Consider the following 62,500-nt stretch of genomic DNA (forward strand, 5'->3'; position numbering starts at 1 on the left):
TACCGCCCCCTGCCAGAGGGGCGCTGGAGAGCAGTGAGGACGCGAGGACGCCGCAGAGGAAGAAGCGCGGCTCGCAGGTGGAGGAGGTCAGTTGAGGCTCAGCAGCGGGTCTGGACGTGTCCTGGTGGACCTGAAGACCTGCAGGGACACCACGTCTGTCCCCGTCTGTCCACGTCTGTCCACGTCTCCTGCAGCTCGAGGACGCGTCTTTCGAGGTGACCTGACATCTACACTACATCTATTCTAACACACACACACACACACACACACACACACACACACACACACACACACACACACACACACACACACACACACACACACACACACACACACACACACACACACACACACACCGAAGCAGTAATAAATCCTGCTGCTGTTCTGGATTAATAAAGAACAAATTCAGCTGTGTGTGTGTGTGTGTGTGTGTGTGTGTGTGTGTGTGTGTGTGTGTGTGTGTGTGTGTGTGTGTGTGTGTGTGTGTGTGTGTGTGTGTGTGTGTGTGTGTGTGTGTGTGTGTGTGTTAGAATAGAGGTGAGTGAGGATGAAAGTTTAGTTATAACTTAACCAGGACCAGAGTAGATAACCAGGACCAGGACCAGGGTAGATAAACTAACTGTCGCTCATATCAGGAGCAGCAGACTGGGAGCGGCCCTGATCCAGAGACCTAGAGACCAGAGAGACCAGAGACCTAGAGAGACCAGAGAGACCAGAGAGACCAGAGACCCAGAGAGACCAGAGACCAGAGACCCAGAGAGACCAGAGACCCCCAGACCCCCCAGCCCATCAGATCCACACTCAGTTTCTCTGTGCTTCCAGCCAATGACCCGGGTGGCGGTCCTGGGGGGGGGAGTGGGGGGGCTGGCAGCCGCGTACTACCTGAGCAAGGTCCCACACGTCACCAAGGTACACACTCACACACACACACACACACACACACACACACACACACACACACACACACACACACACACACACTTGTGATGGTTCTGGTCTGGTTGGACCAGGTGGTGGTCTTGGAGTCCAGCAGTCGTTTTGGGGGGTGGCTCTGGTCCACCAGGAGGTCTGACGGGGCCGTCTTTGAACATGGACCCAGGGGGATCCGTCCTGCTGGGACGGTGGGACGCAACACGCTCAATATGGTGGACGCTAACGCTAACGTCGCTAATTTAACGGGACATTCAACACGTCAATATAACTCAAGGTGGTCTGTCCCCGTCTCTGTCTCTGTCTCTGTCTGTCTCCTCTGTCTGTCTCCTCTGTCCCTGTCCCTGTGTAGGTGGAGGACCTGGGTCTGGGGGAGGACGTCCTCCCGGTCCTGTCCAGCCACACGTCCTCTCAGAACCGGTTCCTGTACGTCAACCAGCAGATCCACAAGATTCCTTCTGGACTGAAGTGAGACGATTCTGGATTAAACCACATTGATGAGTTTTTCACCACTTTGCTTCCTTTGTGACGTCCACAGTTCAGAATGTCCACAGTTCAGAACATCCACAGTTCAGAACGTCCACAGTTCAGAACGTCCACAGTTCAGAATGTCCACAGTTCAGAATGTCCACAGTTCAGAACGTCCACAGTTCAGAATGTCCACAGTTCAGAACGTCCACAGTTCAGAACGTCCACAGTTCAGAATGTCCACAGTTCAGAACGTCCACAGTTCAGAACGTCCACAGTTCAGAATGTCCACAGTTCAGAATGTCCACAGTTCAGAACGTCCACAGTTCAGAATGTCCACAGTTCAGAATGTCCACAGTTCAGAACGTCCACAGTTCAGAACGTCCACAGTTCAGAACGTCCACAGTTCAGAACGTCCACAGTTCAGAACGTCCACAGTTCAGAACGTCCACAGTTCAGAACGTCCACAGTTCAGAACGTCCACAGTTCAGAACGTCCACAGTTCAGAACGTCCACAGTTCAGAGCGTCCACAGTTCAGAATGTCCACAGTTCAGAACGTCCACAGTTCAGAACGTCCACAGTTCAGAACGTCCACAGTTCAGAATGTCCACAGTTCAGAACGTCCACAGTTCAGAATGTCCACAGTTCAGAACGTCCACAGTTCAGAAAGTCCACAGTTCAGAACGTCCACACTTCAGAAAGTCCACAGTTCAGAACGTCCACAGTTCAGAACGTCCACAGTTCAGAATGTCCACACTTCAGAAAGTCCACAGTTCAGAACGTCCACAGTTCAGAACGTCCACAGTTCAGAACGTCCACAGTTCAGAACGTCCACAGTTCAGAATGTCCACAGTTCAGAATGTCCACAGTTCAGAATGTCCACAGTTCAGAACGTCCACAGTTCAGAATGTCCACAGTTCAGAACGTCCACAGTTCAGAACGTCCACAGTTCAGAACGTCCACAGTTCAGAATGTCCACAGTGCAGAACGTCCACAGTTCAGAACGTCCACAGTTCAGAACGTCCACAGTTCAGAATGTCCACAGTTCAGAACGTCCACAGTTCAGAATGTCCACAGTGCAGAACGTCCACAGTTCAGAACGTCCACAGTTCAGAACGTCCACAGTTCAGAACGTCCACAGTTCAGAATGTCCACAGTTCAGAACGTCCACAGTTCAGAACGTCCACAGTGCAGAACGTCCACAGTTCAGAACGTCCACAGTTCAGAACGTCCACAGTTCAGAATGTCCACAGTTCTAACTTACCATTACTAATGAAACATCGAGTCTTTTTGCATGTTTGTATTGTTTAAACAGCTTTACTGTGTGTGTGTGTGTGTGTGTGTGTGTGTGTGTGTGTGTGTGTGTGTGTGTGTGTGTGTGTGTGTGTGTGTGTGTGTGTGTGTGTGTGTGTGTGTGTGTGTGTGTGTGTCTCAGGGGACTCCTGAGGACCGTCCCTCCGTTGTCCCGTCCCCTGCTGGTGACCCTGGTTTCGGAGCTGCTGGTGAGACGAGGCCAGCAGGAGGACGAGTCCGTCCACTCCTTCGTCAGCAGACGTCTGGGACGGGAGGTGAGACGAGGACGTCCTCTGTGACGTGAGCCGTGTCCTGTGAGGTCACTCATCCGTCCCGTCTGTCCTGTGTCCAGCTGGCGGACGTGTTGGTGGACAGTCTGTGTCGCGGCGTCTTCGCGGGAGACAGCAGGAAGCTCAGCGTCCGGTCCTGCTTCCCCGCGCTGTTCCAGGCCGAGCGGCGCCGCGGGTCCCTGGTCCTGGGACTGCTGATGTCCTCAGGTCTGTCCTCCTGGGTCTGTCCTCCTGGGACTGCTGATGTCCTCAGGTCTGTCCTCCTGGGTCTGTCCTCCTGGGACTGCTGATGTCCTCAGGTCTGTCCTCCTGGGTCTGTCCTCCTGGGACTGCTGATGTCCTCAGGTGGACCCACTTCACCTCCATCTAGTTAGGGTCAGTTAGGGTTGTTCGGGTTAGTTAGAGATAGTTAGGGTTGTTAGGTTAGTTAGGGTTGTTAGGTTAGTTAGGGTTGTTAGGTTAGTTAGGGTCAGTTAGAGATAGTTAGGGTTAGTTAAGGATAGTTAGGGTTGTTAGGTTAGTTAGGGTCAGTTAGAGATAGATAGGGTTAGTTAAGGTTAGTTAGGGTTAGTTAGGGTCAGTTAGAGACAGTTAGGGTTAGTTAAGGATAGTTAGGGTTGTTAGGTTAGTTAGGGTTAGCTAGGGTTAGTTAAGGTTAGTTAGAGTCAGTTAAGGTTAGTTAGGGTTAGTTAGGGTCAGTTAGAGATAGTTAGGGTTAGTTAAGGATAGTTAGGGTTAGTTAGGGTCAGTTAAGGTTAGTTAGGTTAGTTAGGGTCAGTTAGAGATAGTTAGGGTCAGTTAGGGTTGTTCGGGTTAGTTAGAGATAGTTAGGGTTGTTAGGTTAGTTAGGGTTAGCTAGGGTCAGTTAAGGTTAGTTAGGTTAGTTAGGGTCAGTTAGAGATAGTTAGGGTTAGTTAAGGATAGTTAGGATTAGTTAGGGTCAGTTAAGGTTAGTTAGGTTAGTTAGGGTCAGTTAGAGATAGTTAGGGTTAGTTAAGGATAGTTAGGATTAGTTAGGGTCAGTTAAGGTTAGTTAGGTTAGTTAGGGTTAATCCTCACTGCTGAGAGCAAAACCTCATTTCTTCTTCTCATGAACTCATCATGTTAAACATGTTCCTTCATCAGTTCCTGTCAGGAGTTTCTCACTGGAGTCTGTCAGTCTGAGACAGTGTGGACATGGGTGTGGACATGGGGACGCCTGTCACTCACATGTCTTCTAAGAATGTCCAGCGGTCAAATCCCTCTGAACAAAGCGTCCTCGGGCGTCTTTAATGGGACGGGTGGACGGTGACTGGCCTCCTGCTGTGAAGAAGCTCAAACCACCGACGAGACAATCGTCTTCTAGTGAAGACAGACAGACGTCTTATCGTCCAGTTCAGCGTCAAAGTGATTCTTCCTCTGCTGGTTGTTCATCATCACTTCTTCTCACGTCCAGGTCCCGGCCCCGGTCCCGACGTCGTCCCGGGTCCTCTGGCCCGGCGCTCGGTTGAGGAGTCCTGGTCCCAGTGGTCTCTGAAGACGGGTCTCCAGTCCCTCCCAGAGTCCATCACCGACTTCCTCCAGGACGACGGCAGAGTGGAGCTGCACAGAGACGCTGCGGTGAAGCAGCTCGTCCCTTCAGCCGGCGGCTGGAAGGTCAGTGGCTCGTCCCCGAGGACGTCGGTGGCTCGTCCCCGAGGACGTCGGGTGGCTCGTCCCCGAGGACGTCGTGTGGCTCGTCCCCGAGGACGTCGTGTGGCTCGTCCCCGAGGACGTCTGGTGGCACGTCCCCGAGGACGTCGGGTGGCTCGTCCCCGAGGACGTCGGTGGCTCGTCCCCGAGGACGTCGGGTGGCTCGTCCCCGAGGACGTCGGGTGGCTCGTCCCCGAGGACGTCGGTGGCTCGTCCCCGAGGACGTCGGGTGGCTCGTCCCCGAGGACGTCTGGTGGCACGTCCCCGAGGACGTCGGGTGGCTCGTCCCCGAGGACGTCGGGTGGCTCGTCCCCGAGGACGTCGGGTGGCTCGTCCCCGAGGACGTCGGGTGGCTCGTCCCCGAGGACGTCGGGTGGCTCGTCCCCGAGGACGTCCTCAGTCTAAAACGATGGCAGCTTCACTGTAAAGTGGGCGGAGCCTGAGAGCTGGAGGCTCCGCCTCCTGTTGTACTTTACAAAACCTGTGAGCCTCCAGGGGGCAGCACTGGACCCTAGAGGACTGACGGTCTGGACCCGGGTCTGCTGGTGGGACGGGTCCTGCGGGTCCTCCTGATATTTATTTTATTATTATTTATTTATTATATTGTATTCTTTACTTGGACAGGTTGTTAGAATCACACTGTGTGTGTGTGTGTGTGTGTGTGTGTGTGTGTGTGTGTGTGTGTGTGTGTGTGTGTGTGTGTGTGTGTGTGTGTGTGTGTGTGTGTGTGTGTGTGTGTGTGTGTGTGTGTGTGTGTGTGTGTGTGTGCGCGTGTGTGCGTGTGTGTGTGTGTGCAGGTCCTGCTGGAAGACGGTCTGGTCTCAGCTGATCACATCATTTCTGCTCTTCCTGCTCCAGGTTTGTTACTTTTCGTTGTATAAACCAGTTAAAGTTCTTATTAGGGACCTCGCCAACGGCTGGGCCCTAGGCCCGGCCAACGGCAGCTCTCTTTTGGAATTCGTCGTCGCCAAAAGTGCGGGCCTCCTAGGCCCGGCCCTCCACCAGGTCACTGTATCGTCCCACACTGACCGCTGTAGGAGGCCTGGCCAACGGCCCTCAAATTCATGTCGGTGGAAGTTTGTGAAAAACCTTTATTGCTGCATCATTCACACCTTTGTACACCGCCGACAAAGGCCGGGCCTCCTAGGCCCGGCACTCCACCAGGTCAGTCTCATGTCCCACACTGACCTCCGTAGGAGGCCTGGCCTGAGGCCATATAATTCATGTCGGTGGAAGTTTTTGAAAAACCATTATTGTGCCATAAGTGCTGTGTCTTTTACACTAGAATTGAAGTAAGACCAGATTCAGGATCGGGGCCATCTGGGGAGCACCCAAGAGACATTTTCAGGCAGCTCGGCTAGCTTGCGGCTTAGCATGCCTGTTAGCATGCGAGCAAACATTGTCCGATTGAGCTGAAATTTGGTAGGTAGCCTAATGGGGTTGCTGCGATCACAAATCACTAGCTAATTAGCTGGTTTTGACGCAGTTTTTTCAAAATAAAAGTCATACAAAATGTTTTTTTTTTTTTTTTTAATATTTAAGCAAATATTTTGAACCGTTCATAGCCACCCCCCCGACGGGCATTCTCGAGGTCCCGACCAATGCTGCTTGCAGCTTTAATTATCCTTATTATTAATGATGATGGTGACGATTATCATGATTATTATTATCATTATTATTCTCATTATCATCATTATTATTATTATCATTATCATCATTATTATCATTATCATCATCATTATCATAATTATTATTACCATTATTATTATGATTATTATCATTATGACCTCATAACCTCTAACCTCATGACGTCTAACCTATTGACCTCATAACCTCTAACCTCATGACCTCTAACCTCATCACCTCATGACCTCTAACTTCATCACCTCATGACCTCTAACCTCATGACCTCTAACCTCATGACCTCATAACCTCTAACCTCATGACCTCATAACCTCTAACTATTACTGTGACATAAACCTGCAGGGCCGCGTCTCATGTTTGTTTAACGTATTACTGTGAGGACAGAAACCTGCAGGGCCGCGTCTCATGTTTGTTTAACGTATTAATGTGAGGACAGAAACCTGCAGGGCCGCGTCTCATGTTTGTTTAACGTATTAATGTGAGGACAGAAACCTGCAGGGCCGCGTCTCATGTTTGTTTAACGTATTAATGTGAGGACAGAAACCTGCAGGGCCGCGTCTCATGTTTGTTTAACGTATTAATGTGAGGACAGAAACCTGCAGGGCCGCGTCTCATGTTTGTTTAATGTATTAATGTGAGGACAGAAACCTGCAGGGCCGCGTCTCATGTTTGTTTAACGTATTAATGTGAGGACAGAAACCTGCAGGGCCGCGTCTCATGTTTGTTTAACGTATTACTGTGAGGACAGAAACCTGCAGGGCCGCGTCTCATGTTTGTTTAACGTATTACTGTGAGGACATAAACCTGGAGGGCCGCGTCTCATGTTTGTTTAACGTATTACTGTGACATAAACCTGCAGGGCCGCGTCTCATGTTTGTTTAACGTATTACTGTGAGGACATAAACCTGCAGGGCCGCGTCTCTGTCTCTCTGCAGCTCTGGCCGCCGTCCTGCCCTCGTCCTGCCAGACGCTCGTCCAGCTGCTGCAGGACATCACCAGTGTCTCCGTGGCCGTGGTCAACCTGGAGTACGAGGGGGACGTCCTCCCTGTCCAGGTGAGACACCTGAAGCCGCTCCTGTCCAACTCCGGTCCTGGAGGCCCTGCATGTTTTCCAGGTCTCCCTGCTTCAACAGCTGATTGTAACGAGCAGCTCGTCCTCTGAGCTGAACTGTGACGAAGCATCGGGACATTCAGGGACGGAGACATGGAAGACATGCAGGGCCGCGTCCCTCCAGGACCCGAGTTTGACCCTCTGATGCTTTAGAGCCCAAACAAACAATTATTGTGTGTGTGTGTGTGTGTGTGTGTGTGTGTGTGTGTGTGTCTCCAGGGCTTCGGACACCTCGTCCCGTCCTCAGAAGAACCTGATCTACTAGGAGTCGTTTATGATTCTGTTCCTTTTCCTCAACATGACCGAGACTCTGGAGTCACGACCAGACTGACTGTATGGAACACGCACGCACTCACTCACGCACTCACTCACTCACTCACTCACTCACTCACTCACTCACTCACTCACTCACTCACTCACTCACTCACTCACTCACTCACTCACTCACTCACTCACTCACTCACTCACTCACTCACACTGGTTGTAGTTGATCAACAGGAAGTAAATAAAAGCAGTAAACCTCCTGAAGTTACTAAGATCAGTTAATAACTATTGACTAGTTAACTAGTGTTAGTATGAATGTTTTTATTAACTTAACCTTTAGCCTGGTGCAGCTAGAGAGAGAGAGAGAGGTAGGGAGAGGTAGAGGTAGAGAGAGGTAGAGGTAGAGAGAGAGAGGTAGAGAGAGGTAGAGAGAGAGAGAGAGAGGTAGAGGTAGAGACAGGTAGGGAGAGGTAGACAGAGGTAGAGAGAGAGAGAGGTAGGGGTAGAGAGAGAGAGAGGTAGGGGTAGAGAGAGAGAGAGAGAGGTAGGTAGAGGTTGAGACAGGTAGAGAGGTAGAGGTAGAGAGAGGTAGAGGTGTAGAGGTAGAGACAGGTAGAGGTGTAGAGGTAGAGGTAGAGACAGGTAGAGGTGTAGCGGGAGGTAGAGGTAGAGACAGGTAGAGGTGTAGCGGTAGAGACAGGTAGAGGTGTAGAGGTAGAGGTAGAGACAGGTAGAGGTGTAGCGGTAGAGACAGGTAGAGGTGTAGAGGTAGAGGTAGAGACAGGTAGAGGTGTAGCGGGAGGTAGAGGTAGAGACAGGTAGAGGTGTAGCGGTAGAGACAGGTAGAGGTGTAGAGGTAGAGGTAGAGACAGGTAGAGGTGTAGAGGTAGAGACAGGTAGAGGTGTAGCGGTAGAGACAGGTAGAGGTGTAGAGGTAGAGGTAGAGACAGGTAGAGGTGTAGCGGTAGAGACAGGTAGAGGTGTAGAGGTAGAGAAAGGTAGAGGTGTAGCGGGAGGTAGAGGTAGAGGTTGAACGCCACACCTTGTCCTCCAGGTCATGATGGGCGGAGCTTGGTTCCACGAGGCGCTCGGAGCCCCAGAAACGGTGACGGAGGAGCAGCTTCTCCACCGGGCCGTGGCGGCGGTGCACCGTCACCTGGGGGTGGAGGCGCCGCCCTGCTGGAGCAGAGTGTCTCTGCACAAGGTGCGTCAGACTGTCGGGGTGGACTTGGTGAGACGGAACCAACAACATCGCTAGCACATTAGCCGTTAGCTCATATGATGCTAACTAACCTGCCAGGCGGCAACATGGCTGTGAAACACAGAGACCACGACCCTGGTCAGTCTACACCTACTGGTGGTCTGAGGTATGAGCTGAGTTCTGGAGCATCTCCATGGCAACAGACGCTGATCTCCTTTGATCTCCAAGAGGTGCCTCTTAGCCGCTTTGTATTTATTTCATTCTTTTGGGATTAATTCAGAAACGTTTAACCGCCAACATCCCAAAATCAAATGAACTGGGTCAATGGGTTACTGGGTCAATGGGTTACTGGGTCAATGGGTTACTGGGTCAATGGGTTACTGGGTCAATGGGTTACTGGGTAATGGTTTTGGTGACACGTTGGTAAAATGCTTCCATACGAACACGAACCTTCTGCTCTCGAAGTACATCAGAGGATTTTTATTAAAGTTCAGGTGGAAAAAGAAAAAGTGAATTTAATGAACCGTTGAAGTCAAAAGTCTGAACTCTGACGACTGAAACACCTGGAGACTACAGACTGACCACAGACTGACCACAGACAGGACTGACGACTACAAGCCAGTCTGCAGTTTGTCGTCCAGTGATCAGAAGCGGTGAACTGAAGTGTTCCGTTGTTTCCTCCAGGACTGTATCCCTCAGTACTTCCTGGGACACTTCAGGAAAGTGGGTGAGTATTTTGTCTGCTGCAGCACCTCCACCCCCACCCCCACCCCCACCCCCACCCCCACCCCAGACTGCAGCACTTGGACATGTGGCTTGTCTTCGTCTCCAGAGTCCATGCGGGAGTTCATCAGGACAAACGAGCTGCGTCTGTCTCTGACCGGCTCGTCTTACGACGGCGTGTCGGTGAACGACGTGATCTGGAGCGCGCGAACGGCGGCGCTGCAGGTGGGAACCTGAGGAACGTCGTCTGCAGGCGGGAACCTGAGGAACGTCGTCTACAGACTGTCTGCAGGCGGGAACGTCGTCCACAGACCGTCTGCAGGTGGGAACCTGAGGAACGTCGTCTACAGACCGTCTGCAGGCGGGAACCTGAGGAACGTCGTCTGCAGGCGGGAACCTGAGGAACGTCGTCTACAGACCGTCTGCAGGTGGGAACCTGAGGAACGTCGTCTACAGACCGTCTGCAGGTGGGAACCTGAGGAACGTCCACAGACCGTCTGCAGGTCTCCTCCTCCACCTCAGGTCTGCTGTCACTGACCTGGTCAGTCGTTCAGCACCATATCGTCTGTCTGCAGCTAATAAATGTGTAAAAACGTTGGACCTGGTCAGTTGACTGATTGTAGGTCAGGGTCTGTTACTCGGTCTACAGACTGACCAGCCAACCACTAACCTTCATTCCAGTTTTAACCTGAGCCAAAGGAAATTGTTGAAAGTCTGTGGAACAGTCAGGTTCCTGGTTCAGTTCCGGCAGAAGTTGAGGGCTTTATAATGGTTTAATAATATTTACAGGATCAAAGCTTCCCTCGTCCTTTGATCCGTCATTCTGACCCTCATTGGACAGTTTTTCTCCACAAAGTCAAAGAAAGACTGGAACGACTGATGTTGGACACAAAGTAGGAAGAAGTGGTTTTTGTCAGGAAAGATCCTGAACACAGAACTAGTGTTTTGTTCTGAAGCTAAACTACCGTTAATTGTAGAAAGTCCCTCGTTAGACGACCTGATTAACTAAAAAAGGTTTTATTGGAGAAAAAGGTGAAGAGACAAAGATTCCAGGTGAACATCAGTCTTCTATCGGAGGCCCAGCTTCTTCTTCTCCTTCTGCTTCTTACGAACCACTTCCATGTTCCGGTCCTTCCACATGCTCTTCCTCAGCTTGATGGGCCGACTGCCCACGTACTTCCCTGGACAGACAGGGACGGAACCAAACAGTGACGTGGGAACCAAACAGTAGGAACCAAACAGTAGGAACCAAACAGGGACGGAACCAAACAGTGATGTGGGAACCAAACACTGACGTGGGAACCAAACAGTAGGAACCAAACAGTGACAGAACGAGTGCAGATGTGAGGACGACTGACCGTTCATCTCCCTCATGGCTCTGACGTAGTCGTTTGGATCTTTGAAGCTGACGAAGCCGTAGCCTTTCGTCTTTCCTGTCCGTTTGTCTCGGACCACCTGCTGACAAACACTGATTCAGGCCTCCTTTCCTACCCACTTGTCCTAAACCAAGTTTAATGAGGACACACCAACGCCTCCTTTGGCCTAGGAGACACCAAGGCCTCCTTTGGCCTAGGAGACACCGAGGCCTCCTTTGGCCTAGGACACACCGAGGCCTCATTTGGCCTAGGAGACACCGAGGCCTCCTTTGGCCTAGGAGACACCGAGGCCTCCTTTGGCCTAGGAGACACCGAGGCCTCCTTTGGCCTAGGACACACCGAGGCCTCATTTGGCCTAGGAGACACCGAGGCCTCATTTGGCCTAGGACACACCGAGGCCTCCTTTGGCCTAGGAGACACCGAGGCCTCCTTTGGCCTAGGAGACACCGAGGCCTCCTTTGGCCTAGGAGACACCGAGGCCTCCTTTGGCCTAGGAGACCAGCTCATGTTGCCCCACAATTCCTTGCGGCGACAACATTTAAGGGGCCGGTGACGTCCTTTGGGAAGCCTTCTAAAGGTGTGTGTGTGTGTGTGTGTGTGTGTGTGTGTGTGTGTGTGTGTGTGTGACCTTAGCCTTGAGAAAGGACGGGTATCTGCTGAAGGCCCTGGCCAGGATGTCGTCGTTCACCTCGTTACCAAGGTCACCACAGAAAATACGGAAATCATCTGAGGACAAAAGGACAAAACGTCCATTTAGTGGTTCCTGCAGTCAAAGTGTCTCATTTTGCTTCACGTGTTTAGAACCGGAGACGAGGCGTCACTGACGAGTCTGTCGTCCTCTGGTCACCACGGCAACATCATGGTGTAAACAATGGAAACAATCTCGGCCTTTTTAAACACATTCTCTAGGTGTCTGTCTCGGCAGCCTGTCCTCTGTCCTCCGTCCTCCGTCTGTCCTGCTTTTATTTACTGTTCTGGTGTTTGTTTCTTCATGGATTGTTTACAGCTTGTTGTGAAGCACTTTGGCTTATTGGACAGGGCTAAACCAATCACCTTTCATTTGATTGATTTGGATTTGAACAATGTAAACAAAGTAAACAATGTAAATAAAGTAAACAAAGTAAACAATGTAAATAAAGTAAACAAAGTAAATAAATGTAAACAAAGTAAACAATGTAAATAAAGTAAACAAAGTAAATAAATGTAAATAAAGTAAACAATGTAAATAAAGTAAACAAAGTAAATAAATGTAAATAAAGTAAACAATGTAAATAAAGCCAGTTTGTGTGAATAAATGACGGAGCAGAAAAACATGTAAACATTGTGAAACAAGCTGAAGTTTAGTGATCCTGAGTTTAGACTCCTCCTCTTCCTCCTCCTCTTCTCCCTCCCCATCTTCCTCCTCCTCTTCATCATCTTCCTCCTCCTCCTCCTCCCCCTGACCTTGCCGTGTGTCACATGACCTTGCATGTCCTTACCTGACTCCCAGTCCAGCAGACTAGCGTCCTCCCAGCTCGTCCCTGCTGCCGTACGGATGCACTTCTTCACCTTCTCCACCCTCGACTTCTTCTTGTCCTCCGTCACACTTTCCACAGGCTAACACACACACACACACACACACACACACACACACACACACACACACACACACACACACACACACACACACACACACACACACACACACACACACACACACACACACACACACACACACACACACACACACACACACACACACACACCCCATTAGCCCGACTTCTGGACCAGGTGACGGTCTGCACCGTGGACCAGGTGACGGCCTGGACCGTGGACCAGGTGACGGTCTGCACCGTGGACCAGGTGACGGTCTGGACCGTGGACCAGGTGACGGTCTGCACCGTGGACCAGGTGACGGTCTGCACCGTGGACCAGGTGACGGTCTGCACCGTGGACCAGGTGACGGTCTGCACCGTGGACCAGGTGACGGTCTGCACCGTGGACCAGGTGACGGTCTGCACCGTGGACCAGGTGACGGTCTGCACCGTGGACCAGGTGACGGTCTGCACCGTGGACCAGGTGACGGTCTGCACCGTGGACCAGGTGACGGTCTGGACCGTGGACCAGGTGACGGTCTGCACCGTGGACCAGGTGACGGTCTGCACCATGGACCAGGTGACGGTCTGCACTGTGGACCAGGTGACGTCTGGACCATGGACCAGGTGACGTCTGCACCATGGACCAGGTGACGGTCTGCACCATGATACTAGTGATGTAACAGGAAACGTTCTGATGTTTCTCTTGTAAAGAAAGAAACATTCTGGGTTTTACAGACCGGACCCAGTCCACCTGGACCCGGTCCACGTGGACCTGGACCCGGCCCACGTGGACCGGGTCCATGTCCAGGAGTGCAGCAGACAGAAGAGCCTCCTGGTACCTCGGCGTGAGGAGGCTCCGCCTCCGGCATGTTGGGACCAATCACCACGCTGCTGTCCTCACTGTCCTTCTTCTCCAGAAGACCTGCAGCCATGATGCTGGCCTGCTGCTGGGCCACCCGGGCCGCCAGCTCCTCCTGGAGGGGGGAGGGGGGGAGGGGGGGACGGGGATTTAGTAGGTTTACATCAGTTACTGTATAGTAATGAGACGGACCTCATGGAGACGTCCACGGTCCTGTCTGTCCTCAGTGTGTCCTCACCATCCGGGCCTGCCGCTGAGCCCGCACGTCGTTCTTCTTGGGTGGAGCCGGGGGGGCGGAGTAGACGGTGGGGGCGGCCTGGATGACGGAGGGGGTGGACTTGATGGGGGGGAGGGGCCCCTGCCGGGGGGGCTGCGGCGCCATCATGGAGGACATTTCACCAATCTGAGCGAGACGCAGAGACGGAGGACAACGATGAAGGGACGCACAGCGAGGCCCTGGTGACCTCTGACCTCTGACCTCTGACCTGAGGAGCTGCAGGCAGGTGCTGGATGGGCTGAGAGGGGGGGGGCATCTGGAGGGAGGGGGGCAGCATCATGGGGGGCGGAGGGGGGGGCCGGGGCAGAGGGGGCGCTATGGGGGGCCCCCGCATCATCGGCAGCCTCTGAACACCTAACACACACACACACACACACACACACACACACACACACACACACACACACACACACACACACACACACACACACACACACACACACACACACACACACACACACACACACACACACACACACACACACACACACACACACACACACACAGAGCAGCTGGAGAGACGAGCTGAACATGATTGTATCCATACGTCCCTTCTGTGCTCCTTCCATAGCGTAACTTAACATAACGTAACTTAACATAGCGTAACTTAACATAGCGTAACTTAACATAGCGTAACTTAACATAGCGTAACCTAACGTAACTTAGCATAGCGTAACTTAGCATAGCGTAACTTAGCATAGCGTAACGTCTCATTCAGCAGCTGAAACCCTCCAGTTGACAGAAAACCTCCAGTGAGACGAAGTCGAAGTCCTCCAGGATCCAGAGACTCACCAGGTCTTTGTAGGATGTGAGGGATGAAGGCGGGTCTCATCATGGGGGGGGGCGGGCGCACTGGGGGGACTGCAACGACACCACACGGCTCAGACACTAGTGGCCAAGCGCAAAGAGGGGTCATACATCTGAGAGCTTTTCACTGGAAGGAGCTGGAACTCATTTTAAAACTCATTTTAAAACACTTTTCATACGAGAGCAGCAATGATTGCTGTGCACAGGACGCTACAGCTAGCGTCAGCTGCTACTGCTGCTAGCGGCAGCTGCTACTGCTGCTAGCACGTGGACCAAGCAACTATTCTCAAGAGGTTTTAAGCACAGGAAAGACTCTGGGCTCACCTGGTCCTACGAACGCTGGAGGAGGAGGACCAACGAAACTGGCGGCTCTGGCCTCTAAGGTCTGCTGGACCTGAGGCAGGAGACGAAGGACCACAAGTCAAGACGGAGACGTTCACACCAGAAACAACCTGTTGACACCAACCTGTCTGTAGGTGTTGGTGCCGATGATGGGGCGGCCCACCGGGACCACCGGGACCGCCAGGGCCACCGCCTCCATGGCCGGGGGGCTTCCTGCTACCGGACCACCAAGAACTTCTTGCTCAAAACTACAGGAAGTCAGAAGTTTCCAGTGGTTAACTTGTCTGCTCTTGTGGACCAGAGGTCAGAGGTCAGAGGTCAGGCCAGGTCTCCTGGTTCAGGCTTTTCATTCTCAAATCAAACACACTGGATACAGAGTCCAGCTCAAATATCCCTTTCAGAGTAAAAGCACACAGCAGCAGAACTGCTTTGCTTCAGGAGTCGTCACAGTAGTGAAATGAAACAAAGTAGAACTTCATTAGAAGTTCTTCAAAGTAGAACTTTGTTAGAAGTTCTTCAAAGTAGAACTTTAGTAGAAGTTCTTCAAAGTAGAACTTTATTAGAAGGTCTTCAAAGTAGAACTTTATTAGAAGGTCTTCAAAGTAGAACTTTATTAGAAGGTCTTCAAAGTAGAACTTTATTAGAAGGTCTTCAAAGTAGAACTTTATTAGAAGGTCTTCAAAGTAGAACTTTATTAGAAGGTCTTCAAAGTAGAACTTTATTAGAAGGTCTTCAAAGTAGAACTTTATTAGAAGGTCTTCAAAGTAGAACTTTATTAGAAGGTCTTCACACGTGAGACAAAGTGAGTCTTGAGAGAAAAGCAGTACTTACAGAGCCATTTCAGCCTCCATCTCCTTCAGACGCTCCTCTCCGGACTTCAGCGCCATGCTGACTCAGCAGAACCAAGAGTTTCATTAGTGACACTTCAAAATAAAGGCACTGACACATTTAATACAAATCAGATACAAATGAGTCTTGCTTTGTTTACATTAGTTATTATATTACTATGTAGCTTTGTTTACATTAGTCATTATATTACTATGTAGCTTTGTTTACATTAGTCATTATATTACTATGTAGCTTTGTTTACATTAGTCATTATATTACTATGTAGCTTTGTTTACATTAGTCATTATATTACTATGCAGTTCTCACATTTTTTAGAATAATGAATTACAGTGACTCTTCAGACGACACTTTAAACAACGAGGACGTTTCTCTTCATGACATCACAAAGGGAAAACAAGGCTGGAAACCCAAATGTGTCTCAGCCTCAGGAAGTGTAGAAAGACCTGGACGTGAATGTACAGACAATAACTTTAGCTGATTCCTAACCAAGTGGTTCATTATTAATTGCAAGAAGATCTTTGCGATTTGGAAGAATAAATACAATGATTAAGTTGATCTGTTCATTTCTAGATGGACAATGATTTGTTTCCTCCGTGGAATAAAGAATTGCCTTCATATTTATTGAGGTTTGAAAGTGCGATCAGATGTGTGTATATGAGTTATAAGTTAGTGGTGAGAACAGTTACTGCAAGTTTTACAGAAAATGAAACACTCGACTGTGAATCTGTAATAATTTCTATCATCACTGAAACGATCAAACCGTGAAACAAACTAATGCTTCCAGTCGGAATGACGTGATGAAGATGAGCAGAATGTTGTTAATAACCCAGTGAAGTGTTTGAACGATTCCCCACAGAGAGAGAGAGAGAGAATAGAAGGTTATCTCTGCTAAAGTCCCGGATGTGACTGTTGTATTCGGCGCTTTATAAATAAAGTTGTATTGAAGATCTGCTGCTAAACAGCGAGTCTTCAGTTAACACGGCTCGTACAGCGGAGAAGCTGCAGTCTATGACGTTAATTGATGCATGAGCACGTTCTGTGTGTTTTACTGGGAAGAACTGCTCAGTTCTCAACCAGGATCTCTTCATGCAACAATCGCAGTTTAATACGAAGTGAGTGAAGCTCCACGCTCAGGCTGGAGGCGATGCTAAGCTAACGGCGGTTATCGTCCCCACAGCGGCCGCCTTCATTCTTCCACAGTGAAAGTCTTTCAGTGTTACTGCGAAATAATCGAGGGAACTATTAAACATGGCCGTTTAGGTCCGAACAGAGCGGAGTAAAACACTTACTTGAAGCTAATGTTGCTACCACGGGTTCAGGCTGACCTCCTTCTTCTTCACCGCTCATCGGAGGAGCCCAAATGACCATCAGGCGGACACCGCCCTCCTGCGGTATAAGAGCGTACTACCATAGACATAAGGAAGCGTAGTCCCCGCATCGGCCGCTACTCCGTAGTGGCGCTCGCGAGCTGCGCGCCGCCATCTTGGCCCGGTCGCCGCTCCGCTCAGTCTCAGCGATGGAGTGTCAGAGACTTTAGTCAATCATAACTCTGAATACTGAACTGATCCTCACCTGGTTTTCTCTCCTGCGACCTTCATGCATGTAGTTCTGATGCTGACTCATGGTTTGGTGGATTTTGATGTTCATAGTGGAAAAAACAATAATAGAATGTTCTGATTTGTGATCGATGATAGGTAATTTAACACACACACACACACACACACACACACACACACACACACACACACACACACACTATATAAAGAAGTATTCCACTCCCTTGATGAGTCAGATCCTCGCTGTTGACCGATGTCCTTTGCTTGGGGTTCGATTTGAAGAACGACACATCGTCAGTTGTTTACTGTCACGTTCCGTCAGGGTGAAAGATTAACATGTGAATAATAACAGTAATACAGCCTGTAACCCAGGTAACATGTCTCAATGTTATGCTGCAATGTTTGGTTTATTTCCACAATATCATTCTTTAATCACTTTGATCTGGGTCTGTATTGTGGAACATGTGATTCCTAAAGTCTCATTTGGACTAATAGTCGGTGAACAGGTTGTAAAGGGGGGGGGCGCATGCGCAACTGAATCAAATGACTCAAATGACTCAGACAACCGGTTCACTTGGGTGAACGACTCAAAAACCCTTGAGTCAGTTCAATGAGTCGGGGTCCTCGTCACTCCAACTGAGGGTGACGTCACGAAGAGAGGCGGCCCCGGGCTGTAGCCCCGCCTCCCTCCTGTTTCGGGTCGAGGGTCAGTCAGTGTCGCTTCTGCACCGATCGAGCCGCGTCATGATCCGGACGCTGATTTCTCGGACGGGCCTGCGCCTCGGCGGGTCCCCGGTCCGGTTCTTCTCCGCCGCTGCCATCCCGGCGCCGAACCCTCAGCCTGAGGTCCACTTCCACCAGGTAGCGCGTCCCGCCGGTTCCGACCGACTGCGCCGTCCACAGGTGGAACGATGTCGAGGGAAGGAAACAGCCGGGCCGGTCCGGTACCGACCGACCGACCGACCGGGCCGGTCCGGTACCGACCGACCGACCGACCGGGCCGGGCCGGGCCGGGCCGGTACCGACCGACCGACCGGGCCGGGCCGGTCCGGTACCGACCGACCGACCAACCGGGCCGGGCCGGTACCGACCGACCGACCGGGCCGGGCCGGGCCGGTACCGACCGACCGACCGACCGGGCCGGTCCGGTACCGACCGACCGACCGACCGGGCCGGTCCGGTACCGACCGACCGACCGGGCCGGGCCGGTACCGACCGACCGACCGACCGGGCGAGTCCGGTACCGACCGAGCGACCGACCGAGCGACCGGGCCGGTCCGGTACCGACCGACCGACCGGGCGGGTACGGTAGCGACCGAGCGACCGACCGGGCGGGTCCGGTACCGGACCCGCCCGGTCGGTCGGTCGGACCGAGCGACCGACCGAGCGACCGACCGACCGGGCCGGGCCGGTACCGACCGAGCGACCGAGCGACCGACCGGGCCGGTCCGGTACCGGACCCGCCCGGTCGGTCGGTCGGACCGAGCGACCGACCGAGCGACCGACCGACCGGGCCGGGCCGGTACCGACCGAGCGACCGACCGACCGACCGGGCCGGTCCGGTACCGACCGACCGACTGCAGACGTCAGAAATGACGTTGAAAGAAGAAGTTTATTACGAGACGGTCCTCAGAGCTGAAACTGATAAACAAATTCAAGTTGAAAAGATCAAAGCAAAAGTTCAACAGTAACTATGGAAACTCACAAGTGTGTGCGTGTGTGTGTGTGTGTGTGAGAGAGAGAGGCGGGGGAGAGAGAGTTAAACATTAACTGAACTTGGGAAAACAGGAATTCAATTGCAGTGAATCAAAGTTGAATGTTGTGAGACTTCATGTTCCTTCATGTTCCTTCATGTTCCTTCATGTTCTCCATGTTCCTTCATGTTCCTTCATGTTCTCCATGTTCCTTCATGTTCCTTCATGTTCCTTCATGTTCTCCATGTTCCTTCATGTTCCTTCATGTTCTCCATGTTGTTCTTGTTCCTTCATGTTCTTCCTGTTGTTCTTGTTCCTTCATGTTCTTCATGTTCTTCATGTTCTTCATGTTCTCCATGTTCCAGTTGTTCATCAACAACCGGTTCCAGGATGCAGCCAGTGGTAGAACCTTCCCGACCGTCAATCCGTCCACTGGAGACGTCGTCTGTCAAGTTTCAGAGGCTGACGAGGTGAAAATCAATCAAACTGATGTTAAACTGGACTTCTGGCTCTCCTCCACCTCCACCTCCACCTGTCACCAAGCTGAGGTGGAGGAGGCGGAGGCTGAAGTGGAGGAGGAGGTGAAGGTGGAGGCTGAAGTGGAGGAGGAGGTGGAGGCTGAGGTGGAGGAGGTGGAGGCTGAAGTGGAGGAGGAGGTGGAGGTGGAGGCTGAAGTGGAGGAGGAGGTGGAGGCTGAAGTGGAGGAGGAGGTGAAGGAGGTGGAGGCTGAAGTGGAGGAGGAGGTGGAGGTGGAGGCTGAAGTGGAGGAGGAGGTGGAGGCTGAAGTGGAGGAGGAGGTGGAGGTGGAGGCTGAAGTGGAGGAGGAGGTGGAGGCTGAAGTGGAGGAGGAGGTGGAGGTGGAGGCTGAAGTGGAGGTGGAGGTGGAGGCTGAAGTGGAGGAGGAGGTGGAGGCTGAGGTGGAGGAGGTGGAGGCTGAAGTGGAGGAGGAGGTGGAGGTGGAGGCTGAAGTGGAGGAGGAGGTGAAGGTGGAGGCTGAAGTGGAGGAGGAGGTGGAGGCTGAAGTGGAGGAGGAGGTGGAGGTGGAGGCTGAAGTGGAGGAGGAGGTGGAGGCTGACGTGGAGGTGGAGGTGAAGGTGGAGGCTGACTTCGACCCTCCTGTCCAGAACATGTGGTATTTCAGTGATATTTTGACGTTTCTCCCGCTGACTGGTGTCGCCACCAGAGGGCGCCGCCATTTCTCCGCCGAGAGCGATCACGTGATTCTGGCGTGAAGGAGACGCTGCCGCGGGGAAACGCTCGACGCTGATCCGTGTTCCTCCTCCTGGTCAGTGACGCTGCGTCTTTCCTGGAAAACGTTCTGATTGGACGGCGTGGAATTCCTTGAATGACGTCGTCGGGGAAACTCCTCGCCGTCCGCCATCTTGAATTTTTCACTTCCGTCCACATTCAGATCGTCTCCGGAACGAATGAAAAACTCCCTGGAATTCAACACCAAAACCAACTTCAACGACAGATTTTTGATTGTTTTGACTTTCTCATCCTGAAGTTTCATAACTTTTCATGTTTCAGAGTAAAAGTTGAGTGAGGAGGAGGATTGATGAGTCGTCAGGGAGGGTTTAGTTGGTTGATGAAGGACGGTACCGGATTCCAGCTGGACTAGAACACGTCTTTCATCCTTCGAAGCAGATATTCTATCTTTTGAAGACTTGGAGGCGGAGCTTGTTCGTCCATCAGGAGGAGTCCACTGCAACACCATCCTTCTGCCTTTAGCTTTAGTCGCTGACCGAGTCTCTTTGATGTTGGACTTTGATGTTCAGGTGGACGTGGATCGGGCTGTCAAAGCGGCGCGGGAGGCCTTCAGGTTGGGGTCGCCATGGCGACGGATGGACGCCTCCCAGCGGGGGTTGCTGCTGAGCCGACTGGCCGACGCCATCGAGAGGGACGCCGCCTACCTGGCTGTCAGTAAATATGAACTCGTATAATATTACATCATTAAAACTGTTCATAGAATCAAGACTGTTCTACCAACCACGCCTTGCCTTCTACCAACCACGCCTTGCCTTCTACCAACCACGCCTTGCCTTCTACCAACCACGCCTTGCCGCCACATCCAAAGGTGACTTGCACTTTCTTACTTTACAAGCGATGAAGGAAGTGGAGGAAAGACGGCGTTTGGAGCCTTTGGCAGCTTTATTTCTCCTGTTTCTCTTCGTCAACATGATTATTGATCTGATCTGTTGTTCCTAATGAAACCTTTGTTCTTCCTGAATGAAACCTTTGTTCTTCCTAATGAAACCTTTGTTCTTCCTGAATGAAACCTTTGTTCTTCCTGAATGAAACCTTTGTTCTACCTGAATGAAACATTTGTTCTTCCTCAGGAACTGGAGACCCTGGACAACGGAAAGCCCTTTGCAGTGTCCTACAGTGTGGACGTCCCCAACGTGGTGAAATGTCTCAGGTGACCAAACTTCTCCTCCTCTTTTTCTTCTTTTTCTTCTTCTTCTTCTCCATTCCTGCACTATGGTTGGTGGGAACGGGGCCTCATGGCACTGTGGTACTCTGGCACCGTGGTCCTCTGGTACTGTGGTACTCTGGTACTGTGGTACTCTGGCACCGTGGTCCTCTAGTACTGTGGTACTCTGGCACTGTGGTACTCTGGTACTGTGGTACTCTGGCACTGTGGTACTCTGGCACTGTGGTACTCTGGCACTGTGGTACTCTGGTACTCTGGCACTGTGGTACTCTGGTACTGTGGTACTCTGGTACTGTGGTCCTCTGGTACTGTGGTCCTCTGGTACTGTGGTACTCTGGTACTGTGGTACTCTGGCCGCCCCGTATGACCTCATCAGGGCGACGGCAGCTCCTGCTCTTTGCTGTACCTTCATGAGACCATACAGAGATGAGAGATGTAGTATTTATTCATGTTCCAGCTGAATCTCTGAGTGAACAAAGCAGTGGTTTCCCTCTGGATGAACCTTTCATTGTATGGTCAGGTACTACGGAGGCTGGGCCGACAAGTGGGAAGGGAAAACCATCCCCATAGATGGAGATTATTTCTGCTACACCAGACATGAACCTGTTGGCGTCTGTGGACAGATCATACCGGTAAGGCTGACTTGTTATGCAAGGCTGACTTGTTATGTAAGGCTTGTTTACCTTCAGCGGCTCCTTCAACTCTCCTGCTCTCCTGATCACGTTTGACTTCACATAATTAATGTTACTTCCACATTTCTGACAGTTTTGTGTTCGTGGTACTTCGAGACCAAACAGGAACAGGAACTGGATGAAGCTCTTCGCTTTATTTTGGAAGTTCAGAGTAGAACGTGACTTTATTTTGCTGGTGGTGTTTCAGTGGAACTTCCCCCTGCTGATGATGGCCTGGAAGCTCGGCCCCGCCCTCGCGACTGGAAACACCGTGGTGATGAAGGTGGCGGAGCAGACGCCGCTCACCGCGCTGTACGTCGCTAGCCTGATCAGAGAGGTACTTCCTGCTGCCTGGAAACCTGAATATCTCACATTTATTATGGTTAGAATTGATTATGATTATGGTTGATTATGGTTATGATTGATTACGATATCATTGACTGTGTCGCTGCACTGACCTGAAGTCTTTGTAGCTTGACGCCTGTTCTACTTCCTGGTGGTTCCAGGTAGGGTTTCCTGAAGGGGTTGTGAACATCTTACCTGGTCTGGGACCATCAGCTGGTGCTGCCATTGCAAAGCATATGGACGTGGACAAGGTGGCCTTCACCGGCTCCACTGAGGTAGGGCACTTCTTGGTTTGTTGCCCTACGTGGGGTTTGTTGACGTTCATTGTAATAATTAAAACGTAGCTGGGAACACATCAAAGGTCAAAGGGTCACCAGAGACAAGGCCGTGTCCCAACGCCTTCATGTCCCAACGCCTTCGTGTCCCAACTCCTTCGTGTCCCAACGCCTTCGTGTCCCAACTCCTTCGTGTCCCAACGCCTTCGTGTCCCAACGCCTTCGTGTCCCAACTCCTTCGTGTCCCAACGCCTTCGTGTCCCAACTCCTTCGTGTCCCAACGCCTTCGTGTCCCAACGCCTTCGTGTCCCAACTCCTTCGTGTCCCAACTCCTTCGTGTCCCAACGCCTTCGTGTCCCAACTCCTTCGTGTCCCAACGCCTTCGTGTCCCAACGCCTTCGTGTCCCAATGCCTTCGTGTCCCAACGCCTTCGTGTCCCAACGCCTTCGTGTCCCAACGCCTTCGTGTCCCAACTCCTTCGTGTCCCAACCATGTCAAGGATGATATGTGAAAATACGATTCTTTAAAATTCCTCTGACCAGTAGGTGGCGCTATGATTGTGTTCAGTGCAGCTCCGTGACGACGCCTGAAGAGACACTTCCTGTTTCGGGGCCAAACGTCGGATCTTAATTTGATACTCCAGCTCCATTTTGATGTTTTCATCAGGAAGGCTTGTCGTTTAAACTCGCCGAAGTTTAGCGCCCTGGGCTGCAGAGCCTGTTAAACCTGCTTCCTGATTTAGATATGGAAAACAACGTTGAGTCGAACCTTTTGCCATTTCTCACATGAGAACATTTGAGGATCTCAAACATGCAGCCGGTCGGACTTTACCTGAAAGTAAAAGTTTAATCATCTCTAATAAAACTAATAAAGCCTGACTTAATCAAACCTGATTTAAAGGGACGATTGAATGAAATGACGCTGACCTCAGAAAACATCAGATAGATGGATATTTATCAAATAGAACCTTCAACCTTTGGCAATGTTTCAGCCATGCGCTTTCATGTTTTTATGACTCATTGCACACTCTAGAATTCTCTAGAAGTTCTCTGCTCTCTGTCCACAGGACAGACATGTCATTGTCCTGAACCCCCAGTACGTCGCCCTGCTGCTGTCTGGACGTCCAGCACGAAAAGAAAAGAATGACAAATATTACATTGTGACTTTCAAGAGCAAGGCTGTGTTGTCTTGCTAACTATGAAACAGAACTCCGGTCCAATCAGGACTTTAGTGCCACGTTTACTTTTCAGCCTCCGAGTGTTTGATTCCGACTTCTGACGTCTGATTGACACTTTTTTTCCACGTATGAAACATCAAACTGTGGTGATGAAAGGAGAGCGACATGTTGGCGTGTTTCTAGAATCCCGTCCAAAAAGTAAAGAGATCAAAGCAGGTTTTATCTCTATCTATTGAGTTCTAATTGCGTTGTGGTGACGTTCCCCAGGTGGGTCATCTCATCCAGCAGGCTTCAGGCAGCAGCAACCTGAAGAAAGTCACACTGGAACTCGGAGGAAAAAGTCCCAACATCATTCTGTCTGACGCCAACTGTACGTAGTTTGACCTTACTGCGGTGTGGTTTTGCAGTGAATCTTCCTTCTGGTCTTTGTGCTCAGTGGACAAAGAGCACGGCCAATATAAAATGTCGTCCTTTCCCAGAACATGTGTGAGGTTGTTCAACAAACACTTAAAACGGGTTTAGCCATGGCTGCACCCTTCCACTTCAATGGTTGGACTCCAGGTCTATGACTTCCTGTCTCTTGTCCTCAGAGCTTTACTTCCCAGCAGCATTATGAACGTTGATGTTCAATAAAGAAATATGCTGTTTGTTCAGACGTGACTTGGATACGGATCAAATCAAACATTGGAGGTTCTTTATGATCAAATTGTTCATTTTAAGTTCAGTTGTCATTGATTTTCATCCTCGTTTCAACATTGTTTGTCTTAAAAGTCTTGAAATGTAGAATGTGGTTTGGGGATTTCTCTGGAGGTTAATGGTGTCTGTCATTTCAGTGGCAGATGCTGTTGAGCAATCGCACTTCGCCCTGTTCTTCAACCAAGGCCAGTGTTGCTGCGCCGGATCTCGAACCTACGTCCAGGCGGACATCTACGACGAGTTTCTGGAGCGGAGCGCTGAGCGAGCAAGGCGACGGGTGGTGGGGGACCCCTTTGACATGAAGACCGAGCAGGGTCCTCAGGTAGGGTCCTCGGGGAGGGTCCTCGGGTAGGGTCCTCGGGTAGGGTCCTCGGGTAGTGTCCTTGGGGAGGGTCCTCGGGTAGGGTCCTCGGGTAGGGTCCTTGGGGAGGGTCCTCGGGTAGGGTCCTCGGGTAGGGTCCTTGGGGAGGGTCCTCAGGTAGGGTCCTCGGGTAGGGTCCTCAGGTAGGGTCCTCGGGTAGGGTCCTCAGGTAGGGTCCTTGGGGAGGGTCCTCAGGTAGGGTCCTCGGGTAGGGTCCTCAGGTAGGGTCCTCGGGGAGGGTCCTCGGGTAGGGTCCTCGGGTAGAGTCCTTGGGGAGGGTCCTCGGGTAGGGTCCTCGGGTAGGGTCCTTGGGGAGGGTCCTCAGGTAGGGCCCTCGGGTAGGGTCCTCAGGTAGGGTCCTCGGGTAGGGTCCTCAGGTAGGGTCCTTGGGGAGGGTCCTCAGGTAGGGTCCTCGGGTAGGGTCCTCAGGTAGGGTCCTTGGGGAGGGTCCTCGGGTAGGGTCCTCGGGTAGGGTCCTTGGGTAGGGTCCTTGGGGAGGGTCCTCAGGTAGGGTCCTCAGGTAGGGTCCTTGGGGTGGGTCCTCGGGTAGGGTCCTCAGGTAGGGTCCTGACACGTCTGTGGTCAAACCTGCCAGGTGGACCAGGAGCAGTTCAACAAGATCCTGGGCTACATCAGCAGTGGGAAACGAGAAGGTGCAAGGCTGATGTGTGGCGGCGGTGTGGCTGCAGACCGAGGCTACTTCATTCAGCCGACCGTGTTCGGAGACGTCCAGGACAACATGACCATCGCTCGGGAGGAGGTGAGTTTGTCTGTAGGAAAACCAGCCGTACACTGAGAGGGAGAGTAATCTATTACTGTTTCTATCATGTCTTCATCAATGAAGACCAACACAACCCAACATTCAGTCTAGGTGGCGTTCAGTGTCTCTAGGTGGCGTTCAGTGTCTCTCGGTGGCGTTCAGTGTCTCTAGGTGGCGTTCAGTGTCTCTCGGTGGCGTTCAGTGTCTCTCGGTGGCGTTCAGTGTCTCTAGGTGGCGTTCAGTGTCTCTCGGTGGCGTTCAGTGTCTCTCGGTGGCGTTCAGTGTCTCTAGGTGGCGTTCAGTGTCTCTCGGTGGCGTTCAGTGTCTCTCGGTGGCGTTCAGTGTCTCTAGGTGGCGTTCAGTGTCTCTCGGTGGCGTTCAGTGTCTCTAGGTGGCGTTCAGTGTCTCTCGGTGGCGTTCAGTGTCTCTCGGTGGCGTTCAGTGTCTCTAGGTGGCGTTCAGTGTCTCTAGGTGGCGTTCAGTGTCTCTCGGTGGCGTTCAGTGTCTCTCGGTGGCGTTCAGTGTCTCTAGGTGGCGTTCAGTGTCTCTCGGTGGCGTTCAGGGTCTCTAGGTGGCGTTCAGTGTCTCTAGGTGTCTCTAGATGACGTTCAGTGTCTCTCGGTGGCGTTCGGGGTCTCTAGGTGGCGTTCAGTGTCTCTAGGTGGCGTTCAGTGTCTCTAGGTGTCTCTAGGTGGCGTTCAGTGTCTCTCGGTGGCGTTCAGTGTCTCTAGGTGTCTCTAGGTGGCGTTCAGTGTCTCTCGGTGGCGTTCAGTGTCTCTAGGTGTCTCTAGGTGGCGTTCAGTGTCTCTCGGTGGCGTTCAGTGTCTCTAGGTGTCTCTAGGTGGCGTTCAGTGTCTCTCGGTGGCGTTCAGGGTCTCTAGGTGTCTCTAGGTGGCGTTCAGTGTCTCTCGGTGGCGTTCAGGGTCTCTAGGTGGCGTTCAGTGTCTCCCGGTGGCGTTCAGTGTCTCTAGGTGTCTCTAGGTGGCGTTCAGTGTCTCTCGGTGGCGTTCAGTGTCTCTAGGTGTCTCTAGGTGGCGTTCAGTGTCTCTCGGTGGCGTTCAGTGTCTCTAGGTGTCTCTAGGTGGCGTTCAGTGTCTCTCGGTGGCGTTCAGGGTCTCTAGGTGGCGTTCAGTGTCTCTCGGTGGCGTTCAGGGTCTCTAGGTGGCGTTCAGTGTCTCTAGGTGTCTCTCGGTGGCGTTCAGTGTCTCTAGGTGGCGTTCAGTGTCTCTCGGTGGCGTTCAGGGTCTCTAGGTGGCGTTCAGTGTCTCTCGGTGGCGTTCAGTGTCTCTAGGTGTCTCTAGGTGGCGTTCAGTGTCTCTCGGTGGCGTTCAGTGTCTCTAGGTGTCTCTAGGTGGCGTTCAGTGTCTCTCGGTGGCGTTCAGTGTCTCTAGGTGTCTCTAGGTGGCGTTCAGTGTCTCTCGGTGGCGTTCAGGGTCTCTAGGTGGCGTTCAGTGTCTCTCGGTGGCGTTCAGTGTCTCTAGGTGTCTCTAGGTGGCGTTCAGTGTCTCTAGGTGTCTCTAGATGACGTTCAGTGTCTCTAGGTGGCGTTCAGTGTCTCTAGGTGGCGTTCAGTGTCTCTAGGTGTCTCTAGGTGGCGTTCAGTGTCTCTCGGTGGCGTTCAGGGTCTCTAGGTGGCGTTCAGTGTCTCTTGGTGGCGTTCAGTGTCTCTAGGTGGCGTTCAGTGTCTCTCGGTGGCGTTCAGTGTCTCTCGTGGCGTTCAGTGTCTCTAGGTGTCTCTAGGTGGCGTTCAGTGTCTCTCGGTGGCGTTCAGTGTCTCTAGGTGGCGTTCAGTGTCTCTCGGTGGCGTTCAGTGTCTCTAGGTGGCGTTCAGTGTCTCTAGGTGTCTCTAGGTGGCGTTCAGTGTCTCTAGGTGGCGTTCAGTGTCTCTCGGTGGCGTTCAGTGTCTCTCGGTGGCGTTCAGTGTCTCTAGGCGGCGTTCAGTGTCTCTCGGTGGCGTTCAGTGTCTCTAGGTGTCTCTCGGTGGCGTTCAGTGTCTCTAGGTGGCGTTCAGTGTCTCTAGGTGGCGTTCAGTGTCTCTAGGTGGCGTTCAGTGTCTCTAGGTGGCGTTCAGTGTCTCTCGGTGGCGTTCAGTGTCTCTAGGTGGCGTTCAGTGTCTCTCGGTGGCGTTCAGTGTCTCTAGGTGGCGTTCAGTGTCTCTCGGTGGCGTTCAGTGTCTCTAGGTGGCGTTCAGTGTCTCTAGGTGGCGTTCAGTGTCTCTAGGTGGCTTTCAGTGTCTCTAGGTGTCTCTAGGTGGCGTTCAGTGTCTCTAGGTGGCGTTCAGTGTCTCTCGGTGGCGTTCAGTGTCTCTCGGTGGCGTTCAGTGTCTCTAGGCGGCGTTCAGTGTCTCTCGGTGGCGTTCAGTGTCTCTAGGTGTCTCTCGGTGGCGTTCAGTGTCTCTAGGTGGCGTTCAGTGTCTCTAGGTGGCGTTCAGTGTCTCTAGGTGGCGTTCAGTGTCTCTAGGTGGCGTTCAGTGTCTCTAGGTGGCGTTCAGTGTCTCTCGGTGGCGTTCAGTGTCTCTAGGTGGCGTTCAGTGTCTCTCGGTGGCGTTCAGTGTCTCTAGGTGGCGTTCAGTGTCTCTAGGTGGCGTTCAGTGTCTCTAGGTGGCTTTCAGTGTCTCTCGGTGGCGTTCAGTGTCTCTAGGTGGCGTTCAGTGTCTCTAGGTGTCTCTAGGTGGCGTTCAGTGTCTCTAGGTGGCGTTCAGTGTCTCTCGGTGGCGTTCAGTGTCTCTAGGTGGCGTTCAGTGTCTCTAGGTGGCGTTCAGTGTCTCTCGGTGGCGTTCAGTGTCTCTAGGTGGCGTTCAGTGTCTCTAGGTGGCGTTCAGTGCCTCTAGGTGGCGTTCAGTGTCTCTCGGTGGCGTTCAGTGTCTCTAGGTGGCGTTCAATGTCTCTCGGTGGCGTTCAGTGTCTCTAGGTGTCTCTCGGTGGCGTTCAGTGTCTCTAGGTGGCGTTCAGTGTCTCTAGGTGGCGTTCAGTGTCTCTAGGTGGCGTTCAGTGTCTCTCGGTGGCGTTCAGTGTCTCTAGGTGGCGTTCAGTGTCTCTCGGTGGCGTTCAGTGTCTCTCGGTGGCATTCAGTGTCTCTCGGTGGCGTTCAGTGTCTCTCGGTGGCGTTCAGTGTCTCTAGGTGGCGTTCAGTGTCTCTCGGTGGCGTTCAGTGTCTCTAGGTGGCGTTCAGTGTCTCTAGGTGGCGTTCAGTGTCTCTAGGTGTCTCTAGATGACGTTCAGTGTCTCTCGGTGGCGTTCGGGGTCTCTAGGTGGCGTTCAGTGTCTCTAGGTGGCGTTCAGTGTCTCTAGGTGTCTCTAGATGACGTTCAGTGTCTCTCGGTGGCGTTCAGTGTCTCTCGGTGGCGTTCAGTGTCTCTAGGTGGCGTTCAGTGTCTCTCGGTGGCGTTCAGTGTCTCTAGGTGGCGTTCAGTGTCTCTAGGTGGCGTTCAGTGTCTCTAGGTGTCTCTAGATGACGTTCAGTGTCTCTCGGTGGCGTTCAGGGTCTCTCGGTGGCGTTCAGTGTCTCTAGGTGGCGTTCAGTGTCTCTAGGTGTCTCTAGATGACGTTCAGTGTCTCTCGGTGGCGTTCGGGGTCTCTAGGTGGCGTTCAGTGTCTCTAGGTGGCGTTCAGTGTCTCTAGGTGTCTCTAGGTGGCGTTCAGTGTCTCTCGGTGGCGTTCAGGGTCTCTAGGTGGCGTTCAGTGTCTCTCGGTGGCGTTCAGTGTCTCTAGGTGTCTCTAGGTGGCGTTCAGTGTCTCTAGGTGGCGTTCAGTGTCTCTCGGTGGCGTTCAGGGTCTCTAGGTGGCGTTCAGTGTCTCTCGGTGGCGTTCAGTGTCTCTAGGTGTCTCTAGGTGGCGTTCAGTGTCTCTAGGTGGCGTTCAGTGTCTCTCGGTGGCGTTCAGTGTCTCTAGGTGTCTCTAGGTGGCGTTCAGTGTCTCTCGGTGGCGTTCAGGGTCTCTAGGTGGCGTTCAGTGTCTCTCGGTGGCGTTCAGTGTCTCTAGGTGTCTCTAGGTGGCGTTCAGTGTCTCTAGGTGTCTCTAGATGACGTTCAGTGTCTCTAGGTGGCGTTCAGTGTCTCTAGGTGGCGTTCAGTGTCTCTAGGTGTCTCTAGGTGGCGTTCAGTGTCTCTCGGTGGCGTTCAGGGTCTCTAGGTGGCGTTCAGTGTCTCTCGGTGGCGTTCAGTGTCTCTCGGTGGCGTTCAGTGTCTCTAGGTGGCGTTCAGTGTCTCTCGTGGCGTTCAGTGTCTCTAGGTGGCGTTCAGTGTCTCTAGGTGGCGTTCAGTGTCTCTCGGTGGCGTTCAGTGTCTCTAGGTGTCTCTAGGTGGCGTTCAGTGTCTCTAGGTGGCGTTCAGTGTCTCTAGGTGGCGTTCAGTGTCTCTAGGTGTCTCTAGGTGGCGTTCAGTGTCTCTAGGTGTCTCTAGGTGGCGTTCAGTGTCTCTAGGTGGCGTTCAGTGTCTCTAGGTGGCGTTCAGTGTCTCTAGGTGTCTCTAGGTGGCGTTCAGTGTCTCTAGGTGGCGTTCAGTGTCTCTAGGTGTCTCTAGGTGGCGTTCAGTGTCTCTAGGTGGCGTTCAGTGTCTCTAGGTGTCTCTAGGTGGCGTTCAGTGTCTCTAGGTGGCGTTCAGTGTCTCTAGGTGGCGTTCAGTGTCTCTCGGTGGCGTTCAGTGTCTCTAGGTGGCGTTCAGTGTCTCTAGGTGGCGTTCAGTGTCTCTAGGTGGCGTTCAGTGTCTCTCGGTGGCGTTCAGTGTCTCTAGGTGGCGTTCAGTGTCTCTAGGTGGCGTTCAGTGTCTCTAGGTGGCGTTCAGTGTCTCTAGGTGGCGCTAGAGACTTTTAGGAACTCAGTTTTTTCAGCCTTTCAACTCTTATTTGATTTCTTCTTCTCGTCTCTCGTCCTCCACAGATCTTCGGCCCCGTGATGCAGATCTTGAAGTTCCACACCCTGGAGGAGGTCCTCACCAGAGCCAACGACACCAAGTATGGCCTGGCAGCTGCCGTCTTCACCGGGGACCTGGACAAGGCCCACCAGGTGTCCCAGGGGCTCCGGGCTGGAACCGTGTGGTAAGATGAGGAACCTTCAGGACCAAAATGTCCCCCTGCTGGACGCCTGTTCTTCCTTTGGAGACGAAGCTTTATTGGAAGAAGGCTTTTGGGAGAGTCTTTGTACTTATTGACCTTGTTGACTTTGTGTTTGTCTGAAGGATCAACTGTTATGACGTGTTCGGCGCTCAGGCGCCGTTCGGAGGCTACAAGGCTTCAGGAAGCGGCCGGGAGTTGGGCGAGTACGGCCTGCACAACTACACCGAAGTGAAGACGGTAACTGAGTCTCCTTTGGAATTTCTAATACGAACGTTGCTCAATAGAATTCAAACATCGAACTACGAAGGACGAGCAGCTTGATCAGGGACACGTAAGACAAAGTGTCCCTCCTCTGTCCTTCTGTCAACGTCTCCTGAAGTCTTCAGGGTGGCGTTCAGGAGGACAACGTCTGAATTCTCAAGAAGCTCAGGAAAGGAGGCCGTTGCGTCCTTTAGAACCTTTGAACCGGGACCAGAAGTCCCGGCTCAAACCTGGACTTTGGTCAAGTTTAAGGTCTGGGACCCCCCAAGACCGCCGTCCTCAGGGGGGGCGCTGGTTTAACCTGGCCTGGTGGTGGAGCCGTTCAGACCAGGGACAGACCAGTGTGTGAAGACAGCCGAGATCAGCAGGTGTCTGTAGACCTCTTCATGCTAGCACAGTCCGCCAGAGTCCGCCAGAGTCCCCCAGTACGTGAAGTACTCCTGACATCAACATCCAGAGCTACTGGAGGACAGGTGGAGGACAGGTGGAGGACAGGTGGAGGAGGGCCTTCAGAGGAACCAGTGTTTCCTCTACATTCATGTAGGAATGTTGTTCTGCAGGTTCTAGAACATTGTTTAATGTTCTGTTCACTTCTAGAATGGATTCTGGTGAATGAGACTTTCTGGTTCCAGGTGACCATCAAGGTTCCTCAGAAGAACTCCTAGATGGGCTGAGGAGACCCTCTGAGAAGACCCTCTGAGACCCTCTGAGAAGACCCTCTGAGAAGACCCTCTGAGGAGACCCTCTGAGAAGACCCTCTGAGACCCTCTGAGGAGACCCTCTGAGGAGACCCTCTGAGAAGACCCTCTGAGACCCTCTGAGAAGACCCTCTGAGGAGACCCTCTGAGGAGACCCTCTGAGAAGACCCTCTTCACTGTCTCTGGTCTTCACTGTCTCTGGTCTTCACTGTCTCTCTGGTCTTCACTGTCTCTCTGGTCTTCACTGTCTCTGGTCTTCACTGTCTCTGGTCTTCACTGTCTCTGGTCTTCACTGAATCCACTTCCTCACTATGATCTGAGCTTTTCACACTGAATCCTGACATTTATGAACAAAGATGTAAAATCAACAAGTCCAAGTTTGTGATTCTTGACAATAAAAACTTTTGGCATAAAATCACTGCGTCTGTGGGAATCAGTTGTTATTGGTGCAAGTCAGACTCACTGGTGGAGGTGGTGGTGGAGGTGTGGTGGAGGTGGTGTGGTGGAGGTGATGAGGTGGAGGTGTGGTGGTGTTGATGTGTTGGAGGTGGTGTGGTGGAGGTGATGAGGTGGAGGTCTGGTGGTGTTGATGAGGTGGTGATGTGGTGGAGGTGGAGGTGGTGGTGGTGTTGATGAGGTGGTGATGTGGTGGAGGTGGTGGTGTTGATGAGGTGGAGGTCTGGTGGTGTTGATGAGGTGGTGATGTGGTGGAGGTGATGAGGTGGAGGTGGTGGTGGAGGTGATGAGGTGGAGGTGGTGGTGGTGATGAGGTGGTGGTGTTGATGATGTGTTGGAGGTGGTGTGGTGGAGGTGATGGAGGGACGCGGTGTTTCTGATAGGACCGTCAGCAGAGTGTCACGCGGCCCCGCCCACTGGGAGGTGGTGCGTCACGTGCCCCCCCCCGCCGGCTTCCTGCCCGACATTGTCTGCAGCTCGTCTGGACCCGCTGGACGGATCTGATCCGGATCAGAGTCCCTGAGGAGGTCCGGACCTGCAGCGGCGCTTTGTTCCAGTCGGACCTCCTGCTGCGGACCCGCTCGTGAGTCCGGTTCATGTTCATGTTCATGTTCGGGTCCAGGTCCAGGTCCAGGTCCAGGTCCAGGTCCAGGTCCAGGTGCGGGTCCAGGTCCGGGTCCGGGTCCGGGTCCGGGTCCAGGTCCAGGTCCTGCAGCGACCCCCACCAGTGCAGCTGGTTCAGTTCCGGTGAAGTGGAGCGTTTTTCTCCCTTTCAATGGCTCGTGAGGCTCCATCACTGCTGCTCCACCCACTGCTCCATCACTGCTGCTCCATCACTGCTGCTCCATCACTGCTGCTCCACCCGCTGCTCCATCACTGCTGCTCCACCCGCTGCTCCATCACCGCTGCTCCACCACCACTGCTCCACCTGCTCCACCCCTGCTGCTCCACCCCCGCTGCTCCACCCGCTGATGGAGAACCAGACCTCAGAACAGCAGGGTGTGAAACATGTGGTCCGGCCTGTTTCTGGTTCCTCCTGGAACTCTGGAGGCTTTTCTCTGTTCCTTTAATTCCTGGAGGACATTTTGTCTCCAGGCTTTTAATCTGAAGGGACTTTCACCAACCTCTGTTCTGTTTCCTGCACCATGTTTCCCCCTGACCGTTATGTGTGTGACACACGTTTCCCCCGGACCGCTATGTGTGTGACACACGTTTCCCCCTGACCGTTATGTGTGTGACACACGTTTCCCCCTGACCGTTATGTGTGTGACACACGTTTCCCCCGGACCGTTATGTGTGTGACACACGTTTCCCCCGGACCGTTATGTGTGTGACACACGTTTCCTCCGGACCGTTATGTGTGTGACACACGTTTCCCCCGGACCGTTATGTGTGTGACACACGTTTCCCCCTGACCGTTATGTGTGTGACACACGTTTCCTCCGGACCGTTATGTGTGTGACACACGTTTCCCCCGGACCGTTATGTGTGTGACACACGTTTCCTCCGGACCGTTATGTGTGTGACACACGTTTCCCCCTGACCGTTATGTGTGTGACACACGTTTCCCCCTGACCGTTATGTGTGTGACACACGTTTCCTCCGGACCGTTATGTGTGTGACACACGTTTCCTCTGGACCGTTATGTGTGTGACACACGTTTCCCCCGGACCGTTATGTGTGTGACACACGTTTCCCCCGGACCGTTATGTGTGTGACACACGTTTCCCCCGGACCGTTATGTGTGTGACACACGTTTCCCCCGGACCGTTATGTGTGTGACACACGTTTCCCCCGGACCGTTATGTGTGTGACACGCGTTTCCCCCGGACCGTTATGTGTGTGACACGCGTTTCCCCCGGACCGTTATGTGTGTGACACACGTTTCCTCCAGACCGTTATGTGTGTGACACACGTTTCCCCCGGACCGTTATGTGTGTGACACACGTTTCCCCCGGACCGTTATGTGTGTGACACACGTTTCCCCCGGACCGTTATGTGTGTGACACACGTTTCCCCCGGACCGTTATGTGTGTGACACACGTGACACACGTTTCCCCCGGACCGTTATGTGTGTGACACACGTTTCCCCCGGACCGTTATGTGTGTGACACACGTTTCCCCCGGACCGTTATGTGTGTGACACACGTTTCCCCCGGACCGTTATGTGTGTGACACACGTGACACACGTTTCCCCCGGACCGTTATGTGTGTGACACACGTTTCCCCCGGACCGTTATGTGTGTGACACACGTTTCCCCCGGACCGTTATGTGTGTGACACACGTGACACACGTTTCCCCCGGACCGTTATGTGTGTGACACACGTTTCCCCCGGACCGTTATGTGTGTGACACACGTTTCCCCCGGACCGTTATGTGTGTGACACGCGTTTCCCCCGGACCGTTATGTGTGTGACACACGTTTCCCCCGGACCGTTATGTGTGTGACACGCGTTTCCCCCGGACCGTTATGTGTGTGACACGCGTTTCCCCCGGACCGTTATGTGTGTGACACACGTTTCCTCCAGACCGTTATGTGTGTGACACACGTTTCCCCCGGACCGTTATGTGTGTGACACACGTTTCCCCCGGACCGTTATGTGTGTGACACACGTGACACACGTTTCCTCCGGACCGTTATGTGTGTGACACACGTGACACACGTTTCCCCCGGACCGTTATGTGTGTGACACACGTTTCCCCCGGACCGTTATGTGTGTGACACACGTTTCCCCCGGACCGTTATGTGTGTGACACACGTTTCCCCCGGACCGTTATGTGTGTGACACACGTGACACACGTTTCCCCCGGACCGTTATGTGTGTGACACACGTGACACACGTTTCCTCCGGACCGTTATGTGTGTGACACGCGTTTCCCCCGGACCGTTATGTGTGTGACACACGTTTCCCCCGGACCGTTATGTGTGTGACACGCGTTTCCCCCGGACCGTTATGTGTGTGACACGCGTTTCCCCCGGACCGTTATGTGTGTGACACACGTTTCCTCCAGACCGTTATGTGTGTGACACACGTTTCCCCCGGACCGTTATGTGTGTGACACACGTTTCCCCCGGACCGTTATGTGTGTGACACACGTGACACACGTTTCCTCCGGACCGTTATGTGTGTGACACACGTGACACACGTTTCCCCCGGACCGTTATGTGTGTGACACACGTTTCCCCCGGACCGTTATGTGTGTGACACACGTTTCCCCCGGACCGTTATGTGTGTGACACACGTTTCCCCCGGACCGTTATGTGTGTGACACACGTGACACACGTTTCCCCCGGACCGTTATGTGTGTGACACACGTTTCCCCCGGACCGTTATGTGTGTGACACACGTTTCCCCCGGACCGTTATGTGTGTGACACACGTTTCCCCCGGACCGTTATGTGTGTGACACACGTTTCCCCCGGACCGTTATGTGTGTGACACACGTGACACACGTTTCCCCCGGACCGTTATGTGTGTGACACACGTTTCCCCCGGACCGTTATGTGTGTGACACACGTTTCCCCCGGACCGTTATGTGTGTGACACACGTTTCCCCCGGACCACATGTCTTCTCTTCCCTTCTTTCCAGGAGGAACTCGTCATGTTTCCATGTTGCCAGTAGGACAGAAGAGGAAGTGACACAGGAAACAGGAAGTGGCGAGATGAGTAGCGACCGGCCCCGGAGGAACATCATCAAGAAGAAATATGTACGTTAAATATCAACATTCACACTTCATCAACTTCACATCGTCTGTTTTTGTCTTCTGAGTCTTCTGTCTTCTGTCTTCTGTCTTCTGAGTCGTCTGTCTTCTGTCTTCTGAGTCTTCTGAGTCGTCTGTCTTCTGTCTTCTGAGTCTTCTGTCTTCTGAGTCGTCTGTCTTCTGTCTTCTGAGTCGTCTGTCTTCTGAGTCTTCTGTCTTCTGAGTTGTCTGTCTTCTGTCTTCTGAGTCGTCTGTCTTCTGAGTCTTCTGTCTTCTGAGTTGTCTGTCTTCTGTCTTCTGAGTATTCTGTCTTCTGAGTCTTCTGTCTTCTGTCTTCTGAGTCTTCTGTCTTCTGAGTCTTCTGTCTTCTGAGTCGTCTGTCTTCTGTCTTCTGTCTTCTGAGTCGTCTGTCTTCTGAGTCTTCTGTCTTCTGAGTCGTCTGTCTTCTGAGTCTTCTGTCTTCTGAGTCTTCTGTCTACTGAGTCTTCTGTCTTCCAAGTCTTCTGTCTTCTGTCTTATAAGTCTTCTGTCTTATAAGTCTTCTGTCTTCTGAGTCTTGTCTTTTGTCTTCTGTCTTCTGAGTCTTCTGTCTTCTGAGTCTTCTGTCTACTGAGTCTTCTGTCTTCCAAGTCTTCTGTCTTCTGTCTTATAAGTCTTCTGTCTTATAAGTCTTCTGTCTTCTGAGTCTTGTCTTTTGTCTTCTGTCTTCTGAGTCTTCTGTCTTCTGAGTCTTCTGTCTACTGAGTCTTCTGTCTTCCAAGTCTTCTGTCTTCTGTCTTATAAGTCTTCTGTCTTATAAGTCTTCTGTCTTCTGAGTCTTGTCTTTTGTCTTCTGTATTCTGAGTCTTCTGTCTTCTGAGTCGTCTGTCTTGAGTCTTCTGAGTGTCTCCGGAGACATAAAGACTCATTAAAGACAGACATGATGTCAAACAGTCACGTGACCTCAGACGTTTGGTTTTTCTTCTATTTCCTCTAAAACAGTGAGAATGTTGTTCTTGTGTTTTATCAATAGTAACTAGTAACCCTAACTAGTAACCCTAACTAGTAACCCTAACTAGTAACATCTTTGGTTTTCTGCTGAATCAGAGGATTTTAGTCGTCTTCGTCCCTCTTTGCTGCTCAGGGACACTTTTGGACATGTTCTGTCCTCCTTGAGCTGCTTTGAAGACGTTTCTGCTTTTTGTCTCTTCCAGCGGCTTCATGAAGCGTTTAGAGTAGTGAAGTACACATCTATACTATATTCTATGTACTTGTTTAGAGTAGTGAAGTACACATCTATACTATATTCTGTGTACTTGTTTAGAGTAGTGAAGTACACATCTATACTATATTCTATGTACTTGTTTAGAGTAGTGAAGTACACATCTATACTATATTCTATGTACTTGTTTAGAGTAGTGAAGTACACATCTATACTATATTCTATGTACTTGTTTAGAGTAGTGAAGTACACATCTATACTATATTCTATGTACTTGTTTAGAGTAGTGAAGTACACATCTATACTATATTCTATGTACTTGTTTAGAGTAGTGAAGTACACATCTATACTATATTCTATGTACTTGTTTAGAGTAGTGAAGTACACATCTATACTATATTCTATGTACTTGTTTAGAGTAGTGAAGTACACATCTATACTATATTCTATGTACTTGTTTAGAGTAGTGAAGTACACATCTATACTATATTCTATGTACTTGTTTAGAGTAGTGAAGTACACATCTATACTATATTCTATGTACTTGTTTAGAGTAGTGAAGTACACATCTATACTATATTCTATGTACTTGTTTAGAGTAGTGAAGTACACATCTATACTATATTCTATGTACTTGTTTAGAGTAGTGAAGTACACATCTATACTATATTCTATGTACTTGTTTAGAGTAGTGAAGTACACATCTATACTATATTCTATGTACTTGTTTAGAGTAGTGAAGTACACATCTATACTATATTCTATGTACTTGTTTAGAGTAGTGAAGTACTATAGTATAAATGTTTACTGTAATATGTACTATAAAGTACATCCTATATTGTGTGTACTTGTGTACCAGTACTTTGATCTGGTGGTCATTAGGATCCAGGTTCAGCAGAACCAGAGAACTGAGTCCTGAACGTCTAGATGTTCTGACGTAAAGAACCGAGATGTGATTGGCTGAAGAACCTGACATGGTGTCTGGGGGTCCAGGTTCAGGGTCCAGGTTCAGGGTCTAGGTTCAGGGTCCAGGTTCAGGGTCCAGGGTCCAGGGTTCAGGTCCAGAGTTCAGGTCCAGGGTCCAGGGTTCAGGGTTAAGGGTTCAGGTCCAGGGTTAAGGGTTCAGGTCCAGGGTTAAGGGTTCAGGTCCAGGGTTAAGGGTTCAGGTCCAGGGTTCAGGTTCAGGGTTCAGGGTCCAGGGTTCTGGGTTCTGGGTTAAGGGTTCAGGTTCATGGTTAAGGGTTCAGGTCCAGGGTTCAGGGTTCAGACCCCCTGTGGTGCAGGAACTAATAGTGATGGTTGTACTCCAGCTTGTTACCCGGCCCAGGCGGTCCCCCTGGTCTCCCGGCCCAGGCGGTCCCCCTGGTCTCACGGCCCAGGCGGTCCCCCTGGTCTCCCGGCCCAGGCGGTCCCCCTGGTCTCCCGGCCCAGGCGGTCCCCCTGGTCTCACGGCCCCCTGGTGTGTGTGTGTGCAGGACAGCAGTGACGGGGTTCCGTGGTGTGAAGAACGTCTGGTCCGCAAAGTCCTCTTCCTGTCCCTCAGGGAGTTCCGGGACCAGAACGGTTCCTCTCATAAGCTCTTACGGAACCGTGTTCGGAACCTGGCCTTGAAAAACCCTCCGAAGACTAAAGGTGTCCCCCAGCCGGTCCCCCAGGGCCGCTCCAGGACGCCCTGTGGCCCCCAGCCGGTCCCCCAGGGCCGCTCCAGGACGCCCTGCGGCCCCCAGCCGGTCCTCCGCCGCCCCCCGAAGGCCGAGACGCGCAAAAACACCTGCAGAAGTACAAGTGACTTGGCTCGGCCGGACACCGGGCGGCGGCGGGACAGTGGACGGCGGCTGGACGGTGGACGGCGGCTGGACGGTGGACGGCGGCTGGACTCTGGGCGGCGGCTGGACACCGGGCGGCGGCTGGACAGTGGACGGCGGCCGGACACCGGGCGGCGGCTGGACAGTGGACGGCGGCCGGACACCGGGCGGCGGCTGGACAGTGGACGGCGGCCGGACAGTGGACCGCGGCTGGACAGTGGACCGCGGCGGGACAGTGGACGGCGGCGGGACAGTGGACCGCGGCTGGACAGTGGACGGCGGCCGGACAGTGGACGGCGGCCAAACCAGCAGCCGGACGTGAAGAGATGTAGGACGTCGGTCCAGAAGATGGAGAAACAGTCCAGGACGTCACCAAGGAACCCCACACGTCCTCCAGGGACGTCCTCGTCCACCAGGACCCTCCGCTCACACAAAGCACAGGATCCATCGATGAACACAGAATGTCCAGAACCAGTGAAGCTCCTGGTGGACAAACGTCTCACGTCTTCAGTGACGCTGCAGAGTTGCTCCGTCACCACCAGGACGCTGAGGACCCGAGGCCCCCGCAGCCTCACAGGTCCTCCACCTCCCTCCTGTCCTCCACCTGCCTCATGTCCTCCACCTGCCTCATGTCCTCCACCTCCCTCATGTCCTCCACCTGCCTCATGTCCTCCACCTGCCTCATGTCCTCCACCTCCCTCCTGTCCTCCACCTCCCTCCGGTCCTCCACCTGCCTCATGTCCTCCACCTCCCTCCTGTCCTCCACCTCCCTCATGTCCTCCACCTGCCTCATGTCCTCCACCTCCCTCATGTCCTCCACCTCCCTCCTGTCCTCCACCTCCCTCATGTCCTCCACCTGCCTCATGTCCTCCACCTCCCTCCTGTCCTCCACCTCCCTCCTGTCCTCCACCTGCCTCATGTCCTCCACCTCCCTCCTGTCCTCCACCTCCCTCCTGTCCTCCACCTGCCTCATGTCCTCCACCTCCCTCCTGTCCTCCACCTCCCTCATGTCCTCCACCTGCCTCATGTCCTCCACCTCCCTCATGTCCTCCACCTCCCTCCTGTCCTCCACCTCCCTCATGTCCTCCACCTGCCTCATGTCCTCCACCTCCCTCCTGTCCTCCACCTCCCTCCTGTCCTCCACCTGCCTCATGTCCTCCACCTCCCTCCTGTCCTCCACCTCCCTCCTGTCCTCCACCTGCCTCATGTCCTCCACCTCCCTCATGTCCTCCACCTCCCTCCTGTCCTCCACCTCCCTCATGTCCTCCACCTCCCTCATGTCCTCCACCTGCCTCATGTCCTCCACCTCCCTCCTGTCCTCCACCTGCCTCATGTCCTCCACCTGCCTCATGTCCTCCACCTCCCTCATGTCCTCCACCTCCCTCCTGTCCTCCACCTGCCTCATGTCCTCCACCTGCCTCATGTCCTCCACCTCCCTCATGTCCTCCACCTCCCTCCTGTCCTCCACCTGCCTCATGTCCTCCACCTCCCTCATGTCCTCCACCTCCCTCCTGTCCTCCACCTCCCTCATGTCCTCCACCTCCCTCCTGTCCTCCACCTCCCTCATGTCCTCCACCTCCCTCCTGTCCTCCACCTCCCTCATGTCCTCCACCTGCCTCATGTCCTCCACCTGCCTCATGTCCTCCACCTCCCTCCTGTCCTCCACCTCCCTCATGTCCTCCACCTGCCTCAGAGTCATAATGAGTGATAATGAGTAGTAAAGAGTAGTAAAGAGTGGTAATGAGTAGTAAAGAGTGATAATGAGTGGTAATGAGTAGTAATGAGTGGTAAAGAGTGATAATGAGTAGTAATGAGTGATAATGAGTAGTAATGAGTGATAATGAGTAGTAATGAGTGATAATGAGTAGTAAAGAGTGGTAATGAGTAGTAAAGAGTGATAATGAGTAGTAAAGAGTGGTAATGAGTGGTAATGAGTAGTAATGAGTAGTAAAGAGTGATAATGAGTGGTAATGAGTAGTAATGAGTGATAATGAGTGGTAATGAGTAGTAAAGAGTGGTAATGAGTAGTAAAGAGTGATAATGAGTGGTAATGAGTAGTAATGAGTGGTAAAGAGTGATAATGAGTAGTAATGAGTGATAATGAGTAGTAATGAGTGATAATGAGTAGTAATGAGTGATAATGAGTAGTAAAGAGTGGTAATGAGTAGTAAAGAGTGATAATGAGTAGTAAAGAGTGGTAATGAGTGGTAATGAGTAGTAATGAGTAGTAAAGAGTGATAATGAGTGGTAATGAGTAGTAATGAGTGGTAAAGAGTGATAATGAGTAGTAATGAGTGATAATGAGTAGTAATGAGTGATAATGAGTAGTAATGAGTGATAATGAGTAGTAAAGAGTGGTAATGAGTAGTAATGAGTAGTAAAGAGTGATAATGAGTAGTAAAGAGTGATAATGAGTAGTAAAGAGTGGTAATGAGTAGAAATGAGTAGTAAAGAGTGATAATGAGTAGTAAAGAGTGATAATGAGTAGTAAAGAGTGATAATGAGTAGTAAAGAGTGGTAATGAGTAGTAATGAGTAGTAAAGAGTGATAATGAGTAGTAAAGAGTGATAATGAGTAGTAAAGAGTGGTAATGAGTAGAAATGAGTAGTAAAGAGTGATAATGAGTAGTAAAGAGTGATAATGAGTAGTAAAGAGTGATAATGAGTAGTAATGAGTAGTAAAGAGTGGTAATGAGTGGTAATGAGTGATAATGAGTGGTAATGAGTAGTAAAGAGTGATAATGAGTAGTAAAGAGTGATAATGAGTAGTAAAGAGTGGTAATGAGTAGTAATGAGTAGTAATGAGTGATAATGAGTGATAATGAGTAGTAAAGAGTGATAATGAGTGGTAATGAGTGATAATGAGTAGTAATGAGTAGTAAAGAGTGATAATGAGTGGTAATGAGTACCGGTAGTAAAGAGTGATAATGAGTAGTAAAGAGTGATAATGAGTGGTAATGAGTGATAATGAGTAGTAAAGAGTGGTAATGAGTAGTAAAGAGTGATAATGAGTGGTAATGAGTGATAATGAGTGGTAATGAGTGGTAATGAGTGATAATGAGTAGTAATGAGTAGTAAAGAGTGATAATGAGTAGTAATGAGTAGTAATGAGTGATAATGAGTAGTAATGAGTAGTAAAGAGTGATAATGAGTAGTAATGAGTAGTAAAGAGTGATAATGAGTGGTAATGAGTGATAATGAGTAGTAAAGAGTGATAATGAGTAAAGAGTGGTAATGAGTAATGAGTGGTACAGAGTGATAATGAGTGGTAAAGAGTGATAATGAGTAGTAATGAGTGATAATGAGTAGTAATGAGTAGTAAAGAGTGATAATGAGTGGTAATGAGTGGTAATGAGTAGTAATGAGTAGTAATGAGTGATAATGAGTGGTAATGAGTAGTAAAGAGTGGTAATGAGTAGTAATGAGTGATAATGAGTGGTAATGAGTAGTAAAGAGTGGTAATGAGTGGTAATGAGTGGTAATGAGTAGTAATGAGTAGTAAAGAGTGGTAATGAGTGGTAATGAGTAGTAATGAGTAGTAATGAGTAGTAATGAGTAGTAAAGAGTGGTAATGAGTGATAATGAGTAAAGAGTGGTAATGAGTAAAGAGTGGTAATGAGTAAAGAGTGGTACAGAGTGATAATGAGTAGTAATGAGTGATAATGAGTGGTAATGAGTAGTAAAGAGTGGTAATGAGTGGTAATGAGTGGTAATGAGTAGTAATGAGTAGTAATGAGTAGTAATGAGTAGTAAAGAGTGGTAATGAGTGGTAATGAGTGGTAATGAGTAGTAATGAGTAGTAATGAGTAGTAAAGAGTGATAATGAGTGGTAAAGAGTGATAATGAGTAAAGAGTGGTAATGAGTAAAGAGTGGTAATGAGTAAAGAGTGGTACAGAGTGATAATGAGTGGTAAAGAGTGATAATGAGTAAAGAGTGGTAATGAGTAAAGAGTGGTAATGAGTAAAGAGTGGTACAGAGTGATAATGAGTGGTAATGAGTGATAATGAGTAAAGAGTGGTAATGAGTAAAGAGTGGTAATGAGTAAAGAGTGGTAATGAGTAAAGAGTGGTACAGAGTGATAATGAGTGGTAAAGAGTGATAATGAGTAAAGAGTGATAATGAGTACAGAGTGATAATGAGTAAAGAGTGGTAATGAGTAATGAGTAGTAAAGCCCTTGTTTTGGTGATTGTTTTATTCCCTGCAGAAGTGCTACCTGGGAAGTTTATTTTGAAGGTCTTGTAGTAACATTAAGTGTTCGTCATCATTGAGAATGAAAAACAAGAGTTTGCTTTATTTGTAAATCGTCACAATATCTGGTGTTTGTGTTGGAACCTGTTGACGAGGACTTGATTCTAGTATTGTTGTTGTTTACACAGGATGTCCTTGTCCAGTGGGGACCGGGGTGGACCGGGGTCTGGCCCTCCTCCCACCTGGGCCCAGCTGGACTTGGCCTTTGATCTCTGGACGCCGTCCCACTTCCTGCTTCTACCACTGCAAACATGGCCTGTCGAGCAGAAGGTAACCCGTGTGGACCTGTGGCTGGAGGTAGAAGTACAAGTACAAGTACAAGTACAAGTACAAGTACAAGTACAAGTACAAGTACAAGTAGAAGTAGAAGTAGAAGTCCTCTCCACAACATCTTGTTTTGTTGTTCATGTGGGCCGAGCTGGTCTTCTTTGTTTACAACAGAAATCAGAGAAGTGAAGAAGAAACGTCATAATACTTTAACAGTCGTAGGATTTAGAAATAGAAAGTTTCCTGGTGGGTCCTCTCTCAGTCCGACCAGGTCCGGACCAGGTCCCGACCAGGTCCCGACCAGGTCCGGACCAGGTCCCGACCAGGTCCGGACCAGGTCCCGACCAGGTCCGGATCAGGTCCGGATCAGGTCCGGATCAGGTCCCGACCAGGTCCCGACCAGGTCCCGACCAGGTCCCGACCAGGTCCCGACCAGGTCCGGACCAGGTCCCGACCAGGTCCCGACCAGGTTCCGATCAGGTCCCGACCAGGTCCCGATCAGGTCCCGACCAGGTCCCGACCAGGTTCCGATCAGGTCCCGATCAGGTCCGGATCAGGTCCCGACCAGGTCCGGATCAGGTCCCGACCAGGTCCCGACCAGGTCCCGACCAGGTCCGGACCAGGTCCCGACCAGGTCCCGATCAGGTCCCGACCAGGTCCGGACCAGGTCCCGACCAGGTCCCGACCAGGTCCGGATCAGGTCCCGACCAGGTCCCGACCAGGTCCCGACCAGGTCCGGATCAGGTCCCGACCAGGTCCCGGCCAGGTCCCGACCAGGTCCGGACCAGGTCCGGATCAGGTCCCGATCAGGTCCCGATCAGGTCCCGATCAGGTCCCGACCAGGTCCCGATCAGGTCCCGATCAGGTCCCGACCAGGTCCCGGCCAGGTCCCGACCAGGTCCGGATCAGGTCCCGATCAGGTCCCGACCAGGTCCGGACCAGGTCCGGATCAGATCAGGTCCGGACCAGGTCCCGACCAGGTCCCGACCAGGTCCGGACCAGGTCCGGATCAGGTCAGGATCAGGTCCCGACCTGGTCCCGTCCAGGTCCCGATCAGGTCCCATCCACGTCCAGACCAGGTCCAGACCAGGTCCCGACCAGGCAAATGTTATGATAAAATCAGGGAGACTTCATGACCCATGAATGTTTGGCCCCCCCATGGGGGCTCCCAGGTTAGGAACCACTGCTCTAGGAGACGAGTTTCATTGTGTGTGTGTGTGTGTGTGTGTGTGTGTGTGTGTGTGTGTGTGTGTGTGTGTCCAGACCCCGGCTGCAGGCTCAGAGGAAGTTCGCCCAGTCCCCCCCCCAGTCCCCCCCCGGCTCCCCAGGACCTTCAGCGTCGTCCCAGACCAGCCTGGACGTCGTCTCATGTTTGACCAGACGTCAACCCAAGACTGAAGACTTCCTGTCCTTCCTCTGCTTGAGAGGTCGGTAACTGTAATCTGATTACTGCTGTGGAAATAGTAACTCGTTACATTACTAGTTAGTGAAAGAGGTGTGCATATGAGAGTAACGTGTTGCTAATCAACATGTCAACGCGTTGCTAATCAACGTGTTGCTAATCAACATGTCAACGCGTTGCTAATCAACGTGTTGCTAATCAACATGTCAACGCGTTGCTAATCAACGTGTTGCTAATCAACGCGTTGCTAATCAACGCGTTGCTAATCAGCGCGTTGCTAATCAACGTGTTGCTAATCAACGCGTTGCTAATCAGCGCGTTGCTAATCAACGCGTTGCTAATCAACGTGTTGCTAATCAACGTGTTGCTAATCAGCGTGTTGCTAATCAACATGTCAGCGCGTTGTTAATCAACGCGTTGCTAATCAACGTGTTGCTAATCAGCGTGTTGCCAAACAATGTGTTGCTAATCAGCGCGTTGCTAATCAACATGTCAACGCGTTGCTAATCAACGTGTTGCTAATCAACGCGTTGCTAATCAACGCGTTGCTAATCAGCGCGTTGCTAATCAACGTGTTGCTAATCAACGCGTTGCTAATCAGCGCGTTGCTAATCAACGCGTTGCTAATCAACGTGTTGCTAATCAACGTGTTGCTAATCAGCGTGTTGCTAATCAACATGTCAGCGCGTTGTTAATCAACGCGTTGCTAATCAACGTGTTGCTAATCAGCGTGTTGCCAAACAATGTGTTGCTAATCAGCGCGTTGCTAATCAACATGTCAACGCGTTGCTAATCAGCGCGTTGCTAATCAGCGTGTTGCCAAACAATGTGTTGCTAATCAGCGCGTTGCTAATCAACATGTCAACGCGTTGCTAATCAGCGCGTTGCTAATCAGCGTGTTGCCAAACAATGTGTTGCTAATCAGCGCGTTGCTAATCAACGTGTTGCTAATCAGCGCGTTGCTAATCAACGTGTTGCTAATCAACGTGTTGCTAATCAACATGTCAACGCGTTGCTAATCAGCGCGTTGCTAATCAGCGTGTTTCCAAACAATGTGTTGCTAATCAGCGCGTTGCTAATCAACGTGTTGCTAATCAACGTGTTGCTAATCAACGTGTCAACGCGTTGCTAATCAACGCGTTGCCGCCGTCACTGGTCAGCAGTAGCAACCTTCAACACTCCTTTGCTCCCAGATAGAGAAGCTGGAAGGTGGAGCGTGTGGTGACGGAGGTGACGGTGCAGCACAGACCAGGTCTGTTGCTGACGGAGAACGTCTCACTTTGCTCCTCAGATTCCGCGGCGTTGCCGAGCAACATGGCCTTCTTGGCGAGCCGGCGGCGGAGGAAGACTTCCTGCCTGTCCAGCGGCCGTAGAGCCGTCGTCATGGAGACGGACCTGGGCGTGTTCAGGACCTTCACAGGTGAACCTCTGGACTCTGGAGTCGCTCCGGCGAGTCGCTCCGGCGAGTCGCGGCTCAAAGTGACGACTCAGTCGCTACGTCTGCTCTTCCAGACTGTCCGTCTGGACGACGGAGGTCCAGGCTGGTGGAGGCCTTCTACCCTGCTGCCACCCACAGGAGGGTGGAGGAGGTGACGGAGGAGGAGGGGCAGCGCCGGTCCAGGACCGAGGAGAAGCAGGAGGACGGAGGTGGGGGTCTGGACAGGGTCGTCCCCAGACCCCGGCAGGTCCCTCTGGAGGTCCAGGACAAAAAGGTCCATGTGAAGGTTTGTGTGGAAACAGGAAGACGTCACCTGCAGTCAGCAGAGGCTTTTACTTTGAAAACACCAAGTAGGAAAACCCTCACCCACACCCTGACCCTCACCATCACCCTCACCCACCCTGACCCTGACCCTGACCCTAACCCTCACCCTCACCCACCCTGACCCTGACCCTGACCCTCATCCCTCACTCTCACCATCACCCTCACCATCACCCTAACCCACCCTGACCCTGACCCTAACCCTCACCATCACCCTAACCCACCCTGACCCTGACCCTAACCCTCACCATCACCCTAACCCACCCTGACCCTGACCCTAACCCTCACCATCACCCTAACCCACCCTAACCCTGACCCTGACCCTCACCCTCATCCCTCACCATCACCCTCACCCTAACCCTCACCCACCCTGACCCTGACCCTCATCCCTCACCCTCACCCTCACCCTAACCCTCACCATCACCCTAACCCACCCTAACCCTGACCCTGACCCTCACCCTCATCCCTCACCCTCACCCTAACCCTCACCCTCACCCTCACCCACCCTGACCCTCACCCTCACCCACCCTGACCCTGACCCTCATCCCTCACCCTAACCCTCACCCTCACCCTCACCCACCCTGACCCTGACCCTCATCCCTCACCCTCACCCTCACCCTCACCCTAACCCACCCTAACCCTGACCCTCACCCTCACCCTCACCCTCACCCTAACCCACCCTGACCCTGACCCTCACCCTCATCCCTCACCATCACCCTCACCCTCACCCTCACCCTGACCCTGACCCTCATCCCTCACCCTCACCCTAACCCACCCTAACCCTGACCCTCACCCTCATCCCTCACCATCACCCTCACCCTCACCCTCACCCTAACCCACCCTAACCCTGACCCTCATCCCTCACCCTCACCCTCACCCTAACCCACCCTAACCCTGACCCTCACCCTCATCCCTCACCATCACCCTCACCCTCACCCTCACCCTAACCCACCCTAACCCTGACCCTGACCCTCACCCTCATCCCTCACCATCACTCTCACCCTCACCCTAACCCACCCTAACCCTGACCCTCACCCTCACCCTCACCCTAACCCACCCTAACCCTGACCCTCACCCTCATCCCTCACCATCACCCTCACCCTCACCCTCACCCTAACCCACCCTAACCCTGACCCTGACCCTCACCCTCATCCCTCACCATCACTCTCACCCTCACCCTAACCCACCCTAACCCTGACCCTCACCCTCACCCTCACCATCACCCTAACCCACCCTGACCCTGACCCTCATCCCTCATCCTCACCCACCCTAACCCTCACCATCACCCTCACCCTAACCCACCCTAACCCTAACCCTGACCCTCACCCTCATCCCTCACACTAACCCTGACCCTCACCCTCACCCCAACCCACCCTGACCCTCACCCTGACCCTCACCATCACCCTCACCCTAACCCACCCTAACCTTGACCCTGACCCTCACCCTCACCCTCACCATCACCCTCACCATCGCCCTCACCCTAACCCACACTAACCCTGACCCTCACCATCACCCTGACCCTGACCCTGACCCTCACCCTGACCCTCACCATCACCCTAACCATCACCCTGACCCTGACCCTCACCCTGACCCTCACCCTGACCCTCACCCTGACCCTGACCCTGACCCTCACCCTCACCCTGACCCTGACCCTGACCCTCACCCTCACCCTAACCCTGACCCTCACCCTAACCCTTACCCTCACCACCACCCTCACCCTGACCCTCACCCTCACCCTGACCCTGATCCTGACCACCACCCTCACCCTGACCCTCACCCTCACCCTGACCCTAACCCTTACCATCACCCTCACCCTAACCCACCCTGACCATCACCCTCACCATCACCCTCACCCTGACCCTGACCATCACCATCGATGACCCTCACCCTCACCCTGACCCTAACCCACCCTAACCCTGACCCTGACCCTCACCCTCATCCCTGACCCTGACCCTCACCATCACCCTCACACTGACCCTCACCATCACCCTCATCCCTGACCCTGACCCTCACCCTCACCCTCACCATCACCCTGACCCTGACCCTCACCCTCACCCTCACCATCACCCTCATCCCTGACCCTGACCCTCACCCTCACCCTCACCATCACCCTGACCCTGACCCTCACCCTCATCCCTGACCCTCACCCTGACCATCACCATCACCATCACCCTCACCCTCATCCCTGACCCTGACCCTCACCCTCACCCTCACCCTGACCCTGACCCACCCTAACCCTGACCCTGACCCTCACCATCACCCTCATCCCTGACCCTCACCATCACCCTCATCCCTGACCCTGACCCTGACCCTCACCATCACCCTGACCCTGACCCTCACCCTCACCCTCATCCCTGACCCTCACCATCACCCTCACCCTGACCCTCACCATCACCCTCACCCTCACCCTCACCCTAACCCACCCTGACCCTCACCCTCACCCTCACCCTCACCCTCACCATCACCCTCACCATCACTCTCATCCCTGACCCTGACCCTCACCCTCACCCTCACCCTCACCATCACCCTCACCATCACCCTCACCCTCACCCTAGCCCACCCTGACCCTCACCATCACCCTCACCATCACCCTCACCCTCACCCTCACCCTCACCCTAACCCACCCTGACCCTCACCATCACCCTCACCATCACCCTAACCCACCCTGACCCTCACCATCACCCTCACCCTCACCCTAACCCACCCTGACCCTCACCATCACCCTCACCCTCACCCTCACCCTCACCATCACTCTCATCCCTGACCCTCACCCTCACCCTGACCCTCACCAAACATAACTATTTCAGCTTCAAAGCTTCTCAACATGTCTTTGTGTTCCAGGTTGCCATGGTGACTAAAATGTGTGAACAAAGAACCCCCTGCACAAGGTCAGTCGCCCCGTCAAAGCCCAGAACGTGGGTGAGCAGCAAACAACCCCCCAGGTTGTGCACCGGGCCCAGCAGCACCTGTAAAGCAAGGCCCCGCCCACAAAGCAAGTCCCAGGAAGGCGTCAGCAGCAAGCGTCTGTCCCTCCGTCTCAACCACCAAAAGACTGTCTTCGACATTTACTGTACGGCCAGAAAGTCAGCAGGGAGTCACCGCAGGGGGGGGCAGGGTGTCTCCCTGGGCGACCAGCAGACTGGGCTGGTCCTGAGGCTGTCCAGGAGGAGGCGGGGCTTACCGCCCGACACCTGTCCTCCCTCCAGTCTAAAGGCCTCAGAGAAACGCTCCTCAAAGAAGAGTCGGACCTTCCAGTATAAAGGCGACGGCAGCTTGTTGGACAGAGGTCTCGGGGGGGTCCCCCAGGACCTGACTGGACTGGACCATGGGTGTCCTACTGGACTGGACCATGGGTGCCCTACTGGACTGGACCATGGGTGTCCTACTGGACTGGACCATGGGTGCCCTACTGGACTGGACCATGGGTGCGCTACTGGACTGGACCATGGGTGTCCTACTGGACTGGACCATGGGTGCGCTACTGGACTGGACCATGGGTGTCCTACTGGACTGGACCATGGGTGCCCTATGCAAACAGAAGTGTTAAAACCTGGGTGTGGTCCTGTTGGGGAGGTGGACCTCGGGAGCAGTTGCTTAAAGGAAGACTGGACTGATGAGGATCAGCTGAACTGCGCTGATCCTCCGGTAGAACCTCAAGATGTCATGGTGACCTTTGACCTCCCTGACAGGAAGCTGCTGAGCTGCAAACGAAGGCCCCAAACAGTCCAGCAGGTTCCGGTTCCACAGCCAGGCCGCCAGACGGGTCCCTCTGGAGGAGCTGCTGGAAGCGTCAATCCAACACCTCTGAGCCCCACTCATGTCCTCAGACCCCCCTGCAGCCCCCCTAGACCCCCCGGCCCCTCCAGACCCCCCAGTCCCCCTGCCAGGCCTGGTGCTAAAGACAGACTCAGCAGGTACACGTCAACAACTGACGGTCACTCTGTTCATACGTCGACTAAGAAAGTGTTGAAGGGTTCCAGAGCTGCTGCCAAGCAGAACCAACCCCCCGGTCCGTGTTGTAGCAGGTCCAGGGGCTCCTTAAAGGGCCTGGCCCACACCAAGACCACTACCTCAACCATCAGGACCAGATCCAGCCAGAGAATCCCCCTGAAGCACTGATGTACGTCGTGGTCCTCCATAGTGACGCTTTACCTTCAGGACTACAGAAGAATGTGGATCCTGTCAGTCACATTCTTACGGTTGTAGAAGTGAAACCTTCCTTCAGAACTTCTTTTGTTCTTTGTGGAACATTCAGGGACTTCAGGAAATCTGCTGTTCCACTGCATCCCACAAATATTTCACTTTCCGTGAAGACGTGTTGGAGTTTTGTGGTGCTTTAAGTTGAGGAACACTTTTAAGTCGTCACGGAAAGGACGTGTTCCACGTTCAAGAACCGAGACTTTACTCTTGTAGGAAACCAGCAGATCAGATAGAAACGACCGTTCATGGAAACAATCAAGCTTCAAGAAACACTGAAGGAAAGCAGGAATGAATCAAGAGACTGGTGTTTCCTAAACTTCCACAAACCGTCACCAGCCAGAACAGTTGGTCCAGAACAGTTGATCTAGAACAGTTGGACCAGAACAGTTGGACCAGAACAGTTGGACCAGAACAGTTGGTCCAGAACAGTTGGTCCAGAACAGTTGATTCAGAACAGTTGATCTAGAACAGTTGGTCCAGAACAGTTGATCCAGAACAGTTGATCTAGGACAGTTGGTCTAGAACAGTTGGTCTAGAACAGTTGGTCTAGAACAGTTGGTCTAGAACAGTTGGTCTAGGACAGTTGGTCTAGAACAGTTGGTCTAGAACAGTTGGTCTAGAACAGTTGGTCTAGAACAGTTGATCCAGAACAGTTGATCCAGAACAGTTGATCTAGAACAGTTGATCTAGAACAGTTGATCCAGAACAGTTGGCCCAGAACAGTTGGCCCAGAACAGTTGGTCCAGAACAGTTGGTCCAGAACAGTTGATTCAGAACAGTTGGTCCAGAACAGTTGGTCCAGAACAGTTGATTCAGAACAGTTGGTCCAGAACAGTTGATTCAGAACAGTTGATCTAGAACAGTTGGTCCAGAACAGTTGATCTAGAACAGTTGGTCCAGAACAGTTGGTCCAGAACAGTTTGTCCAGAACAGTTGATCTAGAACAGTTGATCCAGAACAGTTGGTCTAGGACAGTTGATCCAGAACAGTTGATCTAGAACAGTTGATCCAGAACAGTTGATCTAGAACAGTTGATCCAGAACAGTTGATCTAGAACAGTTGATCTAGAACAGTTGATCCAGAACAGTTGATCTAGAACAGTTGAACCAGAACAGTTGATCTAGAACAGTTGATCCAGAACAGTTGATCCAGAACAGTTGGCCCAGAACAGTTGATCTAGAACAGTTGATCTAGAACAGTTGATCCAGAACAGTTGATCCAGAACAGTTGGTCTAGGACAGTTGGTCTAGGACAGTTGATCCAGAACAGTTGATCCAGAACAGTTGATCTAGAACAGTTGATCCAGAACAGTTGATCTAGAACAGTTGATCTAGAACAGTTGATCCAGAACAGTTGATCCAGAACAGTTGATCTAGAACAGTTGATCTAGAACAGTTGATCCAGAACAGTTGATCCAGAACAGTTGGTCTAGAACAGTTGGTCCAGAACAGTTGATCCAGAACAGTTGATCCAGAACAGTTGGTCTAGAACAGTTGGTCCAGAACAGTTGATCTAGAACAGTTGATCTAGAACAGTTGATCCAGAACAGTTGATCCAGAACAGTTGATCCAGGACAGTTGATCCAGGACAGTTGGTCCAGGACAGTTGGTCCAGAACAGTTGGTCCAGAACAGTTGATCTAGAACAGTTGATCCAGAACAGTTGATCTAGAACAGTTGATCCAGAACAGTTGATCCAGAACAGTTGATCCAGAACAGTTGATCCAGAACAGTTGATCCAGAACAGTTGGTCTAGAACAGTTGGTCTAGAACAGTTGGTCTAGAACAGTTGATCCAGAACAGTTGGTCCAGAACAGTTGGTCCAGAACAGTTGGTCCAGAACAGTTGGTCCAGAACAGTTGGTCCAGAACAGTTGATCTAGAACAGTTGGTCCAGAACAGTTGATCCAGAACAGTTGATCCAGAACAGTTGATCCAGAACAGTTGGTCTAGAACAGTTGGTCCAGAACAGTTGATCCAGAAGAGTTGATCTAGAACAGTTGATCCAGAACAGGATCAATCGACGCACCAATGTTTACACAAACTCTGACTATCATGATAAAAGCCTGGGCCATCGGACCCGGGAACCTTTGTCTAATTCGGGCGAAGCCTTGTGAACGACTCCACCCTCAGCTACACCTCAACAAACGACTTGTCCTTTCAGAAATGTTTTGAAAAGGTCGGTCAGGACTTTGGTGGTCAAACAGAAACACAAAGCTCCGGAGAGCTGGAGGTCAGCGGCTCACCTGATCTGGACCTTTAGTGGGACTACAGACCGTGGAGGTGGAGGTGGTGCTGCACCACCCTTCTCACTTTGAGAGGGAAACAGGAGGCGGGAAGTTTTCACAGAGAGGTTTGTGGTGGCCGGCCGTTCAGCGGCGCTGCTTCTGGATCCTTCGTCTTCGGTACTTCTGGATCCTTCGCCATCGGTACGTCTGGATGCTTCGCCATCGGTACGTCTGGATCCTTCGCCATCGGTACGTCTGGATCCTTCGCCATCGGTACGTCTGGATCCTTCGCCATCGGTACGTCTGGATCCTTCGCCATCGGTACGTCTGGATCCTTCGCCATCGGTGCTTCCACCATGAAGCAGAGTTCATCAAGCACTAATCAGGTTTTTGTCCATCAAATCGTCTTTGTTCCAGTGTTTTTCTGCTGTTTGAAGGAAACGTGGTCTAAACGGTGTAATAAACTACTGTAAGAGATCGCTGGCGTTCAACAGACTGAATTCCTTCATTGAGAGACAGAGACAGTAGAGACGGTAGAGACAGGAGACAGACAGAGCCAGGAGACAGTAAAGGCAGAGACAGTAGACACATGACATGTTTTACAGGCTTTGAGCACCTCGTCTCTTCTGGACGGTCACATGACGCCTCGTTGCCTAAAAGCAGGACGTCTGACAGACCAATCAGAATCTCTGGAGGACAAACACTGAAACTCTCATTGAGCTTCAACTGTAGTCTGCAGAGCTGAAGACAATAAAGCAGGACGAGAGACACGTTGGTTTGACTGACACCTGGGAGACATTCTTCATATGAACATCTGGTGAGTGGGGAAGCGACAGGAAGTCTCACTTCAGGTTTCACAGAATAATTAGAATAAAACTCACAAGAATAAAAGACGCCTGTAAAGCACTTGGTGTATTTATTCATTCTAGTGAAAACCTCCACCCACATGTCCTCCATCAGCTGTGTAAAGAACCCCACCAGTGTCTGCCTGGTTCTGATCCACTGCAGAAACCAGACCTCTGAAGTGACGCTACAGGTTAGCATGACGCTAACCACCGTCCCAAGGTCAAGTCCTCTGAAGTAAAGCTACAGGTTAGCATGACGCTAACCACTGTCCCAAGGTCAAGTCCTCTGAAGTAAGGCTACAGGTTAGCATGACGCTAACCACCGTCCCAAGGTCAAGTCCTCTGAAGTAAAGCTACAGGTTAGCATGACGCTCACCACCGTCCCAAGGCCAAGTCCTCTGAAGTAAGGCTACAGGTTAGCATGACGCTAACCACCATCCCAAGGTCAAGTCCTCTGAAGTAAGGCTACAGGTTAGCATGACGCTAACCACCGTCCCAAGGTCAAGTCCTCTGAAGTAAGGCTACAGGTTAGCATGACGCTAACCACCGTCCCAAGGTCAAGTCCTCTGAAGTAAGGCTACAGGTTAGCATGACGCTAGCCACCGTCCCAAGGTCAAGTCCATATGTTGGTTTAAAGCAGTTTGGGCCGAGCCGGATTGGGCCTGACGGAGGAATAGGCTCCAATGTGGGTGATGAGGTTGGGTTCCACGCTGTGAGAACGTTCTCCCGGCAGCGCCCGGGCCATCTGGTACAGAACCGTGTCTTTAGCGTGTCCCTTCCCGCAGGACGAGGCGTCCAGGTACTCGGCCACCCTGAGGGAGGCGTTCCCGGGGAACAGCATGGCGGGGGTGCAGCACTCGGTGGCCGGGCTGACGGCGTAGAGCTGCGGCGACAGGCGCCGCGCCTCCAGCAGGTAGTGGCGCCCCAGCAGCTCGGCCGCAGCCATGAAGTACAGCGTGAAGAACAGGAGGTGGGGGGCCGAGGGGGTGAAGGAGGAGCAGCAGGGGTTCCAGTAGGGGGCGCTGAGCAGCAGGGCCGTGGCCGTGGCCCCCACCACGCCCACGCCCAGCCACTCCAGGATGCGGTACGGCTCCGGGTTCCAGTACCGCTGCAGCCTCTCGGGGTGGTACAGCTTGACGTACAGCGTCTGGAGGGCGAAGCGCCGCGACAGCAGATGTTGGACCACGGAGAAGAAGTCTGTCCTGGGCAGGGCGTCGTCCTCCAGGACCACCGTGTGTCTGGGTCTGACCAGCGTCCAGCCCTGCCGGAGACAGAAGACGTAGTCCCTCTTCTCCTTCTCGAAGGGGTTGATCTGCTCCGCCCCCTGCCGGGGCCGCCGGACCACCCTGAAGTGGGCCTCCAGGAGTCTGGCGTCCCGGTTCTCCAGGGGACCGTCCTCCACGTCGCACACCAGGATCTCTGCGCAGCGCCGCGTCCCACACGTCCCCACGATGGCGCTGAGCCGCCGCATCACCTGCAGCAGGTAGTGGGAGTCGTGGCCGTCGCGGCGTCTGGCCGTCACCACGGTAACCAGCAGGTCTGGACGCCGGGACAGGTTCCTCAAGCCGAGCGGAGACGGGGTGGACGCGCTCTGCCAGAAGTGCAGAGCGTCCTGGCCCCGCCGGAGGCCGTCCCGCAGGACGTCCTCGCTCATGGCGTCCAGGTGCACCGACTTCAGGAAGAAGTAGGAGTACAGCAGGCGGTGGCAGCACACGGGCAGAACCACGCAGAACGTCAGCACCGACAGCGCCGAGGCCTGAACCACGCCGTTCGACCAGCGCATGGAGTGACGCAACCACGTCCTCCACTGAGACATGGCTGCAGACGGAGGAAGCGTCCACCACAGACGTAGGTGGAGGCCCACTACCCTCACCGTGACGGGTGGAGGTTTGGAACGACGGGCGGAGGTTTGGAACGACGGGCGGAGGTTTGGAACAACGGGCGGAGGTTTGGAATGACGGGTGGAGGTTTGGAACGACGGGCGGAGGTTTGGTCTTCAGAGGACAAACTTCCAGGTCCTTCTCTCAACAAACCTGCAGGAGACAAAAGACAATTGTTATCAGCTGTTGTCCTCCATTGTCCTCAGAAGACAAGCATCACTGGACAACGTCAGAGGTAAAGAGCAGAGCCTGCAGGACAAAGAGGTCACAGTGAGGTCACAGTGAGGTCACAGTGACCTCACTGTGACCTCACTGTGACCTCACTGAGGTCACTGTGAGTAAAAACTCTAATCAATTTGTTCCAGCAAACTGCAGCATGATGCCGTCCTGTCCTGTCCTGTCTTGTCCTGTCCTGTCTTATCCTGTCCTGTCTTATCCTGTCCTGTCCTGTCTTATCCTGTCCTGTCCTGTCCTGTCTTATTCTGTCCTGTCCTGTCCTGTCTTATCCTGTCCTGTCTTATCCTGTCCTGTCCTGTCTTATCCTGTTCTGTCCTGTCTTATCCTGTCCTGTCCTGTCTTATCCTGTCCTGTCCTGTCTTATTCTGTCCTGTCCTGTCTTATTCTGTCCTGTCCTGTCCTGTCTTATCCTGTCCTGTCCTGTCTTATTCTGTCCTGTCCTGTCCTGTCCTGTCCTGTCCTGTCCTGTCTTATTCTGTCCTGTCCTGTCCTGTCCTGTCTTATCCTGTCCACCCCTACATGACCACTAACCCTACATGACCCTACATGACCACTAACCCTACATGACCCTACATGACCACTAACCCTACATGACCCTACATGACCACCAACCCTACATGACCCACCAGTTCTGTTGTGAAGCGTCTTTTCACCTTCATTAAACCTGCGAAGCTTTTAGAAGCTTCTAGAAACTTTTAGAAACAGTCGCCCTGTTGCCATGGAGACGAACTTTGTAAAGAAAATCATCTCGACTTTAACTTTCGACTTTTTCTGGAGTGCAAGAAGTTTGAGTTTTTTATCCTCTGAAGTTTGTTTCCTTCAGCAGCCTGGTGAAGTCCAGAGGACAACATCTGGCCACATTGGTCTTACGTTCGAGTGTGTATATATATATATATATATATATATATATATATATATATATATATATATATATATATATATATATATATATATATATATATATATATATATATATATCGTTGCAGTCTAAAAATTAGAGTTATCTCAAACAAAAACGCGAAAACGATGCGCTTTGGCCAGAATCGTTGTTGACGAGCTGAAACGATCCGCCGACGTGACGGAAACATCTGGAACGGAGCGCGTCAGTCGTTTCTTCCGGGTGTGAAGTCCGGAAACAAACCCTCCGGTAATCAAACCCTCCGGTAATCAAACCCTCCGGTAACAAACCCTCCGGTAATCAAACCCTCCGGAAACAAACCCTCCGGTAATCAAACCCTCCGGAAACAAACCCTCCGGTAATAAAACCCTCCGGTAATCAAACCCTCCGGTAATCAAACCGTCCGGTAACAAACCCTCCGGTAACAAACCCTCCGGTAACAAACCGTCCGGTAACAAACCCTCCGGTAACAAACCCTCCGGTAATCAAACCGTCCGGTAATCAAACCGTCCGGTAACAAACCGTCGGTTCACCGCGGAGCCTCTGGATCGCTCCAGCGGGCTCAGACTCACCGGCCGCCGCCGCCGCCGCTGCCATGTTCCCGGTTCACCGCATCTAGAGCTGTACACGTAGGAGCACAGACCTATGGACCTAGAACCGACACACACACCGAATCTTACAATAATAGAAATGTTGTCGAGTGAAAAACGAGGGATATACACATAGACTTATAATAACAGTATTATTATTAGAATTATAGACCTATAAACGTAGAATGAGCGACCGAAACGTAGAAAAAAAGACCTATAAGGCGCAAACATAAACCTGTACACATAGAAACAGAGAGTTTTATAGGTAGAATCAACCTATGCGTATAAACAGAGTTCTATACAATTATCAGGGTTAGGAAGGTTACTTGAAAATTGTAATCCATTACAAATCTAAGTTACTTGTCAAGAAATGGAACTGTAAGCCACTAAGCCTGTATGTAGTTCAGGCTGCAGTAACAGAAGTGTCCAGCCGGGGGCAGTGTGTCGCTCTGGTAAAAGTAAACCAGCTTCTCATGGTGTTTCTGAGCAGAGCAAGTCAGGTGGTGACTTGGTGGTGGGGTCAGGGGGACTTGGTGGTGGGGTCAGGGGGACTTGGTGGTGGGGTCAGGGGGACTTGGTGGTGGGGTTAGGGGGACTTGGTGGTGGGGTCAGGGGGACTTGGTGGTGGGGTTAGGGGGACTTGGTGGTGGGGTCAGGGGGACTTGGTGGTGGGGTCAGGGGGACTTGGTGGTGGGGTTAGGGGGACTTGATGGCGGGGTCAGGGGGACTTGGTGGTGGGGTCAGGGGGACTTGGTGGTGGGGTCAACGGTGACTTGGTGGTGGGGTCAGGGGGACTTGGTGGTGGGGTCAACGGTGATTTGGTGGTGGGGTCAACGGTGACTTGGTGGTGGGGTCAACGGTGACTTGGTGGTGGGGTCAGGGGGACTTGGTGGTGGGGTCAACGGTGACTTGGTGGTGGGGTCAGGGGGACTTGGTAGTGGGGTCAACGGTGACTTGGTGGTGGGGTCAGGGGGACTTGGTGGTGGGGTCAGGGGGACTTGGTGGTGGGGTCAACGGTGACTTGGTGGTGGGGTCAGGGGGACTTGGTGGTGGGGTCAGGGGGACTTGGTGGTGGGGTCAATGGTGACTTGGTGGTGGGGTCAGGGGGACTTGGTGGTGGGGTCAGGGGGACTTGGTGGTGGGGTCAACGGTGACTTGGTGGTGGGGTCAGGGGGACTTGGTGGTGGGGTCAGGGGGACTTGGTGGTGGGGTCAATGGTGACTTGGTGGTGGGGTCAGGGGGACTTGGTGGTGGGGTCAGGGGGACTTGGTGGTGGGGTTAGGGGGACTTGGTGGTGGGGTCAGGGGGACTTGGTGGTGGGGTTAGGGGGACTTGGTGGTGGGGTCAGGGGGACTTGGTGGTGGGGTCAGGGGGACTTGATGGCGGGGTCAGGGGGACTTGGTGGTGGGGTCAGGGGGACTTGGTGGTGGGGTCAGGGGGACTTGGTGGTGGGGTCAACGGTGACTTGGTGGTGGGGTCAGGGGGACTTGGTGGTGGGGTCAACGGTGATTTGGTGGTGGGGTCAACGGTGACTTGGTGGTGGGGTCAACGGTGACTTGGTGGTGGGGTCAGGGGGACTTGGTGGTGGGGTCAACGGTGACTTGGTGGTGGGGTCAGGGGGACTTGGTAGTGGGGTCAACGGTGACTTGGTGGTGGGGTCAGGGGGACTTGGTGGTGGGGTCAGGGGGACTTGGTGGTGGGGTCAACGGTGACTTGGTGGTGGGGTCAGGGGGACTTGGTGGTGGGGTCAATGGTGACTTGGTGGTGGGGTCAGGGGGACTTGGTGGTGGGGTCAGGGGGACTTGGTGGTGGGGTCAACGGTGACTTGGTGGTGGGGTCAGGGGGACTTGGTGGTGGGGTCAGGGGGACTTGGTGGTGGGGTCAACGGTGATTTGGTGGTGGGGTCAACGGTGACTTGGTGGTGGGGTCAGGGGGACTTGGTGGTGGGGTCAGGGGGACTTGGTGGTGGGGTCAACGGTGATTTGGTGGTGGGGTCAACGGTGACTTGGTGGTGGGGTCAGGGGGACTTGGTGGTGGGGTCAACGGTGACTTGGTGGTGGGGTCAGGGGGACTTGGTGGTGGGGTCAACGGTGACTTGGTGGTGGGGTCAGGGGGACTTGGTGGTGGGGTCAGGGGGACTTGGTGGTGGGGTCAACGGTGACTTGGTGGTGGGGTCAGGGGGACTTGGTAGTGGGGTCAACGGTGACTTGGTGGTGGGGTCAGGGGGACTTGGTGGTGGGGTCAGGGGGACTTGGTGGTGGGGTCAACGGTGACTTGGTGGTGGGGTCAGGGGGACTTGGTGGTGGGGTCAGGGGGACTTGGTGGTGGGGTCAATGGTGACTTGGTGGTGGGGTCAGGGGGACTTGGTGGTGGGGTCAGGGGGACTTGGTGGTGGGGTCAACGGTGACTTGGTGGTGGGGTCAGGGGGACTTGGTGGTGGGGTCAATGGTGACTTGGTGGTGGGGTCAGGGGGACTTGGTGGTGGGGTCAGGGGGACTTGGTGGTGGGGTTAGGGGGACTTGGTGGTGGGGTCAGGGGGACTTGGTGGTGGGGTTAGGGGGACTTGGTGGTGGGGTCAGGGGGACTTGGTGGTGGGGTCAGGGGGACTTGATGGCGGGGTCAGGGGGACTTGGTGGTGGGGTCAGGGGGACTTGGTGGTGGGGTCAGGGGGACTTGGTGGTGGGGTCAACGGTGACTTGGTGGTGGGGTCAGGGGGACTTGGTGGTGGGGTCAACGGTGATTTGGTGGTGGGGTCAACGGTGACTTGGTGGTGGGGTCAACGGTGACTTGGTGGTGGGGTCAGGGGGACTTGGTGGTGGGGTCAACGGTGACTTGGTGGTGGGGTCAGGGGGACTTGGTAGTGGGGTCAACGGTGACTTGGTGGTGGGGTCAGGGGGACTTGGTGGTGGGGTCAGGGGGACTTGGTGGTGGGGTCAACGGTGACTTGGTGGTGGGGTCAGGGGGACTTGGTGGTGGGGTCAATGGTGACTTGGTGGTGGGGTCAGGGGGACTTGGTGGTGGGGTCAGGGGGACTTGGTGGTGGGGTCAACGGTGACTTGGTGGTGGGGTCAGGGGGACTTGGTGGTGGGGTCAGGGGGACTTGGTGGTGGGGTCAACGGTGATTTGGTGGTGGGGTCAACGGTGACTTGGTGGTGGGGTCAGGGGGACTTGGTGGTGGGGTCAGGGGGACTTGGTGGTGGGGTCAACGGTGATTTGGTGGTGGGGTCAACGGTGACTTGGTGGTGGGGTCAGGGGGACTTGGTGGTGGGGTCAACGGTGACTTGGTGGTGGGGTCAGGGGGACTTGGTGGTGGGGTCAACGGTGACTTGGTGGTGGGGTCAGGGGGACTTGGTGGTGGGGTCAGGGGGACTTGGTGGTGGGGTCAACGGTGACTTGGTGGTGGGGTCAGGGGGACTTGGTGGTGGGGTCAGGGGGACTTGGTGGTGGGGTCAACGGTGACTTGGTGGTGGGGTCAGGGGGACTTGGTGGTGGGGTCAGGGGGACTTGGTAGTGGGGTCAACGGTGACTTGGTGGTGGGGTCAACGGTGACTTGGTGGTGGGGTCAGGGGGACTTGGTGGTGGGGTCAGGGGGACTTGGTGGTGGGGTCAGGGGGACTTGGTAGTGGGGTCAACGGTGACTTGGTGGTGGGGTCAGGGTGACTTGGTGGTGGGGTCAGGGGGACTTGGTGGTGGGGTCAACAGTGACTTGGTGGTGGGGTCAGGGGGACTTGATGGCGGGGTCAGGGTGACTTGGTGGTGGGGTCAGGGGGACTTGGTGGTGGGGTCAACAGTGACTTGGTGGTGGGGTCAGGGGGACTTGGTGGTGGGGTCAGGGGGACTTGGTGGTGGGGTCAACGGTGACTTGGTGGTGGGGTCAGGGGGACTTGGTGGTGGGGTCAACGGTGACTTGGTGGTGGGGTCAACAGTGACTTGGTGGTGGGGTCAGGGGGACTTGATGGCGGGGTCAGGGTGACTTGGTGGTGGGGTCAGGGGGACTTGGTGGTGGGGTCAGTGGGACTTGGTGGTGGGGTCAGGGGGACTTGGTGGTGGGGTCAACAGTGACTTGGTGGTGGGGTCAGGGGGACTTGGTGGTGGGGTCAGGGGGACTTGGTGGTGGGGTCAACGGTGACTTGGTGGTGGGGTCAGGGGGACTTGGTGGTGGGGTCAACGGTGACTTGGTGGTGGGGTCAGGGGGACTTGGTGGTGGGGTCAGGGGGACTTGGTGGTGGGGTCAACGGTGACTTGGTGGTGGGGTCAGGGGGACTTGGTGGTGGGGTCAGGGGGACTTGGTAAATAATGACAAATAATGTCCCTGATGGTGTATTATGTAAGACAAATAATGTCCCTGTTGGTGTATTATGTTAGACAAATAATGTCCCTGCTCTATGGAGACGAGGATAAAAGCATCACTTCAAAGCCCACGGATCTGAATGAGTCGTAAAGGAGCTGCTGATGAGGCTTCAGAAATGTGGGCGGAGCCCGAAGGAGCAAACGACCCTCCAGATAAAGTGTGTGCAGGAGGAAACGAGACAGACGTCAGAGTCGTCATGGTGACAGTGAAGGACGGCTGAGAGGAGTGCGGTCCTCCACAGCGCTGACTTCACTCCCACACATTCTGAGGACGCCTGGTCAGAGAGACAAAGTCCACCAGGAAGACAGAACACAGTCATAAGAACTCAGTATTGATGGTACGGTTCTAGGACGCGTTCAGGACGAGTCGTCCAGGAGATGACTGGTTCTAGTTTGTGGAGGTCAAATCTCCTACGTCCTCTAAACGCACCACCTGCTGGGCCGGCAGAGAAAAGCCCTGCTGGCCTCTGATGGGAGCTGGACGATGCTATTGGCTTAAAATGTTGAGTGACAGTCTCATCAGCCAATCAGGTGTTGTTGACAGAAGGCTTTAGGACCAGCAGAGTTTCTAGTGCTGGTCTGGGTCTGGTTGTTGAAATGAGCCCGTAGACTTTTTAGTGGAACAAAATACTATTCAGAACTTGGCAATCAAATGACATTATAAAATATCAAACACTATAAATTATACAATTAAACAAAACTATGAAATACAATTAGAAAAAAAAACTTAACAAGGATCCATGGCTTCGGTATCTCACACGAATATAGAAG

General features: G+C 52.8%; 6 protein-coding genes across 10 annotated transcripts in view; 4 read left to right on the forward strand and 2 right to left on the reverse strand.

The window, feature by feature from the left end:
* The window catches only part of dyrk1b (dual-specificity tyrosine-(Y)-phosphorylation regulated kinase 1B), a gene marked incomplete at its 3' end in the record, with an annotated part of 28,502 nt that extends 28,278 nt beyond the window's left edge, over positions 1 to 224 (forward strand). The window contains 2 exon segments of the mRNA XM_080500607.1: positions 17 to 86; positions 195 to 224. Of these exon segments, the coding sequence (XP_080356733.1) occupies positions 17 to 86; positions 195 to 224 (100 nt within the window).
* On the forward strand, positions 86 to 10,287 carry ppox (protoporphyrinogen oxidase). Of its 3 annotated transcripts, XR_013936749.1 has the most exons (14): positions 86 to 215; positions 823 to 909; positions 1,011 to 1,145; positions 1,283 to 1,398; positions 2,835 to 2,967; positions 3,045 to 3,189; positions 4,418 to 4,617; positions 5,451 to 5,511; positions 7,233 to 7,351; positions 7,628 to 7,741; positions 8,727 to 8,876; positions 9,558 to 9,600; positions 9,706 to 10,002; positions 10,053 to 10,081. XR_013936749.1 is itself a non-coding variant. In XM_080501579.1 (13 exons), the coding sequence occupies exons 2-13, from the start codon at positions 826 to 828 to the stop codon at positions 9,831 to 9,833; spliced, it is 1,404 nt and encodes a 467-aa protein (XP_080357705.1). In that variant the 5' UTR covers positions 86 to 215; positions 823 to 825; the 3' UTR covers positions 9,834 to 10,287. The 3 variants fall into 3 exon arrangements, 2 of the variants coding, with proteins under 2 accessions (XP_080357705.1, XP_080357704.1); XM_080501579.1 differs by having other exon boundaries at positions 1,011 to 1,121; positions 9,706 to 10,287; XM_080501578.1 differs by having other exon boundaries at positions 9,706 to 10,286.
* A 16-nt stretch (positions 10,288 to 10,303) lies between these two features.
* On the reverse strand, positions 10,304 to 17,045 carry rbm42 (RNA binding motif protein 42). 2 transcript variants are annotated; one of them, XM_080501580.1, is made up of 12 exons: positions 16,973 to 17,045; positions 15,666 to 15,722; positions 14,959 to 15,082; positions 14,817 to 14,886; positions 14,478 to 14,573; positions 13,894 to 14,039; positions 13,647 to 13,811; positions 13,389 to 13,523; positions 12,451 to 12,568; positions 11,601 to 11,698; positions 10,955 to 11,051; positions 10,304 to 10,777 (listed from the first exon to the last, which is right to left on the reverse strand). In XM_080501580.1, exons 2-12 carry the CDS (start codon positions 15,719 to 15,721, stop codon positions 10,665 to 10,667), a joined length of 1,218 nt encoding a protein of 405 aa, XP_080357706.1. In that variant the 5' UTR covers position 15,722; positions 16,973 to 17,045; the 3' UTR covers positions 10,304 to 10,664. The 2 variants fall into 2 exon arrangements, with proteins under 2 accessions (XP_080357706.1, XP_080357707.1); XM_080501581.1 differs by having other exon boundaries at positions 10,307 to 10,777; positions 14,478 to 14,546.
* An 899-nt stretch (positions 17,046 to 17,944) lies between these two features.
* On the forward strand, positions 17,945 to 31,839 carry LOC308133998 (aldehyde dehydrogenase, mitochondrial-like). 2 transcript variants are annotated; one of them, XM_080501576.1, is made up of 14 exons: positions 17,945 to 18,100; positions 19,299 to 19,403; positions 20,712 to 20,852; positions 21,273 to 21,352; positions 21,888 to 21,999; positions 22,247 to 22,375; positions 22,545 to 22,658; positions 24,103 to 24,205; positions 24,669 to 24,853; positions 25,488 to 25,652; positions 30,528 to 30,685; positions 30,826 to 30,940; positions 31,597 to 31,673; positions 31,716 to 31,839. In XM_080501576.1, exons 1-13 carry the CDS (start codon positions 17,984 to 17,986, stop codon positions 31,627 to 31,629), a joined length of 1,557 nt encoding a protein of 518 aa, XP_080357702.1. In that variant the 5' UTR covers positions 17,945 to 17,983; the 3' UTR covers positions 31,630 to 31,673; positions 31,716 to 31,839. The 2 variants fall into 2 exon arrangements, with proteins under 2 accessions (XP_080357702.1, XP_080357701.1); XM_080501575.1 differs by having other exon boundaries at positions 31,597 to 31,839.
* A 12,823-nt stretch (positions 31,840 to 44,662) lies between these two features.
* LOC308133305 (uncharacterized protein) lies at positions 44,663 to 50,623 on the forward strand (the record flags this gene model as incomplete). Its single annotated transcript, XM_080500608.1, has 4 exons — positions 44,663 to 44,770; positions 46,037 to 46,165; positions 46,258 to 46,469; positions 49,346 to 50,623. Exons 2-4 carry the CDS (start codon positions 46,060 to 46,062, stop codon positions 50,621 to 50,623), a joined length of 1,596 nt encoding a protein of 531 aa, XP_080356734.1. The 5' UTR covers positions 44,663 to 44,770; positions 46,037 to 46,059.
* Positions 50,624 to 53,836: 3,213 nt separating this feature from the next.
* Positions 53,837 to 57,394, reverse strand: pgap4 (post-GPI attachment to proteins GalNAc transferase 4). The gene is made up of 2 exons (XM_080501582.1): positions 57,362 to 57,394; positions 53,837 to 55,807 (listed from the first exon to the last, which is right to left on the reverse strand). Exon 2 carries the CDS (start codon positions 55,588 to 55,590, stop codon positions 54,406 to 54,408), a length of 1,185 nt encoding a protein of 394 aa, XP_080357708.1. The 5' UTR covers positions 55,591 to 55,807; positions 57,362 to 57,394; the 3' UTR covers positions 53,837 to 54,405.
* Between the last annotated feature and the right edge of the window lie 5,106 nt (positions 57,395 to 62,500).

Source organism: Blennius ocellaris, assembly GCF_963422515.1.
Source record: "Blennius ocellaris genome assembly, chromosome: 8".
NCBI lineage: Eukaryota > Metazoa > Chordata > Actinopteri > Blenniiformes > Blenniidae > Blennius > Blennius ocellaris.

Coding starts and splice junctions, on each gene's coding strand:
- rbm42 (XM_080501580.1), bottom strand. CDS start 15,721: ATGGCGCTGAAGTCCGGAGAGGAGCGTCTGAAGGAGATGGAGGCTGAA. Junction 11,052..11,600: donor CGTCCTTTCTCAAGGCTAAG/GTCACACACACA, acceptor GTTTGTCAGCAG/GTGGTCCGAGACAAACGGAC. Junction 10,778..10,954: donor AGCCATGAGGGAGATGAACG/GTCAGTCGTCCT, acceptor CTGTCTGTCCAG/GGAAGTACGTGGGCAGTCGG.
- LOC308133998 (XM_080501575.1), top strand. CDS start 17,984: ATGATCCGGACGCTGATTTCTCGGACGGGCCTGCGCCTCGGCGGGTCC. Junction 22,000..22,246: donor TCTGTGGACAGATCATACCG/GTAAGGCTGACT, acceptor GTGGTGTTTCAG/TGGAACTTCCCCCTGCTGAT. Junction 22,659..24,102: donor CCTTCACCGGCTCCACTGAG/GTAGGGCACTTC, acceptor GACGTTCCCCAG/GTGGGTCATCTCATCCAGCA.
- pgap4 (XM_080501582.1), bottom strand. CDS start 55,590: ATGTCTCAGTGGAGGACGTGGTTGCGTCACTCCATGCGCTGGTCGAAC.
- ppox (XM_080501578.1), top strand. CDS start 826: ATGACCCGGGTGGCGGTCCTGGGGGGGGGAGTGGGGGGGCTGGCAGCC. Junction 3,190..4,417: donor GGGACTGCTGATGTCCTCAG/GTCTGTCCTCCT, acceptor TCTCACGTCCAG/GTCCCGGCCCCGGTCCCGAC. Junction 4,618..5,450: donor CTTCAGCCGGCGGCTGGAAG/GTCAGTGGCTCG, acceptor GTGTGTGTGCAG/GTCCTGCTGGAAGACGGTCT.